Source organism: Pseudorasbora parva, chromosome 14, assembly GCF_024679245.1.
Source record: "Pseudorasbora parva isolate DD20220531a chromosome 14, ASM2467924v1, whole genome shotgun sequence".
NCBI lineage: Eukaryota > Metazoa > Chordata > Actinopteri > Cypriniformes > Gobionidae > Pseudorasbora > Pseudorasbora parva.
In genome coordinates this window covers 47,126,091-47,198,179 of record NC_090185.1, presented here as the reverse complement: position 1 = coordinate 47,198,179, position 72,089 = coordinate 47,126,091, and the positions used below count along the sequence as shown (strand labels likewise).

Sequence of the window (72,089 nt, the reverse complement as noted above, 5' to 3'; positions counted from 1 at the left end):
AATCTAATTAATAAATTAGGATGGCAACATTTCAAGTTTCAATAATGACAAATGCTTATATAATTTACAATAAAACCATAATCTCGAACTGTTCAATTACATATCTAATCTACATTTTTGAGAAAATGCATGCATGAATGTGTGCTCTTACCGATATTTGTGTATTCTTACAAATGCATTTTTGTCAGACAGTGATGGTTAACTTTCTGAAGTCTCTCTTAAGTTTGAGCCAGGTCAAACAATTGCTGATAGTTTCTTGTCTTGTCTTTCTATATGCTGGTATTTTGGTACTCTCATGGGTAAAGTTTAATATGTGTGTGTGTGTGAGAGTGATGTCCAGATAAACCAGGGTAGTCCTCATAATTAAGGGTTGTGTGTGTGTGTGTGTGTGTGTGTGTGTGTGTGTGTGTGTGTGTAAAAGTGTAAAAGTGTAAAAGTGTAAAATAAGGATTTATTATTTAACCTACAACAAAAGCTGAAATATTCTATATAATGTAAAATAACTGTTAAATGATATTATATTATTGTCATTTTCTTATGGCTCTTTATCAATTCATGACTGTATTGTCATTGTCTTACAAATCTATAATAATTCACAACCATACAGTCATAGTCAGTTATAGATCCTTTTTCATACATGCTCATCCACACTGAAATATTCAATTATATATGTATGTATGTATATATATATATATATATATATATATATATATATATATATATATATATATATATATATATATATATATATATATATATATATATATATATATATATATATATAATATATTGTAGGAGCCATTTCTGCATTTGGGTTAATCTAAATTATTTTCTATTTGAGCACGGGTATGTTTGTTAGATTAGGGTCTTTTATTTTGTAGGGACTTTTATTTTGATGGGTGGTGAGAATATTTGAGTAAAGAAAATGGCTGCCTCTCACTTTCAAAAGGAACAAAGGAACATAGGAAGCTGTTGGAACGTGTAGCACACAGTTCTTTACAATCGCTATTTGAATCATTGTTGAACATTTTTTGGACATTTAGTTGATATTAAATTGTGCCTTCAACCACCCTTTAACTACCACCCTTCTTTAACCTTTTAACAACCGTTTGTTGGACTACTGGAGTCCATGTTTTGTTTGTTAATATCCACTTGCTTACCCGTCTGCTGCCTGCCCTGCTCTACTCACCTGCCCTGCTCTGCTCACCTGCCCTGCCCTGCTCTACTCACCTGCCCTGCTCTACTCACCTGCTCTGTACACCATCGGCTGGAACCTGTCTCATCCACAACAAAAGGTACAATTTAGATTTATATGAGTCAAATAGCTTGTCAAAGAAGCTAAACATACGTCCCAACTAAGAGTTGTCAGCCACAACATAAGTAAAGAACTCTGCAACCGTTTACATTGCTTCACAATCAAGTTGGTTTTCTTTTGATACTTTGGAGTTGACGAAGTTTGGATTTTTTGAGAAATTACCTTTTTTCAAGTTCACTATTGGAGTGCATTATCATTTGCTACTGGATTTGCTATTGGAGCGGTCCATGATTTAGTTTTTCATTCATATACAGCTTAAACAAAGACATGAGAGTCAACTGAGTTGAAGATAACTGCTGTTAATTTTTTTTTTTTTTTTTTAAGAAAATAAGTTTTTGTTTTGTTTTGTTCTCAAAAATGGCTGATGACAAACTTAAAGAGCTTTGCGCAACACGCAGAGGAAAACTTGGTGTGTGTACACGCAAAATGAATGAATTAAAGGAATTAATAAAAGGTGGAGATATTGAAGCCGTTGACACAGGCATTGAACAGCTCCATGTGGCACTGGACGAGTTTAAAGATGTGCATCAATCTGTGCAAGTGTTGTATGAGGAAGAGGAACGCAAAAGTGACAATGATGATTGGTATCAACCAAAGATGCAAACTTTTGAAACATTTCTGAATGATGTAGAAATGTGGAAGATTGCTCAAAGCTATAAATCCCAAACGGAGGTGTCTCCTTATGACAGTATATCCATTGTGGCAGCACATTCCAGTAAGTTACAACCTTCACGTTCTGGTGCCAGTGTTGGCTCAAAGTCTTCGTCAGTGTCTTCTGCACGTTTAAAAGCTGAAGCTGAAAAGGCAGCTCTATTGCAACGAGCTGAAGGATTGAAGAAAAGGCACACCTTGGAAATGGAAAAAATTAAAGTGCAAAATGAAATGGAAAGAGTTGAACTTGAAACCGAGTTGGCTGCAGCTAATGCAAAGGTGCAAGTGTTACGGAGCGTTGATGCTGAATCTATGAATTCTGTTTCAGAATTGCCAGGAAATGGCATGAATTCGTATCTGGCAAGGAATTATGAAAGAGCCAAGGAACATGTTCATGCAGAACTCTCACCAGTGGAGTATGCAAAAATTTCTAATGTTCCCAAAACACCATTGCAAAAGATTTTTACACAGGATACAAGACCGAAGAAGTCACAAAGGCTTGTTCAGACCTTTCAAGCCAATCCGACCAGTCAAGCAGCTACAGGTACTTCCTTTCCACATACGACTTTAATCTCGGATACCAGTAACCTGGGTGCTGTTGCTGATCTTATTGCACAGCAGCAGAAAATGACATTACTTCCAACTAGACATCTACCCATGTTTAACGGTGAACCTCTGAACTTCAAACCATTTATGCAGGCATTTGAACACACTATTGAGAAAAATACCAGCAATAGCCAAGACAGACTGTATTACCTTGAGTAATACACCTCTGGCCAACCAAAGGAACTGGTCAGAAGTTGCCTTCATATGGATGCAGATAGAGGATATGCAGAGGCAAAACGACTATTGGAACTTCATTTTGGAGATGAATTTAAAATTACTAATGCTTATATGGATAAGGCTTTAAATTGGAATAACATCCCATCAGACAATGGAGAAGCTCTCTACAGTTATGCTCTTTTCCTCCGTGGATGCTGCAATGTAATGCGTACCTTAAGGTACATGGACGAGCTGAACCTTCCATTAAACCTGAGGATTTTAATCTCCAAGGTGCCTTACAAAGTAAAAGAAAAATGGAGATCACATGCCTTTGACATCATGGAACGAACAAGAGCAAGAGCCACGTTTTCTGATCTTGTCCTCTTCTTGGAAAGGCAGGCCAGGATTCTACAAGACTCAGTGTTTGGTAACCTTCAAGACGGCTCCTCAAACAGAAGGTCACCAAAAGCAGCTGCTGATAGTAACAAGTCAACGATTGCCATGCAGAAGAACAGCGGGAGCAGTTTCGCCACAACAGTATCAGTTGCACCAAGGAACGACAAACAGAGCACAAAGCAAGAAACCAATGTGCCCAAAAACAGTTCATCAAAACTCTGTCCTCTCTGTAATGGTGAGCATGAGATTGTGTCATGTCAAGAGTTGACGAAGAAGTCTCACAACGCACGAGTTGAGCTGTTAAAGACTAAAGGCATTTGCTTTGGTTGTCTTGTTAAAGGGCACATGAGTTTCACTTGCAAAAATAGACAAACATGTTCAATTTGTTCAAAATTACATCCCACTATCTTGCATATTCCTCAAAATGTATCGAAAGAGCAGAGTAATGCAGGTCCTTCAGACAAAAGGGCGGTAAGCAGCGGGTTGGTTTCAATGAAAGCAGAAGCACCTGATTGTAGTGATGAACACTGTGCACTTGCAATAGTACCAGTTCAAGTCAAAATGAGTAATTCAAATCATGTAGTTCAGACATATGCTTTCCTTGACCCAGGGAGCTCCGCAACATTCTGCACAGAACATCTGAGGAGAAACTTGAATGCTAATGGAAAACATCAACAAATACTTCTGCGCACTATGGGGCAAAATAAATTTGTTAACAGCCTGGTAGTCAAGGGACTGGAAGTGTGTAGCTTGGACGGAAAGGAGTTCATAAAGCTACCTGAAGTTTACACTCAGCAAGAAATTCCAGTCAACAGGGAACATATCCCTAGACAAGAAGATATTCGAAAATGGCCTTATCTTCAAGACATTGATATTCCCAACATTAATGCTGGAATTGACCTTCTGATTGGGATTAATGCACCCAAAGTGATGGAACCTTGGAGAATTATCAATAGCCAGGGTAATGGACCCTTTGCTATTAAAACACTGCTAGGTTGGGTGGTGAATGGACTTCTCCACAATGAGGAAGCATGCATCAACAAGCAAGGTCAGAAATATGTTCATGCACATCGGATTTCTGTTGATAACCTGAGTGAACTTTTAATTCAGCAATACAACCATGATTTCCCAGAAAAGACTTTTGAGGAGAAGAAACAAATGTCGGTAGAAGATCACATATTCATGCAGATAATGGACAGCTCCGTTGAAATTTTGGATGGACATTATCAATTGCCATTGCCATTCAAGAAGGATAATCCTATGATGCCAAACAACCGTCACATGGCAGAGCAACGAGCTTTGTCTTTAAAAAGAAAGTTGCAAAGGAGTCTTGAGTTTCATAATGAGTATAGGGCATTCATGGAAACAGTCCTAGCATGCGGATATGCTGAACCTGTACCCCAAGACCAGTTGATGCAGGAAAATGGAAAAGTGTGGTACATTCCACACCATGGTGTGTTTCACCCAAAGAAGGGGAGCTTGCGTGTGGTATTTGACTGCTCTGCAGCTTATCAGGGTGCCTCACTGAACGCCGAACTCATTCAAGGTCCTAATCTTACAAACAGCTTAATTGGGGTCTTAGTCCGTTTCCGTCTTGCCAACATTGCTATCATGGCTGATGTGGAGAAAATGTACTATCAAGTAAAGGTCCCATCTCATCATGTGAACTTCTTGCGCTTCCTTTGGTGGCCAAATGGGGACATTCGTCAGCCACTAAAAGAGTACAGAATGATTGTACATCTGTTTGGCGCAACATCATCGGCTAGCTGTGCAAATTATGCTTTAAAGAGGACAGCTGAGGATAACAAAGGGTGCTTCTCAGCTGATGCAGCTAGCACAGTTAAGAACAGCTTCTATGTGGATGATTTGTTAAAGGCAGTGGACACAGAGGACCATGCCATTAGACTTTGTAAAGAGCTGAAATCACTCTGTGCAACTGGAGGCTTTAAGTTGACCAAATGGATTAGTAACAACAGAGCTGTATTGGCCTCTATTCCAGAGCAAGAAAGGGCCAAAGACATAAAAAATCTTGATCTTGACATAGAGGATTGGCCAGTTGAAAGAGCTCTCGGTGTGCAGTGGTGTGTAAAAGAAGACACTTTCACATTCCAGGTGACAATAAAGGAGCATCCATGCACCAGACGTGGGATTCTGTCCATGGTCAGTTCTATATATGACCCACTTGGATTCATTGCACCACTCACCTTTCCGGCAAAGCGCATCTTGCAGGAATTATGCAAGCAAAGCATTGGATGGGATGAAGAACTGCCAGAGGTCCATGCTCAAGCTTGGAAACGATGGTGGCAAGATCTTCCAAGAGTGAGGGAGTTCAAAGTCAATCGATGTCTTGTACCAAACAACTTTGGAGATGTCAAAACAGCACAGATGCACCACTTCTGTGATGCGAGTGACCTTGGGTATGGAACAGTCACGTATCTCAGGTTGACCAGTAGCGACAAGTTCCACGTCACCTTTTTAATGGGAAAAGCCAGAGTTGCTCCCTTAAAACTGATGACTACACCACGAATGGAACTTACTGCTGCAGTTTTGGCTGTACGAATAGACAAGATGCTATCTGAGGAGTTGCATATGGAATTGGAAAGGTCTCTGTTTTGGACGGATAGCATGACTGTTCTAAGGTACATCCGGAATGAAAGCAGAAGATTCCTAACTTTTGTGGCAAATCGTGTAAATGTCATCAGAAGTGCGTCAGATGTCTCTCAATGGAGGTATATAGGCACCAAACTCAATCCCGCTGATTGTGCCTCTCGGGGACTACATGTCAGCACATTCCTGAAAGGAACAACATGGATCGGTGGCCCAGACTTTCTAAAGGAACCATCTCATCACTGGCCAGAGATTCCATCTGAACCCATTCTCTCTCAAGATGACCCTGAATTAAGAAAAGGAGTTGTCACTGTCAATGCTTCTGTGAAGGAAAACTGTGACGCCACTACTTACCTTATGAATTACTTCTCAACTTGGATGAGGCTTAAGAAAGCTGTGGCGTGGTTCCTGAGGTTCAAGTCTGTCCTGTTGAAATTACTTAAGAATGGCAAGAAAGATCTAAACAGACATGTCATGACCAAAAGAAAAGGAAACCATGAAAAGACAGGTCCACATGTTCTATCAATCAGCGATCTAGAGCGTGCTGAGGTCGCAATCATACAGTTTTGCCAAAGGCAGGGATTCCCACAGGAAATGGCCCGTTTGCAGAAAGGCATGCAAAATGTAACCAGAAAAAGCTCCATCTACAGGTTGGATCCTCTGATGGCCAATGGCATCTTAAGAGTTGGTGGGCGTCTGAGTAAAATGTCAATGCCCATTGAGCAGAAACACCCTGCTATTCTCCCTAAGGACCATCACGTTTCCAAACTCTTACTTCAGTACATCCATCAAGAAGTTGGACACTGGAAGAAATTTCATGCTCTCCAAACTCAGACAAAGATATTGGATTCCTTGCGCCAACACTCTGGCCAGAAAGGTAGTGTATGAATGCACCAAATGCAGAAGAATTAAGTTGAGTACAGGTGAACAAAAGATGGCAGACTTGCCAGTTGACAGATTGACCCCTGACCTTCCGCCCTTCACGCATGTAGGAGTTGATTATTTTGGGCCATTAGAGGTGAAACGAGGCCGCAGCATTGTAAAACGATATGGCGTGATTTTCACATGTCTTGCCAGCCGTGCAATACACTTGGAGGTTGCACATTCCCTTGATACTGACTCTTGCATTCATGCATTTAGACGTTTCATTGCCAGAAGAGGTCCAGTGTCTGAGTTGCGGTCAGACAATGGAACAAATTTTGTTGCCACAGAAAAGGAACTAAAATAGTCTTTGAAATCTTGGAATATGCAACAAATTGAAAAAAGCCTGCTCCAAAAGGGAGTGAAATGGACATTTAACCCTCCCCATGGCGCCCATCATGGAGGGATATGGGAGAGGTTGATTCGCATGATCAAAACAACGTTACGGTCAGTCAACAGCCAGCAGTATCTGGATGATGAAGGCCTTCAGACAGTGATGTGTGAGGTTGAGGCCATTCTCAATAGCCGTCCACTCACAACTGTTTCTGATAACCCAAATGACTTGGAGCCGTTAACGCCTAACCATATACTGCAGCTTAAGGTACAGCCTGTTCTGCCTCCAGGTTTGTTCGTAAAGGAAGATCTTTACACCAGACGTCGTTGGAGACAGATCCAGTACATCGCAGACTTATTTTGGAAACGCTGGGTCAGAGAGTATCTCCCTCTTCTGCAAACAAGGCAAAAATGGTCTCGTGCCAGACGCAACTTCTGTCCAGGAGACATTGTGCTAGTAGCTGATAGCACAGCGCCAAGAGGATCATGGATGCTGGCTAGAGTTACTGAAACCTTCCCTGACTCCAAAGGCTTGGTCCGCAGTGTACGGCTTCAAACCAAAACAAGCCTACTTGAAAGACCTATCAGTAAGATCTGCTTGCTAGTAGAAGCCCAGCAATCTTAAACTGAGTGAAATCTGACTGGACTTGCGCACGTGCATACATTGGCATACAGATGCATACACTGAATCTTTGCACTCATTTATCCTTGTAATAAGGGAATAATATATGGCTCCTTGGAAAGTTTATTTTTTAGTTATAGCTTGCTTCCCGCAATAGCTATAAGGGGCCGGCTATGTAGGAGCCATTTCTGCATTTGGGTTAATCTAAATTATTTTCTATTTGAGCACGGGTATGTTTGTTAGATTAGGGTCTTTTATTTTGTAGGGACTTTTATTTTGATGGGTGGTGAGAATATTTGAGTAAAGAAAATGGCTGCCTCTCACTTTCAAAAGGAACAAAGGAACATAGGAAGCTGTTGGAACGTGTAGCACACAGTTCTTTACAATCGCTATTTGAATCATTGTTGAACATTTTTTGGACATTTAGTTGATATTAAATTGTGCCTTCAACCACCCTTTAACTACCACCCTTCTTCAACCTTTTAACAACCGTTTGTTGGACTACTGGAGTCCATGTTTTGTTTGTTAATATCCACTTGCTTACCCGTCTGCTGCCTGCCCTGCTCTACTCACCTGCCCTGCTCTGCTCACCTGCCCTGCTCTACTCACCTGCTCTGTACTCCATCGGCTGGAACCTGTCTCATCCACAACAAAAGGTACAATTTAGATTTATATGAGTCAAATAGCTTGTCAAAGAAGCTAAACATACGTCCCAACTAAGAGTTGTCAGCCACAACATATATATATATATATATATATATATATATATATATATATATATATATATATATATATATATATATATATATATATATATATATATATATACACACAAAGCAGTTAAAAAATTATGCTAATTAAAAAGATACCATGCTTATGAGATACTATCTGGAGCAACTATGTAACTTAATAAAAAAATTACAATCTGAAAAATACATGTATCATATACTTTCTACAACACATAATCCTATAATGCACAAAGGTCATCAAAGTAACCTGGAGCTATTGGGTGTCACTGACATTACCCCATTACTCCATGAATCAACATAGCATTGAAGCTGATTTGACTAACTATGGCAATACTGCGCAAACCCAACTAAAATAGACGCCTATTACGATTATGGTAACACATTTTTTTTTTATTATTATTTTTTTTTAAAGTAAGATGTTACACATTTCCTAGAATATACAAGAATATTGCATAACACAATATGAATCAGTTTTTTTTTATTAAAATGACACCAAACTATGGAAAACCTGGTAGAGAAGTGCATTATGGGTAAATTCATATTCACCTACCATTGTTGAAACAGACACGGCCAATAATTACTACCAGAGGGAGTTTCATGGGGTCAGAGCAAGGTTAAATGCAACTAATTGTATTTCACCAAAGCTTGACTTGTAGCAATTCATAATCATAGTTATTTTCTAGTGGCTCTTTATTGATTGATGATTACACTGCTTTATTCTTATAGATAATGCTTAATATGGGTAGTTACTAATTTGTGATCATACATTCTTTTTCTGAAAGGTCTTTATTAATTCATGATCATGTTGTCATTTTCTTATAGATCTTTATTCATTTGTGATCATATTGCCATCTTCTTATAGTTTTATTCATTTGTGATCATACTGTCTTTTTCTTATCGATCTTTATTAATTCATAATCCTCCTGTCGATTTCTTATAGATCTTTATTCATTTGTGATCATGCTGTAATTTTCTTACAGCTCTGAATTAATTAATGCTCATACTATAATTTTCATTTACAGTTTCCAACCAGTCTAATTACTTAGTTGTAACTCCTCCAGAAAGATAGAGAGCAAAAGGTCAAATAGGATTCATTTTATGCCTTCATGAAATTGTACTCCCAATTCTAACACCCCCCAGTAATTAAAATACAATTACACGCAACATTTACAAGAATTTAAAAAGAACTGTCACTCATTTCAAGCTTATCTTTAAGGCCTCAGAGTTTAAATGATCTCTAATGTGTCCAATGTGTTTATATTAGTGGAAAAACAAACAGTGGCTGCTAAATATGGAAGCAGAAAAGACTCATTAATAATTCACGCAAAAAACACAATGCACACATGTGTAGACAATTTCACATGCATGAAATCAAATGTACATACACAAAAAACTATTCACGTGCGAAAAATAAAATTATATATTCATAAAAAACATTTCACAAATGCAAAATACAATTCGTAGATTTACAACTGTGCATAAAAACTTTTGAATGTTTAAAATGTACAAGTTTGGCCTTGAATGTGAATGTGCAAATCGTTACTCGCGTGTGAATCGCCTTGGATGTGTGTGTGTGTGTTTTGAGACTCTCCTGGCAGTGCTCTCCTCGCACCCGGAGCAGTCGTATTCTTTAGCCAATCAGATTTAGGCTTATCAATCGGCCAATCATAGTCACGTGAGGGCGGGCCCACCTGGTGTTACGTCATCAGCCTTTGCCCACAGTTCATCATGGGGCTAAGCAGAGGTTTGCACAATTTGATCTTTTCATTTCTGTTTAGTGAAACTATGAAGTTAGAGATCAGTTGTAGTGATAGTGTATTAACTGCTGTTTGGGCCAAGTGTGAAAATAGAAATTTATTTTAACTATTTATGGATACTTCATAAATAATTAGCCTATTCATGCGCTTCGTTTTTAGATATTTTCCACATGGTCTTGTAGGAAAAAGCAGTGTCAGCAGTGTGTTTGTATCTGCATGTCATGTCCAGCACACATTCAGCTTATGATGATAATTTATGTAATGAAGTGCATACATTGAACACCATTTACATTTCATCTATGGTGTGTTTTAAGCTGCACATTCAGTTTTATTGTTTCAGATTTCCAAGACAGATGATGTATAAAGTTGCAGAGACAACCAGTACCTTGACCTTACCATCCCTACTGTAATTCTTTCAAAACAGTCCTTTGTTTCAATAAGAGATTGAAAGTCATGCATTGTTACTGAATTAATGTACACATTCAAGGAATAAAACTCTGCTATACATTATTAAATGCTCTTGTTTTATGTCAGAATTAAAAGTTTCAAACACATTTGCTACAGTTGATGTATATGTTTTATTAATTAGATTTTTATTAATTATCGTAGTCAATGGCTACAAGATCTGCTTGGCTACAAATATCAAATATTCTTCCAAATCTCTTCATTTGTGTTCAGCAGAACAAAGAAATTCATACATAGGCTAAAGGTATGGAACTAACAAATTGAAGATGAGTAAATGATGAACTGACAATCTCAAGTATGAAGGAGCACAACATATAGTACAGAGAAATATATATATATATATATATATATATATATATATATATATATATATATATATATATATATATATATATATATATATATATATATATATATATATATATATGGGTGTTTCTGCAACTACGGGCACTTTTAAGTCCCAGCAGTGAAATTTTAGATTTATGTTAAAATTTGTCATATAATGCTTTATAAATATATTCACAGTGCCATTACACACCTTGACAAAAAATATAATTACTGAGTAATGTGATTTAATATAATATTATGAAGCGTTTATAGCTCAAAACACCATTTTTGTTAGTGTCCCACACCTGTGGTCTCAATGTTGAGATACATAACATAAGCTAATTTAATTAAAATTTGATATTATTTCAAATGGACTTGTTTAATATACAGATTCATTTAAATCATCTTAAAATTCTTTGTATTATTTACTGATCATTTTTATGATTTTTTAAACTAAATGTGCCTGTCCCACACTTTTGAGTCCTTACCGCAACAATGAAAAAAAACTTTTATTATGAAATGTCATCAAACACAAACAAGTCTAGTTTTTATAGAAACAGAAATTATCACTTGAGCACATTGCTGACAGACTAGGCCACCACACTACCTCACTCAGAAGATGCCAAAAAAATAAGGTAAACATGATCTTTTCTGCTCTAGTATTTATTGTGCGTCCTTACCATTCAGCTTAATAACTGTGTATTTTGGACTACATTCAAAAAATAAATGTAAATTACTGTTGAATTATTGTATATTAAGATGCTAAGAGTCAAAACTAATGTAGTAGGCCTTGCTAGCTGCAATTAGCTAAAATATTAGCAAAAATGTCATTACCGCAACATGTCTTTACCGCAGCAAATTTAGGTGTTGCGGTAAAGACCTTGTGTCGCGGTAGAGACAAATTCAAGGTTTACTTTACATTCTTTTTAAATTAAATGACAGTATTAGTACTGAAATATATATATATATATATATATATATATATATATATATATATATATATATATATATATATATATATATATATACATATATATACATATATATACATATATGTATATATATATATATATATATATATATATATATATATTATAGTAGGTACGGAAAGTATTTGTTATATTGCAGCCATTTGCTAAAATCATTTAAGTTCATTTTTTTCTCATTAATGTACACACAGCACCACATATTGACAGAAAAACACAGAATTGTCGACATTTTTGCAGATTTTTATAAAAATCTAAACTGAAATATCACATGGTCCTAAGTATTCAGAGACTTTGCTGTGACACTCATATATTTAACTCAGGTGCTGTCCATTTCTTCTGATCATCCTTGATCCACACCTTCATTTGAGTCCAGCTGTGTTTGATTATACTGATTGGACTTGATTAGGAAAGCCACACACCTGTCTATATAAGACCTTACAGCTCACAGTGCAGGTCAGAGCAAATGAGAATCATGAGGTCAAAGGAACTGCCTGAAGAGCTCAGAGACAGAATTGTGGCACGGCTCAGATCTGGCCAAGGTTACAAAAATATTTCTGCTCCACTTGGCACTGTGGCCTCCAGAATCCTTAAATGCAATACGTTTGGGATGAACAGAATCCTTCCTAGAGCTGGCCGTCTGGCCAAACTGAGCTATCGGGGAGAAAAGCATTGGTGAGAGAGGTAAAGAAGAACCCAAAGATCACTGTGGCTGAGCTCCAGAGATGCAAAGCTGGGAGAAAGTTGTAAAAGTCAACCATCACTGCAGCCCTCCACCAGTCAGGGCTTTATGGCAGAGTGGCCCGACGGAAGACTCTCCTCAGTGCAAGACACATGAAAGTTTGCATGAAGTTTGCTAAAAAAACACCTAAAGGACTCCAAGATGGTGAGAAATAATGATTCTCTGGTCTGATGAGACCAAGATAGAACTTTTGGCCTTAATTCTAAGCGGTATGTGTGGAGAAAAATATCACCAGCATGGTGGTGGCAGCATCATGCTGTGGGGTGTTTTTCAGCTGCAGGGACAGGACGACTGGTCGCAATCGAGGGAAAGATGAATGCGCCCAAGTACAGGGATATCCTGGACGAAAAACTTCTCCAGATTGCTCAAGATCACAGACTGGGCCGAAGGTTCACCTTCCAACAAGACAATGACAACCCTTAAAATGTTCTTGAATGGCCCAGCCAAAGCCCTGACTTAAACCCAATTGAGCATCTCTGAAGAGACCTGAAAATGACTGTCCACCAACATTTACCATCCAACCTGACAGAACTGGAGAGGATCTGCAGGAGGAATGGCAGAGGATCCCCAAATCTAGGTGTGAACAACTTTCCCAAAAGGACTCATGGCTGTATTAGATCAAAAGGGTGCTTCTACTAAATACTGAGGAAAGGGTCTGAATACTGAGGACCATGTGATATTTCAGTTTTTCTTTTTTAATAAATCTGCAAAAATTTCAACAATTCTGTGTTTTTCTGACATTATGGGGTGCTGTGTGTACATTAATGAGAAAAAAATGTTGTGGTGAGATGTTGTTAGTGCTATGGGTTTGTGTTATTTTATTACTAAGGTTTGTGCAGCATCAACTTTAGGAGACAATGTTTTTAGCACTTAACTATCCATTAATTTTTGTTTGTTTGTCCCAAAAAAAAAAATAAAAAAAAATAGTGTACCGTGCTAATTAATTGAGATTTCTTACAGCTCTTACAGGTTGTTGGCCTTGTTTGTTTCGTTGATTCTATGGCTCTCCCCTTTTTTGTAAGTCGCTTTGGATAAAAGCGTCTGCTAAATGATTAAATGTAAATGTTTTTAAAGTAGTTAAAAGAGTTAATTAAAAGAGTTATTTAGTAGCATTTTTGCAGTATCTTGCATGCAATACCTGTTTCTTTTACTGTTGTTCTTTAGCCTGTTTTTGATTTCGTGGCACTTTAACAGTGTCCTTACCGACACAAGATGTCATTACCGCAGCACTGCTCTTTTTCTATTTTTTACACATTTTCATTTGCAAAAAAAATATTTTAACACTTAAGCTGACATGATTTACACATTGAAATTGCAAAATCTGTTACAAAAAAAAATAAATGTTAAATTTTGTGCGTATGGAGACAATTGACATCTAAGGTTACTGTAAATTTTTTACATGGCATAGAAAAAAACATGAAATTCCCTATTTTGTATATTATCATTTTTATATCAGTATTTACAAAACTGTGTAAAATTTGAAAAAGCTATTTAAATATGATATTTTTTTTTAGAAACAAATAAAGGAAAATGTATGAAATGAACGTTATTGTAACGTTGCGGTAAGGACACTTTTTAAGAAGATGACCCCAAAAACATAAAAAATAAACATGTTCCAGATTAAAATCTTAACGACTACATTACATTTTGTGTACATTGTTATGTGTATTACAGACCATGATGGTTAAAATGTAAATTCAAAAAGGTTGATTTTTTTAAAAATTGGGATAGTCAAAAGTGCCCGTAGTTGCAGAAACACCCATATATATATATATATATATATATATATTTCTCTGTACTATATGTTGTGCTCCTTCATACTTTATAAATATATAAAGTATATATTTAAGTACATATATATAAAAGAGAATAAAGAAGCATGAATTTATATGTATGTAACTGCTATCCAGATGAGGAAAGGTTGTGTAATCCAAAAACATACAGGGGAACAATAAATGTGTAATAATATAAAACTGTATACTGTTGCACAAATAGCAAAATATCTTTAAAGTGTATTTAAAAAACAACCCCAATGAGGCCAGTGCTAAGTGGGAGCTATTGGCCATCCAGATGAGCTGAGAGCTGTCTGAGGGGCTCTGTACATTACCTGCAGCTAATATACAACAAAACAAGCATAATTTCCTCTTCATATGTCTCCATGGGACATCTGATTACCACAGCAATGGCTTACATCTGTTAATATTTAATACACTATCACTATAACTGATCTCTAACTTCATAGTTTCACTAAACAGAAATTAACAGATCAAATTGTGCAAACCTCTGCTTAGCCCCATGACGAACTGTGGGCAAAGGTTGATGACGTAACAACAGGTGGGCCCGCCCTCACGTGACTATGATTGGCCGATTGATAAGCCTAAATCTGATTGGCTAAAGAATACGACTGCTCCGGGTGGGAGGAGAGCACTGCCAGGAGAGTCTCAAAACACACACACACACACACACACACACACACACACACACACACACACACACACACACACGCACACACACATCCAAGGCGATTCACACGCGAATAACGATTTGCACATTCACATTCAAGGACAAACTTGTAAATTTTAAACATTCAAAAGTGTTTATGCACAGTTGTAAATCTACAAATTGTATTTTACCTTTGTGAAATGTTTTTTTTATGAATATATAATTTTATTTTTCGCACGTGAATAGTTTTTTGTGCATGTAAATTTGATTTCATGCATGTGAAATTGTCTAAACGTGTGCATTGTGTTTTTTGCGTGAATTATTAATGAGTTTTTTTGGCTTACATGAGTAGTATGAAGCTGCAGACTCGGAGCCTGCATCCACAGTACCGCACTCAGAGTCCCGCATTCTCAGACCCCTCGTTTTTAAGAAACAGCGCCTCCTGCTGTTCTGAAGACCGTACAACATCCTTATCCAAATAAGATGTATTATTACTGTGTCGTTTCATTTAAAGTTTTCCAAATAAATCTAAACAAATTAACGATTTTGCAAATATCTTTGCATTCCCTAAAAATGTCATTGTTTTCTCTGACTAACAAAGTACCCAGTAGTTTTTTGTTTTAGTTTTTTGTTTTGTTTTTTAAATAAAAGAAAATTACTGATGGAAGATATACAATTACAGATTGAACTATCCTTTGAAAAATGTTATGTGATATTATATTGCTACAATGTTTTTTTAATTCCAATTCCAATGTTTCTTTTAGGTCAACCTATGCTAATGGTCTAATTAACATATTATACATTGCTAGCATTAAAAAACCTGTTGATATCTGGAATCCAAGGCAAAACTCAAACAAGAATAGACAAAACACCAATAATAAACATATCTGTACAATTCAAAAATTGTATTACTAACTGTAAACTGTATTATTTACAGTAGGCCTAGTTATTATTTTACCTTATGCAATTGAAGATGCAAAGTACAGTCACTAACACAATTCTTTCTTACTTTTTTCTTTGCTTTGTCCTGTTTACCGCAATATGATGTTTAGGTGATAGTTAAAGTAGCCTACAGACTCGTTTATTATTGGTGTTTTGTCTATTCTTGTGTGAGTTATGCTTTGCATTCCAGATATAAAAAAATATGGTTTTGTCATGTTAGCATTGCGTGTAATATGTTAATTAGACCATTAGCATGTGAACCTGAAAGAAACATTGAACAAAACAAAATACTTGTTGCGATATATCACATAATATTTTTCAGAGGATAGTTCATTCAATCTGTAATTGTATTTTGTCCATCAGTAATTTTCTTTCAATTGCCCACACTCTTTATTAAATAAATAAATAAATCTACTGCGTACTTAGTCAGAGAAAACAATGACATTTTTTGGGAATGCAAAGATGTTTGCAAAAGCGTTATTTTGTGTAAATTTATTTTTAAACGAAAACTTTAAATGAAACGATAACGTAATATTGCATCCTATTTGGATAAGGGTGTTGTACGATCTTCAGAACAGCAGGAGGCGCTGTTTCGGAAAAAAACGAGAGGTCTGAGAATGCGGGACTCTGAGTGCGGGACTGTAGATGCAGGCTCCGAGTCTGCAGCTTCATAATGTTGTTTTAGACTGCACAGCATCACTGGTAATGTAGTTCCCTATCTCGAGGGAACTTCGAGCTGCATCGAAACGCTAGGGGACGCCTCTGCGTACCATGTCATGAAGCACTTGTGTAATCAGTCCAATAGCGGGACGATACGTCACGGGCGGGTGACGTCATCGACCAGGAAGCTATAAAGCACTCCTGGACCAAACAGTCACCAGCTTCTGTGTCTTCACAAGCGCTCTGTGTGAATTGCATGTCCATTTATTGTGTGTGTGTTCAAAAAAAAAAAGAAAGGAACAAATATGGCAAGTCCGTATAGGTGTTGTGTTCCTCCCTGCCCACGTTACATCACGGGTGGGGATACACATGTCCTAATGTGTGATGTGTTTGGGGCTCGAGCATGCCCAGTCAGCTCTCGAGGGGGTTGAATGCGAGCATTGCGAGAGACTCCCAATGCGCATATTAAGATCACGCCGGGCACTCTTCGAGGAGAGTGCTTTGGCTCGCGGTCCTCAGGGCTCGGGTCCCGCTGTTGCCGAGGCGCAGTGGAGGCTCGCGTCCTGGGGATCGCAGTTGGATCTAGTGGCGGGGTTAGAGACGGGTGATCCCCTATCTCTGCCTTTACCCGCTGGATCTCATGCCTCAGTTAGCGAGTTGGAAGCACGCTCTGCGGTTTTCTTCCGCTCGCGCTGAGGCACAAACGCAGCAGCACTCCAGCTCCGAGGAACTGGATGTTGTTGATGATGATGATCTGCCAAAAGAAAACGACACACACACACTCATAAAAAGAGGAGCTATTGGTGTAACTCGCACTGTGTCCAGGTTAAGTTTAGACTGGCCGGCCGAGTGTCAAGAAGTTCGCCAAAAAAAAAAAAATAATAATAAATAAATAAATAAATAAAATAAGAAAGAGAAAGAACAATATAATGGCGAGCAGACAGCATGTTTGAGATTACGAGGGGCTGAATCTAGTGGCTCGGATCTCGGGTTTGCCGAGGCAGCGTGTAGATCACGGGTCTACAATATAGATTCTATAACTCGATCGCGGATCTCGCGCTTGCCGAGGCAGCGTGTAGATTACGGGGTTGGGTCGCTCAGATCGCGTGTTTGCCGAGGCATCGCGTAGATTATGGGTCTGTATCTATCATTCAGAGGCGACGATGTCTCGCGGGGAAGAGATGCTTGCGAGCTATCTCTCCCCCGAGTCCGCATCGTCACACAGCCCCACAGCTGCCCACAACAAGCCGGTAAAAAAAAAAAAAAAAAAAAAAAAAGTCGGCTTTGTGGGTAGGGCATATTATGTTGCAATAATATATATTTATTTTGTAAAATTACATGAAAACACAACATTTATTTAATATATTTCCCAATTACCTCTTCCACACACACTATTGTTTTGTTTAAAAATAAAAAAGTATTATTAAAAGTGCTTTTTCAAAAAGCTGTTTTTCATAATAATATGCTGCATTTACAACCTTGACACCTATTTGACAAGTCATGCATTTCCAAAGCACGATTATCCCAAAGATTTTTTTCATAATAATAGAGGACATTTCACAAATGCCAATCAATAGGCAGTGGGCGGTATAAATGTTGTGTCTTCATGTGATTTTACAAAATAAATAAATATATTTATTTATTTAATTAATATTTAATTAAAATAATTATTTAATTATTATATTAATAAATTATTTATTGAATTATTACATTTCAGAATAAACTGGTACATTTAATTGTTGTTTTATTGAATTCATTATTTATTGAATTATAAATTTTTTAGTAATTTAGTCCTCCATATGCAAGCAGTAGCTTAATTAGTTTTTGTAATTTACTGCCATGGTAATGTAACGCTATGTTGCTATAGCGTTATAAATGTAGGGCACGACATTTAAAAAAAAAAAAAAGATATTTGAAAAACCTTTTGTACAATATTCGCGAAGCCTTTGTTAACACCATAGACGAAATGCGTCTATGAAAAAAATAATAATAATCATAGTTCCATAGGGGTTATTTGATTAGTGTTGTCTAAGCAACGAAAATGAAATGACCAGTGAAATATTTAGAATCGTCTGCGGGGCGGAGTTTCCAGTGCACTTAACTGGTTGCTTCAAAATTTGGCGGTTATATCGTTCTACCAACAGTTTGTGCAAAATGTCGCTTGTCAATATTGGAACGAGAACGACCTACACATTAAAAAGGGGGACTTTGTCAGCTGTCCTAAGAGAGGACGATGTGACAGCTGACAATTTGGCCAGGATTTTTAAGGTATGATCATGTTTATTATGGACATGAAGGAAAAGGGTTAGGTAACGATAGTCACTAAGATTTTGTTTCAACTTGTATTTTTATTAAATAGTTCCCTAGCTCATTTTAATAAGGACATAGTTTGTTTATTTCCATCATTTTAGGTAAATTCTGGTTACAAATGAATACCATATATATATATATATATATATATATATATATATATATATATATTTTTTTTTTTACACGCATAGTAGTCTAATTCAGTTAATTTAGTTAAATCGTGACCATAGTATAAATTAACGCACAAAAGAATTAACATTTAACGCTGCAATATTCTTGGAGCTACTTACTTCATTGTATATTTAAGGTTTTCGTGAAGATTACAACCATACACGGACCCTCCACATTTAATTACATTTCTTTTCTAAGTAAAACAATAGAGACAATTTAACAAAAATTACACCTCAAAGCTCCTTTTAACACTTATCTTGGTCACGATTTAAGAATCGTTCCCTCGTGGCACTATTTAACTGCAATAAAAATGTGACCAAGATTTAAGTAGGTTAAATTAAGTTGTAAAAATGATATAATAGTTATAGAAATAGTGATTTGCTGTTAATATTGATTATTATCTACATGTAAAGTAGCCTAAAACAGCAATGCCAGGCTTGCAGTGCAATCTTTAAAATGTGTTTTAGAAAATCCTTATCCATCACTTAGCCTACTACCAACTGGATAAGTCATGGAAATATTGAAAATGGAAAATTTTGAAAACAGCTAGGGTTTCTTTTCTTTGTTTTTTTTATGATGAATTTCTTCTACCATAGACAGACATAAAAGAAAGATTTCTACACGTGGGCAGGAATATACGCCCATTTCTGCTGATTGGTCATCATTTCCTCCTCAGTCCCGCACAACAGAATAAAAGTCCTGCGGTGCTGCAGCTGAACGGATTCTGTACGGATACAGCTGCGCGCAAGTATCCTTTTGAGATATACATTGTAGCGTCTGTGGTCTCTTACAATGAGGATCAAAGAGGAACCCAGTGTTGATTGTAAAAAGGGGGGGGGTAGCTTTTAGCCGCATGTAAATTAAGAGCCACGCCACAGAGTCTGGGGGAAGTGACAACTTCGGCAGTTTTACGACCCCGTCCAATAACACAGGCCCTGATCGGGTCACACGACTCGAACCCTGTTTCCCCCCCCTTTTCATTCCCCAGACCGAAAGGCGCCAAGGCTCCTGTCAATACACAAGGACTCACACACACACACACACTCCTTATGAAGCTTTAATTAAGACTATTCTAGACTGTATACGAGGTAGCTTGGTGTGTATATGCATGCTCCTTGACTCAGGCCTACTCAGTCATGGCATAGAAACAATGTAAGCTCATTTTAAATGCTTGTATTCCTGTGTAAAATTGTATCTCTGTTTTAATATCTCCCAGCCATAAGGTGTTTGATATCTAAATATTCCTATTTCTTTGACTTACTCAATGATGCACAAAATGGGATTGTGAAATGTATCATTAATATGTTTAGCCGACTTGGGAGTAAAACCATACAAAATCAACACCCCTTTACGACACCTCAGGAACATGCAAAATAGGCCATAAAATGAGACAAAGAGAACTTTTCCCGCTACCGAATTCACCCTCTGGATTGGGTGAATTAGCCAGAAGGGGGCGTGGATTAATTCTCTTAAAAGACCAGTGGAGACCACAATCTCCCTCGTGACTTCCCTCTTCGCTTCTGAAACTTCTTCCCGGCTTGACTTCTGAAACTCTCCTCTGAACTCTTCTCTTCTGGAAACTCCTCTTCAAGAAACTCCGTTTCTACCATCCGGTCTTCAACAATCCTTTGTTCCTCGTTCCATCAACTTACTAGCCACGGGCTACTTCAGGAGGTAGACCCGAAACGCCGCTAAAGGAAAACTACGTCACCTCCCGACCTCGGAGAGAGCTACCTGAGACGCAGACATATATACACACACACAAGCGAGAAGCCAAAACGAAACCAAAAGAAATGCAAGTATTCTTCTTCTTATACAATTTAAACTGCTGTAAAGAAGGTGTGTATTGTCCCGTTGGGACAAGCTCCGTGAAGGTCGTAGTGGTTGAACTGAAGGAAAGTTGTGTTTTTACCTCTAAATGCTTTGTCTCATCTCTCTCTCTCATCTCTCTCTCTCCCCCATCTCTCTCTTTTATCTCTCTCTAATTTCATTCTATTCATTATTCTCTTTTATGTATTCTTTCGTTAATACCTACATGTCTACTTTCTTGATGCATATTTAGTGTGTACTCTCTGTGTGAATCGTAGTGTTATTTTTAGTCTGTGTTTATTAAACCTCCGAAAAAAACATTTAATGAGTTGGGTCTGTTGTTCTCCCACATACACAAAGTCAATGAAACTTGCGATCTAAGTTACCTAACTGCTTATGCTACTATGTTAGTAAAGTAAACTGTATGACCATTTGAAATATTGAACTTGTCCTGATCAGTAAAGTTAATGTTTCTTATGCGCTCGTAAAGCAGTGATCCCTTATGGAGAATTGAGTTGAAAAGTCTATAACTAATTTGGTGGACGAACTTAGTAGGATAATTTCAAGCAATTTCATAAAGGGTTACTTGTATTTAATTAAACAATTTTCCCTATCGGGAAATTTTTAATACGTAATGAATGACGGGCAAATTATATTCATAAATTCATGAATATTGAATATTGAACCCCTTTTGAGTTAATTATTCCCCGAGACCTTAAACTCATAAACTCGTTGTTGTTACAACATTATAATACATTTTAATAAAACACAAAGCAATAAAATAAGAGTATGTATTTTAATATCGCTGTTGTTCTCTGGTTGATTTGGTTGCAACGCATTATTCTTTCCTGTGTTTAAAATATTCTATAATTTATTTGCTTATTTTATTTACTTAACCAAGATAGGATATGACAACCGTCATATATATGATATACCCTACCATCTAATGCAAAGAGGGGAATTTATAGCTACACAGATGAAAGCCCTTTCTAGACTCGGCCCCGGTACCATAACTGTAATCAGTAATAATACTGTCTTTTTTTCTGATATTGTGCTGTTTTCTTTATCTCCATCTGTAGATAACACAGTCATGTGTCTACCTCTAGCCTAGAAATCTAGACGCACCCTAGCGGCAGCTAATTTAATTTGCCCGCAAGTGTCGTCTAGGAACTCTCAATACCCATCTGAGCTGTATTCCTCAGAATCTGGACGGCCCAATCACATCATGTAGGCTATAGAGTCGGCGGGCGGGGCCATAATGACGACGGCCGAGTTGCGTTTGCGTGCTTCTAGTAAACAGAGAAACTGGCGAACAGCGGCGGTCTTTCGAATCAGCTCTGACCGCGACTCCGGAAGACATTCTTAAAAAGGGAAGATGTGTTCGGAGTTTAGCTGACCGGATGCGGCGAATGTTTAATCAGTCAGCGAGCTCCCCTTCACCTTCGTTGCTCCGGTTGGTGTAGCGCTATCCTATCGCGTGCAGAGGGAGTTTGAAAGACAACCGTTTATCCCGCCCCTCGGATTGAGCCCTGTCTATGGTGAGTTTCCAGACCAAACATCTTGATGTGGGTCTGGCTTGTCAGGCTAAAAGTTGACAGTATTCATTCTGACTTTCATTACTTTTTTCTATTCTCCACAGGGTCTGCTTACTGGAAGCAAAGCTCCAGGAGAATCTTTGCTATAAGGGAGGATGTGTTTGCAGAGATGGGCAGAAGAAAGAGAAGAAAAGTCTGGTTAGTCCATGAGTGTTGACCCTAGAAAATTAAAATAATCTATGAACATTATATTGTCCTTTTACAAAGGTTATTCTAACCTCAGTCATGAAACGTTCTATCTATATGTCTGTTTGTCTGTCTGTCTGTTTGTCTATCTGTGTCCATCCGTCTGTCTGTCTATCTGTTTGTCTATTTGTGTCCCTCCGTCTGTCTGTCTGTTTGTCTTTTTGTCTGTTTGTCTGTCTGTCTAAACGGTTTCAAACTTCAAGTTTTACTTTAAACTTTCACGCTTTTCTTTCTCAAGCCAACTTCAAAGTCTAGATTAACTTTTTCTAACTCTATTGAATGTTTGCATCATCTTTTATTCCAAATTTTTCAAACTAATCAAATTCAATAATACACTACAGGGCTGTTATCAAATAATTGCAGTAAGTATTAACAATATCCATATTTGCACTGCAGAGGAAACACTGACACTGCATCTGAAGTGGTATTTAGGTATATTTCTAGAGTCTGTACAATGAAGCTCGGAGGAGACATGAAAAATGCAAATAGATGGTCTTCAGGAATTAATCATTCATTCAACTGATTGTTTAAAATGGTTGGTTTATTGAGGAATGACGCAAGTGACTGAATTTATGAACGTGCCAATGAATCGTTTAACCTGTACATAAAAACATAGAATTAAACATTGCAACATCTGTCTTTTTATTTTTGTATGTTTTACTTCTATAGTAACACATCAAGGAACGACAATTAGGTCTTGGAGATCTCAAGGACATGATTGAGGAAGTCGTTATTGCAGCCGATGGCCTACCTGCAGTTTCTGCGAAGATCAGAGAGGTGTGCAAGCAGAGCGAAGGCCTCACAAGGCAGCAGTGTGACATTTTGAGAACATCCTTCAGATGCAATGTGTACAGAGGCAAGTAGTCACCCAGGCATCACACGGACACGTCACTCTTGACTTTCATAAAATGTTTTATATACTCGTGACAATACAGGATTATAAATGAATATAATAATGAAGTAAAAAAGTTATTGTAACCCTTAAATGCATATCTCGGGTCTTAAGAGACCTGGGATGTCATGCACTAGCCTCCCCTTAATAAACAAATTAAATAAGTATTTATTGTTCTTTTCATTACCAACGAACGCTAGATTTCTAACTTTTTTTTAAAAATAAACATTACATTTTTCGCTAGTGACCCAAGATTTTTTTTTTCTTGAGCAACAATATTGAGTCATGATGCGTCAATCATAGTAATTAATGCAGCCATACAACGAAAGAATGTACAAGTAGCAAATCATGACATCGAGCTTTACTGTAGAGCAGGTACATACATATAAAATATATATTTATACATAAATATATAATACTTGATAGTGGATCTAATGACAAAGCTCAAAATGTAGATTTAGAAAATAATAAAAACAACAGTCATATATTTTGAATGTATCCAATGGTTTAGATCCCAAATGTGAGTCAGATCCTGAATTGCGCTCTGACGAGTACAGTGAGGATGGTGGGGAAGCAGCTGCTCAAAATGAACCCATCCAAATCTCAACAGGCAACAAAATATGCTTTATTTGACTATTTTGTTAATTAATTAATTTATACCATTTGGACAGTTTAGACACCTATCTGTGATAAAAAAAATTCCTTGTCCTTAATATGTAATACTGATTTCTGAAACAGTCATTGTGATGGATCTGCCAAGAGCATTAGCAAATCATAACCCAAAAAAGTCCATAATCACAAACAGGGAGCAAAGTTAGAGCCATGGATACCTTTTAGTTAAAGCAAAAATAATTATATAAGACAAAAGTCATTTAATCATGACATCACATTTACCTACATCCCCTCAAATACAAACATAGAAAGTCGCTACATTCTCACGTTCTACTTCCTGTTTGAACCTCTTTGTCACAAGGCTGATCCATTCCCTTAACATACTAGGAACTAAACATTAAGTCATATTAATTACAAAATAGCCATGTTTTTAAAATGACATTTTAGCCAAAGAGAGATTTTAGCTGGTTTTAATCTTAAGTGAAATAACTTAACCTGTGCAGTGACTCCATACAATGACAAATACAAATATTATAACAAACCAATATAGTAATGTCTTTTTATTTACTGATCAATGCAAAGATGAATGTATAAGAACCATATGTGGAATAAATCCTGGCCATCAGTCATGCATTTGAAGGGTTAAAACTGATAATTCTCACTCTGTGTTATGTTTGTTGCAGGTGTGATGGACAGTCCAGTGCTTGCACGATGTTGCAGAAGCCTGATTGGCTGCCGCACCTGTGTAGATACAGTAATCCAGGGGGGGCAAGGCTGCGTGAAATGCCGATTTCAACTGAAAATGTGGTCCATGTTGCTGGGCTTTCTAAAGTTCTAAATGTTATACGATCTATGGAAGTTTAAAATGTCAGTATAACTGTTTGTTTTTGTTCCGTAAAAAAACAACAACACAGATTTAAATGTTCTGTATATATAATATGCACATAGATGGTGTATTCTAACAGTTAATTAGTCTTATCAGTTCATTAGTGTTATCAGTTCATATAGGCTTATCTGTTTGTGACAGAGAAAATTAGAGATATTGAGTAGTAAAATGTTGTATTGCATTTACTTCATATCTGAGAACAGTTCATTGACATTACATTTATTAGTAGTCATTTTGTTTTACTGACACAAACATCTGAAAAACTAAATAAACAATTTTACCTCTAAAGTGTTACATTACAACCAAAGGACTTAATTTCTCTCCAAAATGACATAACTGGGATATATCATTCTTCTTACATAATCTAATACATGTACAATGTATGCCAGAAGCAAAATATTATGCATGGTCTGACAAGATCCAGCTGTGAAGATGCTGTCAAACAACTATGCACATCTTCTGGTGATGTTAATAAGCTCAGTTAAACAATCTTGGTATGGCCTGCAGTGTTCATTTACAGTATAGTTGAACAAATTTGCAAGGTCAGAATAAAGTACATTAAATTCAGTCTCTGCTCTACTTTTGCCCTCTTCAGACTGGAATGAATAAGTGCCAAATATGGATGGAGCTGTCAAACTGTGTCCCATTGTCTGTCTTGTTACAGTTTGTGTCTTGTGTTTTCTTCTCCTTGTAACGACGTCATGACTCAGTGTGTTTTTCTCTGTGTCTGAGTTCATTATTAGGTCAGCACCTGTGTGTCATTATACACCTGCACCTCGTTGGAGTCATTTTGGATCCACTATAATAAAGACACTGAAGCAGAGCATGGCAGGAGAGAGGGGAACCAGCAAACAAGCTTTCCGGTTTCTTTTGATTTAGTTAAATTACTTTGCTGTTCGTCTTGTTAATATTTGTTATCTTCATATTATTTGAAGTGAAGTATGTTTCTGTGTCTGTGATACATGTTTCGTGAGTTTCTAGATGTTCGTGGGTATAATAAATGTTAATGCAGTGCACTCATGTTTCACGTGTCCTTTATGTTGTGAAACCCTTACGTAGCCACTTTTAACAAAAGGGTTTGTAACAGTCTGTACAGCTCAGAAGCTTCTGACGCCATCGGCAGAAGGTCCTCTGAGATCCTTGATTTGCATCCAATTGTGGCCAGTAGATTAGGAACGCCTTTGCCTATAAATATTTTTTTTAATTAACTAAATTTAATTGTATGATATAATTAATTTACACAAAGTTTATAGATAAAACGGTTCAATGTGCATTATAAACATACACAAACAGGAAAAATACAGTAAAACTGGTTTGATATTTTCAATAAATTAAGTAAATGTCTAAGAGAACTTGTTTGCTACACTGTCAAACTTTATCAAGTACATTAGAATGATGGTTTATATATTAGCACTTGATTCAGCTAAACTGAATGTTGTTGTCCGATAGTAAAGAATAAGTCAGAAAACTGTTCTAAACAAAATGTAAAACAGTGTAGCCAATATCCCACATACCTAGAATATTATGGCTATTCCATGCACAAACAAATCGCTGTACTCCAATCCTGCTGATCTCACATGTAAGATTGGACACACAGTATCTTGACAATCCATCCTTCAGATGCAAAGACTCCTGGTCGACCATCTGGATTAGAGCACTCTTGATTGAGAAATTAACCCGCTTGTTTATTTCCGGCCATATTCTCTCTACTGTATGGTTCTGTAGAAAGAAAGAATTCCCACAATATTACTTAATTTTACAATATAAAGTACCCAGTTGTAAAAAGTATGGTGGTATAAAACATTTACTTTCCTGTCTTTTCCTGCCTTCTGCTACTTATACCAGCAACACAAATAACAATTATTAAAAAAGCATTACTAGAGTTTACAATATTTTTTGGAAATATGTACAGCTCGCTGTTACACCAAATCAACATTACCAGAGTTAACCCAATGCATTTCATCAACACAGTTTGACTTTTTTTTTTTTTTACTGTACTGTCTTAAAAGGTTCCGTGCCCTGCCCTCCATACTGTTTGGGCCAAAGTCATTTTTACTTAGTCCTGTAAGTGATGATGTAACTCACTGCTGATGGCACAAACAAAGTGAATTTGGACATGTACAGAAACATTGTAGCTGTTCAAGCAAATGCCTCAAAAGTCACTAGACAGTGCAAAAAAAAAAAAAACCCTGCTAAAGTAATTGCTAATGCTAAAGTAATAAAATAGAGGTCCCACTTTATATTAGGTGGGCAGTTTTTGTGTATTTCCAGCGTAAGTACACAATAGTTCTTGGGTGTCAACACAGGTTCCACACTTTATATTAAGTAGGCAGTTTTTGTGTATTTCCAGTGTAAGTACACAGTAGTTCCTGGGTATCACCACGGGTTCCACACTTTATATTAAGTGGGCAGTTTTTGTGTATTTCCAGTGTAAGTACATATTAGTTCCAGGGTATCAACACGGGTTCCACACTTTATATTAAGTGGGCAGTTTTTGTGTATTTCCAGTGTAAGTACACAGTAGTTCCTGGGTATCAACACAGGTTCCACACTTTATATTAAGTGGGCAGTTTTTGTGTATTTCCAGTGTAAGTACACATTAGCTCCTGGGTATCAACACAGTTTTTGTGTATTTCCAGTGTAAGTACACATTAGTTCCTGGGTATCAACACGGGTTCCACACTTTATATTAAGTGGGCAGTTTTTGTGTATTTCCAGTGTAAGTACACATTAGTTCCTGGGTATCAACACAGGTTCCACACTTTATATTAAGTGGCCAGTTTTTGTGTATTTCCAGTGTAAGTACTTATTAGCTCCTGGGTATCAACACAGTTTTTGTGTATTCCCAGTGTAAGTACACATTTGTTCCTGGGTATCACCACGGGTTCCACACTTTATTTTACTTGGACAGTTTTTGTGTATTTCCAGCATAAGTACACATTAGTTCCTGGGTATCGACCACGGGTTCCACACTTTATTTTAAGTGGGCAGTTTTTGTGTATTTCCAGTGTAAGTACACATTAGTTCCTGGGTATTGACCACAGGTACCACACTTTATATTAAGTGGGCAGTTTTTGTGTATTTCCAGTGTAAGTACACATTAGCTCCTGGGTATCACCACGGGTTCCACACTTTATATTAAGTGGGCAGTTTTTGTGTATTTCCAACATAAGTGCACATTAGTTCCTGGGTATCAACACAGGTTCCACACTTTATTTTACTTGGACAGTTTTTGTGTATTTCCAGCATAAGTACACATTAGTTCCTGGGTATCGACCACGGGTTCCACACTTTATTTGAAGTGGGCAGTTTTTGTGTATTTCCAGTGTAAGTACACATTAGTTCCTGGGTATTGACCACAGGTACCACACTTTATATTAAGTGGGCAGTTTTTGTGTATTTCCAGTGTAAGTACACATTAGTTCCTGGGTATCACCACGGGTTCCACACTTTCTATTAAGTGGGCAGTTTTTGTGTATTTCCAGCGTAAGTACACATTAGTTCCTGGGTATCAACACGGGTTCCACACTTTATATTAAGTGGGCAGTTTTTGTGTATTTCCAGTGTAAGTACACATTAGTTCCTGGGTATCAACACAGGTACCACACTGTATTTAAAGTGGGCAGTTTTTGTGTATTTCCAGTGTAAGTACACATTAGCTCCTGGGTATCACCACGGGTTCCACACTTTATATTAAGTGGGCAGTTTTTGTGTATTTCCAACATAAGTGCACATTAGTTCCTGGGTATCAACACAGGTTCCACACTTTATATTAAGTGGGCAGTTTTTGTGTATTTCCAGTGTAAGTACACATTAGTTCCTGGGTATCACCACGGGTTCCACACTTTATATTAAGTGGGCAGTTTTTGTGTATTTCCAGCGTAAGTACACATTAGTTCCTGGGTATCAACACGGGTTCCACACTTTATACTAAGTGGGCAGTTTTTGTGTATTTCCAGTGTAAGTACACATTAGTTCCTGGGTATCACCACAGGTTCCACACTTTATATTAAGTGGGCAGTTTTTGTGTATTTCCAGTGTAAGTACACATTAGTTCCTGGGTATCAACACGGGTTCCACACTTTATATTAAGTGGGCAGTTTTTGTGTATTTCCAGTGTAAGTACACATTAGTTCCTGGGTATCACCACGGGTTCCACACTTTATATTAAGTGGGCAGTTTTTGTGTATTTAAAGCGTAAGTACACATTAGTTCCTGGGTATCGACCACAGGTTCCACACTTTATTTTAAGTGGGCAGTTTTCAAGGATTTCCAGCGTAAGTACACATTAGTTCCTGGGTATCGACCACAGGTTCCACACTTTATATTAAGTGGGCAGTTTTCAAGGATTTCCAGTGTAAGTACACATTCATTCCTGGGTATCAACACAGGACCCATACCTTAACACTTTACAATAAGGTTTAATTTGTTAACGTTGGGTAGCTACATTGGTCAACTTAATGAGAAACACTTCAACATTATTAAGCTTAGTTGATGTTTATATTAGCATTTAATAATACATTTTAAGATAAAAAAGTGTCAGGACGCCGGTTTGATCTGTCTTGTGTTGTCACTGTTCGGCGCGCCTGGCCGCCTTGTCTGTGCACGCGCTTTTGTGAGTGGTGTTTGTGTTCGTTCGTCATGTGCTTCGTCATTAGTGTTGTGCTGCGTGCATTGTCAGCTGTCGCCCCGCCCCCTTGTTACCCTGTTAGTTCTTCATTACACTCACGTGCTTCCCTCATTAGACTCCCTTTATATTCCCTTTGTGTTTTTTGTTCCCTGCCAGATCGTGTTTGTTCTTTGTGTCAGTCACGTCTTGCTCCTCCTGTTTAGAAAGTCTAGTTCTCGTCTAGTACGCTGTTTTTCTTCAGCTTAGTGTCTTAGTCTTCTTTGTGTTTTTGGCTGGTCCTTGAGCTTAGCTTTGGACCTTGTTTTTCTTATTTATTTTATTTTCATTTTTTCAGCCATATTATTTATTTTATTTTTTCTCCCCTTTCTATAAGAATATTTCGGTTTTTATTTTTTTCCCTGTGTCTGCTTTCAGGTCAGGCCTTGTTTTTTCTTTTTTTTCTCTCTCCCCTCCAGTTCCCCTGTTACCCAGGCTGCTGGGTGGTGTTCCCCTTCTGCCACCATCAGCTCCTCCGCTGCCTCTTCATTTTCCTTCCAGCCTCACCTGCCACCTCGGCCAGTCACACACCCAGTCTCATCCTTCGTCCCGGATCTTCGGAACAGGCTTCTCTGGGTTGAGCATTACCGCTCTATGGACTTATTTTTGCTATTGATTATTCCTGACACTTCCTCTGTAGTCCCCTCCGGGTTTCTAATAAACACTCTGTCCTGCAAATTGAATCCGTCTCTTTCTGAACCGTGACAGTACGATCTGGCCAGTCATGGATTCAGCAGGACCAGAAGCCGTCCGGACTGCTGTGGCCCAGCAGGGGATTCTGCTTGGACAACATGCCTCCCAGCTTACAGCCACCACCCATAATGTTGAGGTAATGGCCAGCCAGATGGCAGACATCACGGCGGAGCTTAGAGAGTTGCGGAGGGACCAAGATTCCATTAGAGCAGTTGCTGTCGCCGCCCGTTCCTCACCAGCCCAATCCAGTTTGACTCCAGAACCTCGAGTGCCTACACCCACTCCCTACGATGGAGATCCCATGTCCTGCCGTTCATTCCTGACTCAGTGTTCCATCATCTTCGCCTTGCAGCCCACCACTTATGCTTCTGAGACCACCAAGGTGGCGTTTGTCATCACTTTGCTCACTGGCAAGGCTCGTGAATGGGGAACCACTGTCTGGGCAGCCAAGGCTTCATTCTGCGCCTCCTTTGAGCTGTTCGAGAAGGAGATGTTGAAGGTATTTGACCGTTCGTTGGCCGGTAAGGAGGCCGCTAGCCAGCTCGCCAGGTTGAGACAAGGGAACCACTCCGTGACAGACTACTCCATCCGCTTCCGTACCCTTGCTGCCTTAACCGGCTGGAACGAGGAGGCTTGCTGGGACAGATTCCGGGAGGGTCTTAGCGATGACCTCCAGGATGAGATTGCCATTCATGACTTACCTACTTCATTCGATGACCTAGTGGATTTGGCCCTCAGAGTGGAGACTCGTCTAGAGATGCGTCGTCAGAGACAATCTGCACGGGTTCAGTGGAGAAGTACCTCGCCATCATTGATGGCCACCAGCCGTAGTCCTGAGCCTCTTCCTGAGCCGGAGCCCATGCAGGTGGGGCGGATGCGTCTGGCAGCGGAGGAGAGACAACGCCGCATAGTCCAGGGACTCTGTCTTTACTGCGGTAAGCCAGGACATTTTGCTGCACAATGCCCGTTAAAAGCCAGGGCTCGCCAGTAGGGGGGGAAGTACTGGTGAGCGTTACTCCATTGTCGTGTTCCCCCTGCTCCCGCACCCTCCTTCCTGCCAGTGTCGGTTGGGGTCCTTTTCTGAGACATTGCTCTGTGTTAGTGGACTCTGGTGCAGAGGGGGACTTCATTGATGCTGATTTGGTGGCTCGTTGGAAGATTCCTACCTCCCGTCTCCAGAGACCCATCACTGCTAGGGGACTTAACGGTTCTGTCTTGGCCCAAATAACCCATGTCACTGACCCTATAAGCCTAGTCATTTCGGGGAACCACCGGGAGGAGCTGGTGTTCTACCTCCTTCAGTCTCCTAGCACCCCCATTGTTTTGGGTCATCCGTGGCTGGTAAAACACAATCCCCATGTGAGTTGGTCAGGGAATTCTGTGTTGGCATGGAGTTCTTTCTGTCATAAGTTTTGTCTGGGTGCGGCTTCGTCTTCTGTCTCTGTTTCTTCTTTGTTGCAGGAGGAGGCTGTGGATCTAGCCGGTGTTCCGGTGGAGTACCTTGGTCTGCGACGCGTGTTCAGCAAGTCCCGGGCGGCATCTCTTCCTCCACACCGGCCGTATGACTGTGCCATTGACCTCCTCCCTGGCTCTTCTCTGCCTAAAGGCCGCCTATACTCCCTCTCAGGACCCGAAAGGGAGGCTCTGGATAAGTATATCCATGAGTCATTGGCAGCTGGCCTCATCCGACCCTCCTCTTCTCCTGCAGGCGCGGGGTTCTTCTTCGTGGGGAAGAAGGATGGCTCTCTCCGCCCTTGCATCGATTATCGTGGGCTGAATGACATCACCATAAAGAATCGGTACCCCCTGCCGTTGATGTCTACTGCCCATGAGCTGTTGCAGGGAGCGCGGGTCTTCACGAAGTTGGATCTCCGCAATGCCTACCATCTGGTTCGGATCAGGGAGGGTGATGAGTGGAAGACAGCATTTAATACCCCCACTGGGCACTTTGAATATAGGGTTATGCCCTTCGGGCTTGCTAATGCCCCGGCTGTCTTCCAGGCCCTGGTTAATGATGTGTTGAGAGACATGATCAATAGATTTGTCTTTGTGTACTGTTGAAGAAATTTTTATAATTTATGTTTGAGTTCACACAAGAAGTCAACATCTGTTTCTGCCATAATAAAACACCATAAGACAGTGTCTTTTGAAACCCAGGGGGTAGGGACGGGAACCCTAGTTTGAGAGTTTTCCCACATCAGAGGTGTCGGCTAATCTAAATTAGATCTAAGACCACTGTTTGTTGCTTTTCATTTAAATGAGTTCTAAGACAGAAGGGGGGCCATGTATGTGTGTGTGTTTCTTACTTTCCCTCTGTAGGTACAGCGACCATTGTGTCCCATGACAAAAGGGTTGGGGGGGAGACATTTGTTTCATCTTTCCTTTTGTTTTTGTAAAACACTGACACGGGTATAAAAGCTTGAACCTTTCTTTGTTTCCCCAGTTCACACTCGACGCAGGCATTGCCTAGTTGATTGTGGATTCATTCTTGCAAGGATTAAATCTTTATAAAGACACGATTGGCTAAAGTTTGTCTCTTATTCAGAAATGCAACGGAGTTAAAATAATTTTGCCTATACATTTGGTGTCAGAAGTGAGGATTCCTTGGATGTGCCTTCCGGACCCTGAGAGCGGACGGTGACCGATCATCCTGGACGTTAGAGTCACAGCCTTACCCCGACTGATTCAGGGAGAAGGGCCGGCTGCTCTAGGGGTCCTGGAGGGTCCAACCACTGGAATTAGAGAAAACGAACCCGGGGTGGCAACGGGACGCTTCTGGTAAGAGACAAACTTAAAAATTTGGGGAAGAATTTTAAATAGAATTTGGTTAAATTGAAATTTTAATTGATAGGGATTAACCATACTGGAAGTCTGAATCTGTGGCAAATGCAACGTGAATTTATGTGTTTTACGGGGTGAAACTGAAATCACGTGGGCGAAAAAGGACTGAGTTGTGTGCGGTCCGGGGACTGAGTTGTGTGCGGTCCGGGGACTGAGTTGTGTGCGGTCCAGGGACTGAGTTGTGTGCGGTCCGGGAACTGAGTTGTGTGCGGTTCCGAAATCGGGCGCTTGAGTAAGCGTCCGTCCCGTCTGGTCTGGGTGAAGGATAAGATCTGTACGGAGACGTCCGACAGATTACTAGCGTGCACGCGAACAGCCACAGACTCAGACTGCCAATATGGTAAAGTCCCAAAGCAAGCTAGCAGAATATGATACACCGGTGTTTTTGTCAAATGGGAAAATTATATGGCCAAAAATGCATGCAAGGTATAGAGAAATTAATTGAATTAATCATGATTTCCAAAAGAGGGAATGCTGTGTTTCACCAGGCTGAAAGTGGTCTGTTGGAGAGAGGAGATTAATCTAAGGGCTGTTGTGGGGGATGTGTGTGAGAAATGCAAACTAACAGTGTTGAATGAAACTGATAGCAGGGAAAGGAAAATGTTGTCTGATCACACAGAAGCCACAGCTGTTTAAAGATCGCTGGTGAGTATGAGATTAAGCTATGGATAACAATTTATGATAACTAAATTAGAGCTAAAAATTTGAATGGCATGATGAGTAACTTGATTAGTCCGAATAAAGATCTTGAGACTAGAGAGCAAATGCTGTAAGCAGCTTTGCTCTGAAGATCGCAATTGAAATAAATAAGCAGAACGTATTAAGAAAATGGCCAGCAATGTTTAAATTATGTTTAGAAAATTATACGGCAACTTAACTGGCTACAAATAAATTGAGAACAAAAGAAATTCAAATTTCTAGGTGTTAATGCTTATTCATGGGTTGTAAAATGGGTGGAATGCCATTAAACCCTAAAGGAAAGATCCCAGTAACTGAGGGATTGTATAATCTGATAACATTAAACCCTGAAGGAAAGATCCCAGTAACTGAGGGAATCTGATAGCTAAATGTGATTTTTGTTTTGAAAAAGCAGATGAATGATACCATTAATTGCAAGACATTGTATGTTTTATTGGACCAGAGCTCTTCTCTGACTGTCCGAGCGATTGCCGCTTTAGACACCACCTTACAGACTGGGAACCAGACTGAAACATTTCGATTGCTGAATAAGTGTTCATGTGTGGTCAGCGGGGCGTTTTTGCACACAACTGTGTCCACTCACCCATAAGGTGTTGAAAATGTGGCAAAATGAGACCACCAGACTAAATTTTGAAAATGAAACTAAATAAAGAATAAATTAAATAATTATTTTTTTGGAAAGAAGGAGTTGAGATGATTTTTAATTTTAATTATGAGATAAAATTAAAGACGATAAAAAAATTTGATGTAGAGGATTTAAAATAAATATGCTCTTGCTCTTCTCACTTTTGCAAACCTTTGATAATGCTTATTTGACTGAAATTGGATTGTTGAAATAACTATAGGTGAGTTAATATGTTGGAAAACCTAGAAGCTGATGTTTTGGGTTGATTATTTGAAAATGTGATCTCAGTCCAAGAATAGAGTTAAAAGGAACATGTCTGATGTTTATTTGGAACCAATTTTAATTCATAGCCAGATCTTACACTGAGGTAGTGTGGAGAGTGAAAAGTTTGTGAGAATGCAGTGTGCCAGCCCTGAAGGCCTCAGAGTCTCTCTCTCTCTTCCCAAATCAGCTCAAAGCTGATATCTGGACCAGTGTCACAGGATGTCATAGGAGATAAAGACACAAGGCATCAGTTGACAATCATAGAGACAATGATTTATTAAAAATAAACGATTGCCAATGAGAGGGCAATGATAGATATTCATGAAGAATATTTCAAATTTTTCTAATATAGACTACAAAATGAACTGAAATTTGAGACTAATCTGTTATATGACCAGTAACTTCCATGCCTGCTCTTAGCCACCACCATGTACAGAACTGATGGCTTTGGTCACAGAACATTAAATTGTTATGACCAGATGTACTGAGTATAATCTATTAATTTTAATGATTAAGTTGTGTTGTAATTAACCTGTCTCCATGTTTTACCAATAGTAAGCAGACCAAACGGTTCTAGTGACTCTTGAATGCACTTTCCCCAAAGTTCCAAAACACAGCCGATCCTGTTGAGGGTCAAAGATCTCAAGCGGGGAGTGGGCACGAAGTGATTTTCCCAATGACGGGTAAGATTCTGTGTGGCCTGACGCAGAACAACCTAAGCCAGGGGGATCACGCTGACACTCAAGCTCCGCCCCCAAAAGGAGGGTGGAGTCTATGTGAGGTGTGTAAAGTTGAACAGATGTCTGTATGAGGCAATCAGACTCACTGTGTGGGGGGAGCTGTGTCTTGTAGGGGCCGAGAGTCCAGACAGAGATACAGCAGTCTGCCCCAAAGAAAGGTTCTTCAATACCGCTCACCAAAACAAAACAAAAACCCGCATATATTGTGTTTGAATGCCAGGGAATGCCAGGGAGCACCCTGAGGGAAAGTTATGATGGTAAGGGGCATTCAAGAGCCAGCTGAGACCATGAGGTGATTGTCATTAACTTTTCTGGAGATCAGAACAAAATGTATAAATTGGTATCAGTAAAACTGTGTGATATTGAACTAATATGTCTCTATCATAGTTTTAAATCCTGCAGGTCATTAGATATGGCAGAGGATAATTCATAGACATGGTGATGGCTTTGAGATGAGGACGAAATTTGAAGTTTAAAAAGAAGGTCTGGATAACAAAGGTATTTAAACTCAAGATAACTTGAAACAATTTCACAGAATTTAATACTATAAGTTGCTCTGAGTTAAAGTCTCAGAAGCTGTTGAAAAGATTATCTGTGTAAGAGACAGAGAGAGAGAGATAAAGTGAGAGAGAGGCTGCTTTTGGGAGCAGGGATGGCACAGTGTCTGTTAAAACTGAGACGGAAAAATAAATAAATAAATAAATACATTTGGAATCAGCTGACTTCTAAAAGACAACTTAAAAGTGAACAGACATGATTTGAAACTGGTTGAGAAACCAAGTAGAAGCAAATTTTGAGAATGAGCGGTTCATATTTATGTGTCCTGATTAAGGTAGTGTTTTAGCACTACATATAATAGAGTTAAACAACAAACTTTAAAAGAAGCTGATTATTCTGAATCTGATAAAGAAGATGATCTAGAATAAAATTGGGACGAGCTTTAAGTGGATTGATATCCAGCTCTGTCTATTAAGGGTAGTTATGACTACTTTTGTCATTTATGATGTTGAATTACACTCTGGATTAGTAAATGCTATAGATTTAGAGACAGAGACAAAGTGACAGATTGGCTGAAGTCACTATGGAAATTATCCAGAGACTCCATCGCATTTATGAAATGCTGGAGGGCGAACAAAGGAATAAAAAATAAAATAAAATAAAAATAGTAAAAATAAAAATAAAAAAAGTTTAAGTTGTATGGTTCATAAGAAGGAAAGCATGACATTTGACTTATAAACAGAACTACAATTAATGTAAGAGAATAATAAAAATAAAATAAAAAGGACTGTGATGCTCTCTGTGTGACTGGGATTGAGATGAGGTAAAAATAGGGATTGTTTTAAAACAAGTTTAAAATAAATTTTGGAATTATAGTACAAATTTGAATACTTTATTAAAGTAATTTGTATGACAGCAGGGAGCAGGTGGGGAAAAGTCTATAAAGGTGGAGGTTTTGATATGGAGAGAAGAGGAATGAAGGCAGAAAGACAGCATACATGTGAATGAATGAGAAGAAACCAAGTGGAACAGTGAGGTTTACAGGGAAAAGAGAAGTAGGGGAAGAAGTCTGTGCAGGCAGGTTGGAATGGGTGGAGAAAGGTGTCAAGTCTGTTGATTGATAAAAGAGAAAGGAAAGGTGTACGGGACAGTTGTGAGAGACCAGCGATGGTGTGTGGTTTGGAGACAGTTGCACTAAGGAATTGAGCTAGAGGGAGGAAGATGATTCTTTGACAACCCCTGAAGGGAACAGCCGAAAAGAAAAGAAGATTAAATAATATGAAAACCATTTGTAAGTTCTTGGTAAAATTATGATAATTTGGGAGTTTTAATTGACAAAACATTGAATGAAAAAAAATGTACTTTGAAGGAAATCCTAATTATTATATCATATTATACCTTATTATATCCTAATTGATAAAGAATTGGGTATTGAATATGATTAATCATTAATGTCACAAGAGAAAGATGAGTGAACGAGCTAATTGAATGTGATACAACCACATAATTATGTCGTTCTGATAAAGTTTTCAACATTAATACATTTTGATTTATGTTCATAAGAATATGATGTACAGTGAGAAACTGTACAGATCTAGATATAAACATGAAGTTGAGGTTGAGGATAGTGACCTCAGACATTTGAGCTTTAAACATAAGTCATGCCTGGGCAGAGGAGTCATCTGAACTGTGGGCAAAGCACAAACATAAACTGAAGGATGTTTATATATATATAGACTTAAGGGCTTAGATTAATTATTATCTATATATTACTTATTTTTTGTTGTTCAATTTGAATTGGACCTCTATTGGAGTCTGTGATGATTTGGATTAATCAAGAGAAACAATGATTGTTTCTTCCTTCATGTTTTCTAAGAGTGTGTATTTGGTCTCTGAGGAGGGACTGGGGGTCTGTCCAAGGAATGTTTGACGTGTCACTAAACAGTTGATAGCAACGAGGTGTCGTATGCTGGATTTTGAAGGTTTCACACCCCTAAATTGACAGGAGTGCAGTGACAGTGCTTACTCACTTAGCCCGGCTTGCAGATATGAAATATAAATCGTATATTTACTTTCACTGAAACACGAAAGAATCAAGATAAAGATTGCCTGGTTAAGACTGAAGCCCTGACTGAAGCATGTTGATGAAAGGTACAGGTGTAACAATTTACACACAGTTATGTTTTGCGTTCGGATTTGCGCATGATTTTGGGGCATTGTGAAAACACTGGAAACCATCTCGCCATTTTGCGAATTGTGTCTGTTCCTCTAGACGCAATTTTTCTTGCCTGGCCGGGTTGATATCTGTAAATGCGCAGCGCACACTAATAACAAAGATTTGATTTCAACAGGAAACGTGAGAGCAGATGAGGCTGCAAAGGCCGGGGCAGAGCAGCAGTCAAAGGAACCATAATGTCTTTTGATATGTGAAATTAACAAAAAATGCTTTCACTTCTTTACAGAGTATGGAGACCTTCGCCACAACAGCAGAGACAGCTGTGGAAATGATGTGGCTGCACCATTCAAAATGGTGTGGTGATGGCAAGCCTTGTTTACCCCCAAAATTATTCGATCATTATGCTAGATGGCTGCATGGATGACCAGGCAGCCAAAGGGGGAATTATTAAATATAAAACTATCTGGGGTACAGTATTTGATGAAATTTTTTGAAAAAACTAAACTGTCTGCGGTACAGTATTTGAGTATTTGATGAACATTTTTGAAAAACAACAACAACAACAACAACAACAACAGAGGCCTACAGCAAATCTGAGACCATTTAAAAAAGTTTTTCGGAAAACCACCATTCATAGGAATGGAAGGGGGGTAAACAATAGCTTACATCAATAGAATTGCGAATTATTGCAAAAGAAATGTCTTTGCTGTTTGTCTAAGATCTGTGTGCAGGTTAAGGGACCCGATATGGTGATATGGGACCTTAGAGCTGGAAGGCGTAAAAGTGGCTAGAGCTTTTGTCATGCTGATGACGACACAAATGGCCGTCAAGGTTGCTGAGAGAGAGAGACGTGGGTGCATGCGAGCCATTGCAGACAGGGGAGAAGGAGCTGAGAGGAGAGGAGCAGGAGGCACACGTCTGTGCGGGCCAAGATCAAACACAAACATCACTTGGCATTATGATCTGAGGAGCAGAGAAACTGGCAAAACGTGGCGCTGAGGCAACCATTTCTCAAGTTAGAACCTATTGTAAGCCAGCAAAATCGAGACGCGCATAGAAGGTGATTGGACAAGATATACAACCATAGTTGGTCCATCTGAAGAGAGGTGGTGCCTTTTCATTAAGAGAGCAGAAAAGAATACAAGCACATCAAAGACTAATCCTCCTGACTTTCTGGGCGTACAACTGTGGGATTCATCTTGGCAACTAAAAGGACGGAGCAAGCAAAGCCATGACACCCTTTTCGAGCGCCTGGACTGTGAGGCTTGAAGAGAACAACATTAATACACATTTTAAATTTTTCTTTTGAGTTATCAAAGAATGATAAAAGGGGGAATTGTTGAAGAAATTTTTATAATTTATGTTTGAGTTCACACAAGAAGTCAACATCTGTTTCTGCCATAATAAAACACCATAAGACAGTGTCTTTTGAAACCCAGGGGGTAGGGACGGGAACCCTAGTTTGAGAGTTTTCCCACATCAGAGGTGTCGGCTAATCTAAATTAGATCTAAGACCACTGTTTGTTGCTTTTCATTTAAATGAGTTCTAAGACAGAAGGGGGGCCATGTATGTGTGTGTGTTTCTTACTTTCCCTCTGTAGGTACAGCGACCATTGTGTCCCATGACAAAAGGGTTGGGGGGGAGACATTTGTTTCATCTTTCCTTTTGTTTTTGTAAAACACTGACACGGGTATAAAAGCTTGAACCTTTCTTTGTTTCCCCAGTTCACACTCGACGCAGGCATTGCCTAGTTGATTGTGGATTCATTCTTGCAAGGATTAAATCTTTATAAAGACACGATTGGCTAAAGTTTGTCTCTTATTCAGAAATGCAACGGAGTTAAAATAATTTTGCCTATACAGTACCTTGATGATATCTTAATTTTTTCTCCATCATTACAGGTACACATTCAGCACGTACGCCAGGTGCTGCAGCGTCTTCTGGAGAACCAGTTGTACGTCAAGGCAGAGAAATGTATGTTCCACACTGACTCAGTTCCGTTCCTGGGGCAAATAATCTCAGCGGAGGGGATTAAGGTAGATCCGGCTAAGGTAAGGGCTGTCTCCGAATGGCCAGTCCCCGACTCCCGCAAGGCTCTACAGCGGTTCCTGGGTTTTGCTAATTTCTATAGACGGTTTATCCGGAACTTCAGTCAAACCGCTGCCCCCTTGACCGCTCTGACCTCCACTTGTGTTCCTTTCAGGTGGTCGGACCAGGCTCAGGGAGCTTTCCAGAAACTGAAAGGATGTTTCACTTCTGCACCTGTCCTGTCAGTTCCAGACCCTGATCTGCAATTTATTGTGGAGGTAGATGCTTCTGAAGTTGGGGTAGGAGCAGTCCTTTCTCAGCGATCCCCTCGGGATGGGAAGGTGCATCCTTGTGCATTCTTCTCACACCGCCTGAGCCCAGCTGAACAGAACTATGATGTCGGAAACCGGGAGCTGCTCGCGGTTAGGTTGGCCCTGGGTGAGTGGCGCCATTGGCTGGAGGGCGCGGCTGAGCCCTTCTTGGTGTGGACGGATCATAAAAACCTCGAATATGTCCGTACAGCCAAGAGGTTGAACTCACGGCAGGCCAGATGGGCACTCTTTTTCGGCCGATTCCGTTTCACCCTCTCATACCGGCCCGGGTCAAAGAACGTTAAGCCGGATGCCCTGTCACGCCTCTTTGACTGTCCTGAGAGTAAGTCGTCGCCCGACACTATTGTGCCTGGGGAAGTTGTGGTGGCGGCCGTGTCCTGGGCAGTCGAGGGAAGGGTCAGGGAGGCCCTTCAAGGAGTGGCGGTTCCGGTGGGGTGCCCTGATGGTCTGTTGTTTGTTCCTGAGCCGTTGCGTACAGCCGTGTTGGAGTGGAGTCACTCATCGAGGCTGGCCTGCCATCCAGGAGTGCGAAGAACGTTGGCTTCTGCCCGTCAACGCTTTTGGTGGTCCACCATGGATCAGGATGCCAGACAGTTCGTGGCAGCCTGCTCGGTTTGCGCCCAGAATAAGTCTTCTAACAAGCCTCCCGCTGGTCTGCTGCAATCTTTGCCCGTCCCTTCCCGCCCCTGGTCTCACATTTCCCTCGATTTTGTTACTGGCCTCCCTCCCTCCAAGGGCAACACGGTTATATTAACTGTGGTTGACCGGTTTTCCAAGATGGTGCACTTCATTCCCCTTCCCAAACTACCCACTGCGAAGGAAACTGCACTGGTGGTGGTCGATCACGTCTTCAGGATTCATGGTCTTCCTATGGACGTGGTTTCTGACAGGGGGCCCCAGTTCGTTTCCCACTTTTGGAGGGAATTCAGTCGTCTGATTGGGGCCACTACAAGTCTGACTTCAGGATTCCATCCGCAGACCAACGGGCAGTCAGAGCGGGCCAACCAGGATTTGGGGCGTATGCTTCGCTGTCTGGCATCGCATAATCCCGCCTCCTGGAGCCAGCAGCTCACCTGGGCAGAATATGCACACAACACACTTCCTGTGGCTTCTACTGGTATGTCCCCTTTTCAGTGTTCGCATGGTTATCAGCCTCCTTTGTTTTCTTCGCAGGAGTCTGAAGCTGCTGTCCCCTCTGCCCAGGCTTTTGTCCAGCGTTGTAGGAGAACCTGGAGAAGAGCTAGAAGGGTCCTACTCCGGGCAGGGAGGCGTGCCAAGGTGGCAGCAGACCGTCGCCGGACTCCAGCGCCCAAGTATGTCTGTGGGCAGAGGGTATGGCTATCCACTAAGGACCTGCCTCTTAAGGTGCCATCACGCAAGTTAGCACCCAGGTTCATTGGCCCATACCGCATCTCCAAGGTTCTGAGTCCGGCGGCGGTGCGGCTTAGACTCCCGCCTGCTCTTAGTCGTGTGCACCCTGTCTTTCATGTCTCTCGAGTTAAACCTGTTTTTTCTTCCCCTCTGAACCCTACTGTGTCTGTCCCATCCCCGCCACCCCCCCGTCTGGTTGACGGGGTCCCTGTGTATACTGTCAGGAGATTGCTGGACTCCAGGAGGCGTGGTAGGGGATACCAGTATCTTGTGGACTGGGAGGGATACGGCCCGGAGGAGAGATGTTGGGTGCCATCTCGGGATATCCTGGACCGCTCGCTGATTGAGGACTTCCACCAGCGGCAGGCCCTTTCCACCCAGGGAGCGTCTGGGGACGCCCCTGGGGGGGGGGGTACTGTCAGGACGCCGGTTTGATCTGTCTTGTGTTGTCACTGTTCGGCGCGCCTGGCCGCCTTGTCTGTGCACGCGCTTTTGTGAGTGGTGTTTGTGTTCGTTCGTCATGTGCTTCGTCATTAGTGTTGTGCTGCGTGCATTGTCAGCTGTCGCCCCGCCCCCTTGTTACCCTGTTAGTTCTTCATTACACTCACGTGCTTCCCTCATTAGACTCCCTTTATATTCCCTTTGTGTTTTTTGTTCCCTGCCAGATCGTGTTTGTTCTTTGTGTCAGTCACGTCTTGCTCCTCCTGTTTAGAAAGTCTAGTTCTCGTCTAGTACGCTGTTTTTCTTCAGCTTAGTGTCTTAGTCTTCTTTGTGTTTTTGGCTGGTCCTTGAGCTTAGCTTTGGACCTTGTTTTTCTTATTTATTTTATTTTCATTTTTTCAGCCATATTATTTATTTTATTTTTTCTCCCCTTTCTATAAGAATATTTCGGTTTTTATTTTTTTCCCTGTGTCTGCTTTCAGGTCAGGCCTTGTTTTTTCTTTTTTTTCTCTCTCCCCTCCAGTTCCCCTGTTACCCAGGCTGCTGGGTGGTGTTCCCCTTCTGCCACCATCAGCTCCTCCGCTGCCTCTTCATTTTCCTTCCAGCCTCACCTGCCACCTCGGCCAGTCACACACCCAGTCTCATCCTTCGTCCCGGATCTTCGGAACAGGCTTCTCTGGGTTGAGCATTACCGCTCTATGGACTTATTTTTGCTATTGATTATTCCTGACACTTCCTCTGTAGTCCCCTCCGGGTTTCTAATAAACACTCTGTCCTGCAAATTGAATCCGTCTCTTTCTGAACCGTGACAAAAAGTTGTATCTGATAACACTTAATGTACTGTGAAATAACGTGAACAATATTTTTATTTTATTTTTTTGAATGAAGAAATAATCATGAATGCTGTACAAACATATTGTTCACTGTTCATGTTACTTAATGCATTGACTAATATAAAAAAAATTAGACCTTGTAAAGTTTTTCTAAGTAGAAAGTATTTGCTATTGACTATGATAGCATTTGAGGTGCAGAGCAAAATAAATTCAAACTTGATGAATCCTGGGAGGCCTAATTTGCTAATTGAGAAGACTATATGAATGTGTGTGTATATATATATATATATATATATATATATATATATATATATATATATATATATATATATATATATATATATATATATATATATATATTACACACACACACACACACACATATATATATAGTCTTCAGGTGCAAACATTTGTTGAAATAATAGCTTGACTATTTAATGGTTTGAATAATGAGTATCCACCCTTATCCTCATATAAGAGTACATTGCAGTGGCATGGACAATAATGCTATATACATGCAAAAACAAAATGGCTCCCGCACATTTTTTCCCCCACAGAAACTGCAGAGTAGTTACATTGTAGTTACAATATTGTAATTATTTTGTGTACTTACAAAGTGTACTTACAAATGTAACTACAGAATGTTCGTGCAGGTAAGTACATTGTAAGTACATTAAAGTACATTGTAAGTACATGATATCAAGTGCTTAATAAGGTATGTAAGTACATAGTTGTTAAGGCCACCTAATATAAAGTGGGACCGATTCAGCATATTACCATAAATCAAAAATGTGAAAATTATATATAAATGTAAATGTATAGATTCTTTACATCTCAAAATGGGTTCAAATACAATATTTAGAAAATGGGTCAAAAGTTATAACCAAACAAGAAGTCTTTTTGGTTGTGTTTTTTTTACCACTAAACAAGATTTGGTCCAAAGACCAGACTCAGAAAATGAAATACTTAACATACTTTTTTTTTAAATACAACAATACTTTTCATACTTTAGTTGATGTTGTCTGGAGGTAAGGCAGTTTTTGCTGGTTATGGCGATATTCTGCCACAATGTCCTGCATGAATAGGGATAAATAAAATTATGTGCCATGGTCCACTCTGACCTGATCCCACAATCCATGGGAAAGGACAGCATTTCTGTGAAAAGAGGCACAAATTAAAATTACTGACTTTACCATCAAGTGCAACAATAATATGGGAAGAATACAAAATCTTAAGCTTACCTGTACGCTTCTTCATAAATTGATCCATATGCAATTTGTGACCCACATACTCTGCCTCATATGGAACCGGATTGAGATTTCTTGCACCCTGAAATAAAACAAGAATGGTTACATTGGTAACATAAAGGTGAAGAAATCTGATACATTTATCAATGTGTTCTATGGCAGTTTGTCTGAAATCACTGGAAGTATGGCAAATACAGATGACTTTGATGTAGTCATTCTATATTTACCTACTTGAATGCATATTGCCCAATGTGCAAAGTTTTCCTTAAGCCACTGGGTGGCCGGTTTATTGCTGTTTGCAGCTTAACAATACTGACATTGAGACAGACTCCCTTGTCTTTGCCCTCACTACTGAATATGGAGTTGACTGAGAATGACCCAAAGATCTGCTCTATTAATCTTGAACATACTGTTCATACTATATGTGAATAATACAATAAATGATTCTAATGATTATTAATAAAATGTGATTAACACAATACAACAATGAAGGCTAATACACAATTGTAATAACCATGCATGGTTACTGACATGCTAAAACAAGGCCAAACATGTTGATGTATTTTGATGTTCAAAGAAGTGCCAAGCTACTTAAGCCTACCTGGCATCGAGCCCTGTGATTTGGTTTGTGCATTTGAGCCAATGTCTGTCCCACCCGAACCTCTGATGCATGTACACCCTGTGATGCAAGGTAGCCCGTCATCATTTTGCGTCCATAGCATGGTCCTGTCTGCACAAATGAAATAGGTCAAAACAAAATCACAGAACCCTTCTTTCATAGTTTTGACAGTGATGAATCTTGGGATTATCATCCTCTCTTCAATCTCAGTCATTTTGGCCCAGACGGTGTGTTTGGGATAATATTAGCCCCGCCCCTAATCCAAGATGGCAGAAACTATGTTGGTCGTGTATTGTTTGTTTCTTGTTTGGAAAAGGCATCTCTTTTAAATATATTTTTTATCCTGAGAATTACAATTTATGGACTTCTAACCTGTTAAGCTGATTTCTAAATTTTGAAAAAATCCTAAGAAATGTATACTCAGACTAAAACAAATACAGTTTGTGAATCCTTTGCACTAAAAGCATAATTATGGTCTCATTTGAAAGCAGACACCTGGCAGTTTACTGTAAAGTCAAAATGATAATATTTTTTATAATAAAAAAAGCTATAATAAGCTTCAAAGTTTTGTAAAGTTATTAGAAATTTATTTGTATGAAATATCTTTATGAAAATAAAATTGAAGTGGGCCTTGGAGAAATCTAGAAATGCACTACAGCTAAAGCCACAAGTCTGACCATGTTATATTTCAGATCTGAAGAGGATCAGTCTAAAACTCTGAATTTCATAAACGTTTTACAAGATCGTTTCATGTGATTTTATTTTGAGATATCTCTGAAATATCAACTGATGTTTATTGCCACATCTTCTCAGCTTTCATTCTCTATTTTGCCTCTATTGTTTAGAGGTGCAAACTGCCCCATTCAGTTTGTCTCCCCAACACACATTCACACTTCGGCGGACTGGTTATGGCTCTAATTATTATTCTTTTGTCTGCATTATAATTACTAACGATTCTCTATTCAAACTGTTCTATTCAAACCTCATTTCTAAATCAAACCTCTCACTTTACCCTCACTGAGACTCTATTGAATGCATTTCGTCCAAATAAGCATTTCAGTAGTTTTACATTTAGAAAATGTTCATAAAAATAAAGTATTTACTCAGTGGCAGGTGCATCTAGGGCAAGCTAGCATGTTAGCTTAGCACACCAGCAAAACAACAATTTATACGATTAAAATCATGTTTTATTCAAAACTTGCTTCATATCACTTTATAATTTATAAGTCGAGTGTTTTATATAACAATATGTGATCTCATGTAGCTTCGGGTCAAAAAATCTGACAGAAAATATACAATGCTAAAAGCTATGTGGAATAGCATTGCATTATAAATATCATCTATTATGAAACCACCCAACATGGCATAAAGAACACAGACCAACCATATATTGCCGCGATTGTGTGTTTATTGTCTTAAAACGTGTCTATCTGCATAAAATAGCCATCTGACGATCGCTAGAAAGCAGCTTTGGTCATGTCAGATACTTCCTGAATGTCACATGGTGTGTCTGTTCTTCATGTGTTCCATAAGGGGTGAATTTTCAGTAGTACAGCTTTCCAGCGCCCTCCGGCTGCCAGAATGAATTGAAAACACAGCATATCAGTATACTGCGCTCATAATCACACATCCGCGGATTTTGGATAAAGATTGAATAAATAATACTTCTCTGTATAGAAATTTGACTCAAACATGTGAGAATCTATCAATATTTCTCCACATCTGCACACATTTGAAGTAAAAGCCCTGAGGGAAGTTGTTTTGTCGAGTGTCTTCATGACGACCAGAGAAGAGTTTTTTATGAATGGGAGCAAATGACGCGCATATTACAATCAAAAGGTAGCGACGCCCAAGATCATATTCATAACTCCTGGCACATATTAACACATTACGGTCATTATAAGACTTTGAGAATAAAACAGAGGTAACAAAATTAAACTTTAGTCTTAGATCTTTTTAATGATGTATAGTTTGTCAAGGTAATTACTCACATCTGATAGTAATTTTGAGCTAATTTAAGCAAAGAGAGTTTCAGCACGTCCTCGTCCTCGTGACGGTTATCAGGTTAAAGCATACTGAGTGAATAACTGTTCTACCGTGGAGTTTACTCGCCTTTTTCTGGTATTTTGGGCCGTTGGATCTCAGCACGACTCACAGTTTGCATCATTGCATTAGAACAGCAAGAGTTACATCTGTTTTTTGTTGTGGTTTTTTTTTGCCTTGAATGGGTGATACCCTGATAGGTGATAAGAAATCATTGATTGACATTGAGGCACAATACTGTGTTTTATTGGTGACTGATTTTAAACTGGATTTGCTAGCGTCTTTTGCATAGCTTAGCTAGCTGAGGACAAGTAGCCATTTTGTGCTTTGGCTACACTACTTGGATTTTTATTCTAATCTTTTTCACCTGTAGCCTAATCCACACTCCACTACTAAACAGCTAGTTTGCACTTGTTTTAAACTTAGACTCTGTTACTAGCCATGACCAGCAACTAGCCCCATGAATTAACTCTAACACTTGGAGGCACTACTTGCAGCAAAGTGGGTGGCTTTCATTTAGCTGCTACCGGCTAACTACCACTAGCTGCAGTTTCAGCTCTCACTACTTGCCGTTACCAGCTACTACCTAAATCACATTTAGCGGATTTCTGCCTACTTTAGCTGTGGCTTTCATCCCCTCACTACGATCATCTTCGTGCCCCTGCTTACTACGGCCTCAGTATCCTTCATCCCATCAGCTGCTCTCATCTCTGGGCTGTCATCTCATCTGATCCGTCTCAGCCTCTTCTTCCTCCACTGGATTTGTCCTCTGCTTCAGTCTCCATCCCATCAGTTGCTCTCATCAGCTGCTCTCATCTTTGGGCTGTCATCTGATACAGTCTCAGCCTCTTCTTCCTCCACTGGATTTGTCCTCTGCTTCAGTCTCCATCCCATCAGTTGCTCTCATCAGCTGCTCTCATCTCTGGGCTGTCATCTGATACAGTCTCAGCCTCATCTTCCACCACTGGATTTGTCGTCTCTGCTACAGTCTCAGCTCCCTCCATCCCATCAGCTGCTCTCATTCTCTGGGCTGTCATCTGATACAGTCTCAGCCTCATCTTCCACCACTGGATTTGTCGTCTGCTATAGTCTCAGCTTCCTCCATCCCATCAACTGCTCTCATCTCTGGGCCGTCATCTGATACAGTCTCAGCCTCATCTTCCACCACTGGATTTGTCGTCTGCTACAGTCTCCATCCCATCAGTTGCTCTCATCACCTGCTCTCATCTCTGGGCTGTTATCTGTTACAGTCTCGGCCTCATCTTCCACCACTGGATTTGTCGTCTGCTACAGTCTCCATCCCATCAGTTGCTCTCATCAGCTGCTCTCATCTCTGGGCTGTCATCTGATATAGTCTCAGCCTCATCTTCCACCACTGTATTTGGCGTCTTCTACAGTCTCCATCCCATCAGTTGCTCTCATCACCTGCTCTCATCTCTGGGCTGTCATCTGATACAGTCTCAGCCTCATCTTCCACCACTGGATTTGTCGTCTGCTACAGTCTCCATCCCATCAGTTGCTCTCATCAGCTGCTCTCATCTCTGGGCTGTCATCTGATATAGTCTCAGCCTCATCTTCCACCACTGGATTTGTCATCTGCTACAGTCTCCATCCCATCAGTTGCTCTCATCAGCTGCTCTCATCTCTGGGCTGTCATCTGATATAGTCTCAGCCTCATCTTCCACCACTGGATTTGTCATCTGCTACAGTCTCCATCCCATCAGTTGCTCTCATCACTGCTCTCATCTCTGGGCTGTCATCTGATACAGTCTCAGCCTCATCTTCCACCACTGGATTTGTCGTCTGCTACAGTCTCCATCCCATCAGTTGCTCTCATCACCTGCTCTCATCTCTGGGCTGTTATCTGTTACAGTCTCAGCTCCCTACATCACCGGATTTGTAGTCAGCTACAGCTTTGGCTGCCTATAAATTTGGACAGTCGTTTGTTTCAGCCTCAACTGCCTCCACCACCATTGGACAATCATCCTGCTTCAACTTAACAGTCTGTTAAATTATCACTGCATTTCATATTTCACTTTTTGTTACACAAAGCCGTCTGTCTAGTGTTTTAAATTATGACTTTTTATTTGGTCTTGTTTATCTTTCTGATTCCCCTTAATAGTGGGGTTGTCCGGTTGCAGTCAGAAAACGGGTCCATCCATACGCAGTTTCCTTATGTAGTCTCTAGCGCTGAAATCTTTTCCACGGTCCAACTAAAATCGCAAAGGCCAAGTCATTCATTTCTGTTTGTTTTCAAGGCTACAAATCTACTCCACCTTCACTGTCTCTCCATTTTGAAGGATTGGTTTATCGTTTCTACAGACTCACTTCCTGCTTTTATTATATCATTAAATACTAGATCTGGCACCTTCTGTGGTAAATCAGCTAAGTCCAGACTCCTTGTTATTATTTTATTACTAATTTCTGGAAATGTTAAACCTAATCCGGGCCCTGACAGCCTTAAGATATGTGATACACTTAAAGATTTTAAATCTAGGTCTGGCCTGGGTATTATTCATCTCAATGTTCGGAGTTTAATGTCCAAACTGGATATGGTTAATTTATGGACCAAGTCAACTGATGCTGACATTGTTGTTTTATCTGAAACCTGGCTGACTAAATCTGTCCTCGATAGAGATATTTGCATTGATGGTTATAATGTGTATTGTTCAGATCGCCCCAAAAGAGGGGGAGGTGTTGCTATTTATATTAAAAGCAAATTCAGGTCGAGTTTAATGCTCTCAAAATCAGTGTGTAAACAATTTGAGTTTTTGGCCTTAAACCTTGAAGCCTCAAAAGAACATAATATTAGGTTGGTTGGTTGTTGTAGAACTCCTTCTGCATCAAATTATTCTTCATTTACATTATCAAATTTGCTAAGTCAAGTAATTTGTAATGATACTATTGTTGTTGGTGATCTGAACTGGGACTGGCTAAAGCCAATATCAGATGCTTTTAAAGAGCAGTGTAGCAGTTTAAATTTGACTCAATTAATTAACACTCCTACACGGCCAAACCCTAAATGTCTGAAGAAATCATCACTCATTGATTTAATTCTGACAAATGCCCCTTATAAGTTTTCTGAAATAGGTGTTTTTGCTAATGATGTGAGTGATCACTGTGTGATTGCTGCTATTAGAGATACTAAGGTGCCCAGGTCTGCACCTCGTATTGTTGAAAGGCGAAATATGAAAATGTTTGTTGAGCAGGGTTTTTTATATGATTTGTTTTATTTTGACTGGAGGAGAATTGCCTTGATTGATGATGTGGAATTAGCCCTGACTTATTTTCAAAACAGTTTTCTTGATATTCTGAACAGACATGCACCTATTCGTAAATTTAGAATTAAGGGTAGGGATAATCCCTGGTTTACCTCCGAGATTTCTAATTTGCTCCACTAGAGAAATGTAGCCTGGGCAAAAGCAAGGAGATCAGATACTGATGCTGATTGGTTTGTGTTCAGGCGGTTGCGAAACAGATTTACTTCACTTTTCAGAAAAGCTAAGGCTGAATTTTATTTATCTGAAACCACAGAGAATCTAAATGACCCAAAAAAGTTTTGGAAAACTGTTAAGTCATTATCTACATCGACTAAACCAACAGGTTTACCATTATCTATAGTTAAGAATGGTGTGTTTATATCTGACAAAGTAGAAATGTTAAATTGTTTTAATGAGCATTTTGTATCATCTGGGTGCTTGTTTAATTCTGTTGCCCCAATAGTTTCGGAGTCGATAAATGATACTTTTATTACTGCCAAAACTTTCAATTTTAACCTTTTCTCTGTTGCTGATGTTCATAAAGCCCTGAAACAATTAAATCCTCGAAAACCTGCTGGCCCAGATCACTTAGAGACTTTCTTTTTTAAATTAGCTGCAGATATCCTAGCTGATCCTCTGACGCATCTTTTTAATCTTTCACTAGTCACAAACAAAATTCCAAAGGTTTGGAAGTCTGCATATGTTTTACCACTTTTGAAAGGAGGTGACCCTACCTTGCCAGATAATTACAGACCCATTTCCAAACTCTCAGCGTTGGCCAAAGTATTGGAATCTTTGGTTGGTGAACAGGTGAAGGAGTATTTAAATGCTCAGTCAATTTTATCTAAGTATCAATCTGGTTTTAGGAAAAAACACAGCACTACCACTGCTGCTATAAAAGTAATTAATGACATAGTCAAAGCGCTGGATGAAAAGAAACACTGTGTATCTCTGTTTATTGATTTGTCCAAGGCTTTTGACACAGTAGACCATAGCACACTAGTTCAGAGACTGATCAGTATAGGCATGTCTCAGCACTCTGTGGGCTGGTTTATCAACTACCTCGCTGACAGGACTCAAGCTACGCAAGTTGATGGCCTAATGTCAAACTATGTATCAATCTGTAAAGGGGTCCCACAGGGCTCCATTCTTGGGCCACTTTTATTCACCATTTATATAAACTGTATAGGGGAAAATGTCCAACATGCATTTTTCCATTTTTATGCAGATGATACAGTTATTTATTGTTTTGCAACTACCATTAAGAAGGCGTATGAATGCTTGCAAACTGCTTTTAATAGAGTGCGAGCTCAGCTTTATCAATTAAAGCTTGTGCTTAATGCAGAGAAGACCAAAGTAATGGTCTTTTCAAATGCAAGGAAATTGGAAAATGAGTCAGACCTGAATATTGTTACTGATCAGGGTAATAAACTTGAGGTAGTTTCATCTTATAAATATTTAGGATTTTTAATTGATGATGACCTTTCTTTTAAGCTTCATTTACAGAATCTAGTGAAAAAGTTGAAACTGAAGCTAGGTTTTTTCTTTAGAAACAAATCGTGTTTTACTTTTTCTGCCAGAAAAAGGCTAGTCGATGCCACATTTCTATCTATGATTGATTATGGTGATCTGCTGTATATGAATGCTCCATCAAAGTATCTTCAGATATTGGATTCTGTGTTTCATGGCGCTTTAAGATTTATCTCGAATTGTAGACCCCTCACTCATCACTGTACACTTTACTCCACAGTGAATTTGCCCTCTTTGTCAAGTCGCCGGCTTACTCACCTTTATATCTTTATATATAAGGGTATCATAGGCAGGCTACAAGGTTACATATCTGATTTACTTTCTTTTACACAGAGTACTTATGGTTTACGGTCCCAGAAAATTATTTCATTGAATGTACCTAAAGCCAGGACCGAGATGTTCAAAAAAGCTTTCATGTTTGTTGCACCTTCAAATTGGAATGACCTACAGCAAATACTCAAACTACAGAGTCTAATTTCCTTAAATGAGTTTAAAGATTATGTTAAATCTATAGAACATGACTCAATCCACACATGCAAATGTTTTAATTAATGTCATTTTTATTTAATTGAAATGCACTTGACTTTTGTGTTTTTGTGATTGTGTGCTTTAATTTGTACTGCTATCTTGGCCAGGTCTCTCTTGAAAAAGAGATTCTATATCTCAATGAGACTAACCTGGTTAAACAAAGGTTAAATAAAAATAAAATAAAAATCATCCTGGAACATGATGGTCTTCCTATACGGTTGTTTAAGAAATGAAAATCTACACACACTATCAATTAGGGTTAGAAGAACTGTTGCCAAACATATAACATGCTAGAAACATAAATCACAGCAACAATGATCTGACTCTTAAGCATTTGCCTTAAATCAAAGCAGCAACTTTTTTATTTTGATTTTGGGACAGACTGTGTATTTGTAACAATCCATTTTCTGCACTGTTTATCCAATGTAGTGTAACAAGAGGCAAATTCCAGCATCTCATGAATCAATTAATTTTTCAATCAAAACTACAGTACTACTAGTAAACAAATTTTAATTTCATGTCAACCTTCAAATGCTACCCATTGCCTTTGACTGAAATGTTGAATGGGCCTTTGTTGTTGACTTCATGATAAAACATAATGACAGAGGCTGCCAAACTACAGAACACGTCCACAAACGCAATCTTTTATCATATTCTGAATTAGGAAGTCATTATAATGCAGCCAACGATAAATTATGAGCACACTGTAAAAAAATGCTGTAAAAAAACGGCCACATTTTGACAGTAAAATGCTGTTTTCCATTAAAACAGTAATATACTGTAGAAAACAATGCATTCTGGGTAATATTTGTCATTTTCGAGAAAATAGCCAACAGTAATATACTGTGAATTAACACACTTAAAGTCGACACTCAGAGGCTGTGTTCAAAATCACTCCCTATCCCTTTATTCACTATTCCCTACACTAGTTCACTGATATAGACCACTCGACAGAGAGAGAGGAAAGAAGAGAGTGAACTCAGACACTGATGAACACCTGCTGTTATCACTGAAGGAAAGAGAAACATGATTTCATCAACTGAAGATAAAAGAAGACATTAAATCTCTGAAGATCTCAGCAGAGGATTGAACAACTCCACAAACAGCATTACCAGCTTCACACATTACTAACCAGACTGACTTTATTTCTGTCAGACGTCTACAGAAGCTCTCATTGAGAATTATCAGGTGTTGTTTGATTGTTTCTTCTGACGTTACCATTATGGTGATCAGTAGTTGCGCTCTTGAACATTGACACAATAACATTAGATTTTCTCTAGCTGCTGTAACAGTGTGTTTTCAATACATTTGATTTAGCAAGCAAAGCTGAGAAAAAAACATGAGTTGGTTATGTTGACTATTTAATAATGGTTTAATTCACTAATAATTTACTAGTCTTATCTATAAACATATAGCTGATACTTATTTTTTTCTAAAACTTGAACCCTATAATTTTATAACATCAGTATTGCAACAACCAGATAATTTGAAGAGCATGGGAACAGCTTGTGGTCAAAACATCTGACTCAATATGACTCACACAGACATCAAGAATCGGCGTATGAATCTCAGCCGTGGTGGCACTCAAAACTCCCAGCATGCATTGCGGCACGAATAAGTTATGCTGCTGAATAGCCTGGTTATTTTCTTTAATTCTTACTATTTGCCTTTATTTTTGGTGCTGTTGTTGTGTTGACTTTAAGTAGTGTTTTGTGATGTTCAGAGTTGATCTGTTCATTTTTTTTATTGATTGTCACCATTGTTGAGATTCATATGCTGATTCTTCATCTCTATGTGAGTCTAAATGACAGCAGAGAGCAAACAATTTGTTAAAATCATGACTTTATAAATCATTCACAACTAATTCCTAATCAGTGGTTGATAATTTCAGAAGGGTCCCAGTTTAATAAGATAAAATAAGAGTTGATATGTGTTTTCAAAAGAATGGGTTTGTTTAGGGAAAAACACTGGACAAGATTAACAAACTAAACATCCTATTACAATTATAGCAAAACATAGTCAAACATTTCTGACCATTTTTTTTCTTGGCTTTTTTGCTACAATAAATGTGTTTAAGAAACACACAGTTATAGCAGACAAAGAAAAACTATCATTACAGAGTCAAGGGCCAAGAGCCCAACTGAAGCAAACACTGATCACAATAAGGGTGACCAAATATTTTCTATTAAACATCAACACCTAAAGATCTGATAATTCTCAATAAGAGCTTCTGTAGACGTCTGACAGAAATAAAGTCAGTCTGCTTAGTAATGTGTGAAGCTGGTCATGCTGTTTGTGGAGTTGTTTAATCCTCTGCTGAGATCTTCAGAGATTTAATGTCTTCTTTTATCTTCAGTTGATTTCATCTAAAGCTGTGGCTGAAGTCAGTTGTAGTTCTTGTGTTTCTCTGTCCTTCAGTGATTCTTGTTAACAGGTGTTTTCAGTTATCACTTAATTAATCTCTTAATTATCTCATTAACTTCATCAATGCTTCAATTACTCTAACACTCTGTAGTGTGTACACTCTTCAGTGTTCATTTAAAACTGAAGATTTTGCTGTGGGGTTAAAAGGGTTAAAGGGGTTAGATGAAAAAACCCACAGTGGGAACCGTAAATTAACAGTAAGAAACTGTAAATTCATTTACGGAAAAGTACTGTAAAAAAACGGCACTTTACTGGAACCAGAGCTGCCAGTAGATTACCGTTAAATCAAGGAAAAACAGTAATATACTGTAAAACTTAACAGTCAGATTTACCAGATGAATCAAGATATTTTCACTGAAATATTAGTGAAAGTTAATAGAAAAAAGTTGTGCAAAGTCAGTAACTGATAAGGAGAGTAAATATTAAAATGACCTGTTTATGTGTTGTTGCACAAGATGATATAGAAGAGATGTTTTAGTTGAATTCATTAGTTTTGTGGGTTACCGTTGTGCTGAAGAGTAGAGCCTGTGCTTCAGTCCAGGATGAGCAGAGAAACATTGATGATATGCTGCCTGATGCTTTATTCAACGGCAGTGACTGTGTTTGCAGATGCAGTTATGAGCCGTTTGTTGAGTAATTTATCACATACATGTGTGCTATTGCTCACAATGAACCGCAAAGATTGAAGTTAAAGTCATGTTTCTAAATCATTTTACTACTACACCTTACAAGTGTGTAATGACTCAAATGAAGTTTTACGATACAAACACCTATAAATACTAGTTTTAAAATGAGAACTGTTTGAAGCGGTCAGTTTTCCAAATTTAAAGTTACCTTTCATGGTATTATTACGGTAAAATACTGTAAAAAATGAGAGCTGTATATAAACAGTAGAGGGCTGTAAATTAACAGTACATTGCTGGAACCACAGCTGCCAGTAGATTACCGTTTTTTTACGACACAATTTTTTACAGTGAATGAACCATTGATGAACAATCCATAACTATCACAGATACAGTGTTTTACATTTTCAGCATACTACAGAGAATGCGATATCTGAGAAGGCAAAGAATGCACCAAGAATGCACCATATCAACTTGTCTCCTCACAAACACAAACAACAACTGAAGGAAAAGGAGTAACATAAATACAGAGTGATTGTAATGAAATGATGAACAGGTGCTAGTTAAGGTGCTAGGAACAAAGGAGAACGTTACCGATGAATATGAATATGAAGTTCATGAAAATGGTACAATAACAGGCAGACTGTGACCGGTGTTAAATTTACAGTAGGCAATTATAGATGTTGGTTTTATAACAACTTAAAAATAATGACTATGCAAACGTTTCAAAGTGTCTGCTATTAAAGAACAGATGTAGGCAACAAAATAGCATGTAAAATAAATAGTTTAGATTTGCTTGTATTAATTGAGCAAGCATGGCAATATTACAAATAAATAAATCTGATTTGTAGGCCCATCTGTATGGTTATACAGCTGATTTTTTTGTTATCAGATTGTTTTGTTATTGACTGTTCCAAATTCACAGATGTAGAAAAGTGCCAGATATTATGTCATCATCACTGTTCATTTTCACACAGTACAAGATTACTTGTCAAATAATTATAAATTAATTTGAATTTACTTTAGTTCATGTGTAGGGATTGCAGAGTGAGTTTTTTTTTTTCTTAACCTCTGTTCCACATTCAAAAAGAATGGCATATTAATCTGGGACTGCATGAGAAGTACGTAAGATAATTGTCATTTTTGGCTGAAGTATCCCTTTAAGTTAGCTTAGTTGAATCTGCTTTTGTGAGTTTTAGGAAATCTAAAACTAGTCAGAAGGGGGGGGGGGGTCGCATGGTCGCAGGCCAATCAGGGCAACCATTCAGAAAGTCAATACTTGTTGCAAGAAAAATTACTTTACAGTTACGGTTAGATAATATAATAAGCTCAGCTCACCTCTACTATAGCTTGTGTAACCGCCAATTCTAATTCCTCATTAGATATACTTGTTCTTTTCAGACTCCTTTCAGAGCGTAATTTCCGTATACTTTGCTCTGAATTTCCCCTCTGCATTCCAAGCTCGGATAAATGATGTGATATTTCTGCATCGGTATGACCATTTTCGTACATACGTGTAATAGTTTCTTCATATTGATATAAACCGGCCATTGTAGTTAATTAAGACACGATTAAGACACGATTACCAACACTCTCTCTTTCTTTCACTTAAAGGCGGATTTCCGCCATCTACTGGACTGAAGTGTGAACTGTGATTCATTATAGATAGGAGAAAAGCGAAAAATCATATTGATTAGACCTGATACTCAGAAATATTGTAAACATGCATCATAAACCTTATATTGTTTTGGGGTATTATTCAGTATATTTTACACGACACATTTTCTATTTCTAGTAGGTAACGCGCGAGAACTTTAACTTTGAAATTGTTTAACCGGTGCCCCACCTCTTGTTTCTCCCATCCTATATCCAAGTAGCCTGACATGGTCATACTCAATTCTAGTCAGAATATGAGTCTGAAACTGCTCCATTGGGCTGTGATTATGAGGCGTGTTTCAACCGAACCAGGAAAGACATCAATTGGATAGACCTACAACCAATCCGACCAACGAAGCGACACATTGACAAATGTCAACAGAGTTCAACTGCACTATGTTGCCAAGTCCGCGTATTTTTTGCGGGTTGAAGCGACTATTGTGTGATATATAGACCCATGACTGCGAATTTTAGCAGGCAACCTTGCCAAAATAACACACATTTTACCCCCCAAACGCCATTTTTTCCCCGGAGAACCCCCCGAGAAGCTATTGTTTAGGGATAGTAGTTGACGCGTTTTGTTGTAAAAACTTTGCAACCCTGCGCACGCGCGCTGAAACCAGGCTGGAATACACGATCTTTGCCAGTGTTGTAAAATAATTTAATGATACACATAGTACTTACCCAACATGATCATCATTTCTGAGAGAAATTGTGATGGTGAATGCAGATACAAACAAGCTCTCCATTTAGGATTCAAACAAATGTTATCCAAGTCCCTTTGATGACATGCATTATAACGTTACTGTTTATCATCTGTACGTCATCGTCTAAAGCCCACCCTTGATGATTTCATTGGTCTGAACAGTTTCTGTTCGGGATAATTACTCCTCTATGGAGCAAGGCCAGACCGAATTGCCCAACCTAAATATTTTGTGGACGGGGCTAAGTTCGGCTGGCATCCAGGCTAGTATCCAAGTCCTTTCGTCAAAAATCGCGCTGGGGAAAGGGAAACGAATGATTGACTTTGCGAGCTATCCAGCATTTGTTCGTAAACGGCGTGTACAACAGTTTGCTTTGCCTATTGGTACCCGTGATTGGTAAACGGTTTGCAAGAATATACCCTGACCCACAACCTCCCACTCTCTTCATTGCCTGTAGATTTCTGGAACCAGAACGCCACCCAGAGGAAATACATAGTTTAGGAGCCACTGTTTGTTTTTCCACTGATAGAAACACATTGGACACATTAGAGATCATTTAAACTCTGAGGCCTCAAAGATAAGCTTGAAATGAGTGACAGTTCTTTTAAAATTCTTGTAAATGTTGCGTGTAATTGTATTTTAATTACAGGGGGGTGTTAGAATTGGGAGTACAATTTCATGAAGGCATAAAATGAATCCTATTTGACCTTTTGCTCTCTAACTTTCTGAAGGAGTTACAACTAAGTAATTAGACTGGTTGGAAACTGTAAATGAAAATTATAGTATGAGCATTAATTAATTCAGATCTGTAAGAAAATTACAGCATGATCACAAATTAATAAAGATCTATAAGAAATTGACAGGAGGATTATGAATTAATAAAGATCGATAAGAAAATGACAGTATGATCACAAATTAATAAAACAATAAGAAGATGGCAATATGATCACAAATGAATAAAGATCTAGAAGAAAATGACAACATGATCATGAATTAATAGAGACCTTTCAGAAAAAGAAAAGTATGATCACAAATTAGTAACTACACATCATCACATTAAAGGGGGGGTGAAACACTCAGTTTCAGTCAGTGTCATGTCAATCTTGAGTACCTATAGAGTAGCATTGCATCCTGCATATCTCCGAAAAGTCTTTATTTTTTTATAATTATATAAGAAAGATGCGCTGTTCAGAGTCTTTCAGAAAAAAGCAGAGCGGGTGGGGGCGTATCGTGTGAGCGGAGCTAAATAATGTCGTGTACGCGCCGCTGTTATTGTGTTGAGTGTGTCGTAAAGCTGTGTCATCCCTAACAGCGGGAAAAAACTTTATTCAAAATAAAAAAATGGCTTTTAATCAGATACAGCCATACATCTACAATCCGGAATCAGACCCAGAGGCTGCAGTTGAACAGGAGCAGCAGCAAAAAACGACTAGAGCAGGACGTCTCTATGTGGTACAAGTTATACACTAACTATATAATATGCTTAGCGGCTTGTGTTATTTACATATTTATACTTGAATTATATCGTCATATTTTTTTTCTTTGAAGGTGTACATGTGGGAAGTGCAGTTGTGCACGTGTGTGTGTGTGTGTGTGTGTGTGTGTGTGTGTGTGTGTGTGTGTGTGTGTGTGTGTGTGTGTGTGTGTGTGTGTTTACTTGTGGTTTGTGTAGACAATTGTAGTAAGCGGACTGGTTTTGCACAGCAGGCTAGTGTTTACATAGAAAGACATGGAATAGTAGCGCATTTGAATGAAGAGCCGCGCTTATTTAGTATATCATATTTCCCCACTCTTTGTGTATTGTTGTTTGGAGGGCTTTTACAATACACAAACATAAAGTTACACATATAGTGGCCAGCTAAACAAATGTACACGCACTACACATCGCATGCTCCATTGATCAATTAACTATACACAGCAAAATTCCCAGTGTTAAATCAACACTGCTCAGAGTGTATTTGGTCCCACTCCACAGAGAGTTAAAATAACACTGAAGCCGTGTTAAAGTTAATGAGATAATTAAGAGATGAATTAAGGGGTGATTGAACCATTAGTGATGAACACCTGATGATAACGAGCATAATGACTGAAGGAAAGAGAAACACAAGATCTACAACTGACTTCAGCCATAGCCTTAGATGAAATCAACTGAAGATAAAAGAAGACATTCAATCTCTTAAGATCTCAGCAGAGGATTAAATTATTCCTGTCATACTGTTCGTCTACATAAGCTCTTATTGAGAATTAACAGGTTTAGTGTTGATGTTTTATGGAAAATGTTTGGTCACCATTATGCTGATCAGTGTTTCCTTTAGTTGGGCAGTTTGACTTGGCTTTTTCCAGAGCAGTGTTGGTAACAGTGTTTTCTACACTTACTTAATTACAATGGAATCCAGAAGCAAATCATTTCATATAGTTTTCATAACGAAATGGAATGATTTTATCTCATCAGTGACCAAATGTGTGAGTGTATATATATATTTGCCACGGGTCAGAGTTTGAATTTAGATTTTTTTTTTTTAAGTTACAGAAGCAATTATTTTAGCAAAACATCAAGAATCAGCATATGATTCTCAACAATGGTGACATGGTTCATGCTGCAATGCATGCTGGGAGCCATGAGTTTTATAATTGGCCGGCTCCCAGAATGCATTGTGGCATAAAAACATGTCACCATTGTTGAGATTCATATGCTGATTCTTGATGTCTGTGTGTCCAAATACCCCCCCCCCCCAAAAAAAAATTAAGAAATCTAAATTCTGTTTAATTTGTGCCAAGATTTTCACATTGATGATCAATTTACTTAAAAACAAATAACTGCTTTTGTTCTGTATAAGATTGGTGAGCTTGATCTTTAAAACTTGACAACAAACGGTATTATGCATGTCACAAGATCACATTTCTTTACAAAAAAAAGTGTTTTGGCAAAACACTGTTACAAAGATTGAAATTTAGTTTAAAGTCAAACTGCTCAACTAAATGAAACACTAATCACCATAATGGTGACCAAATAATTTCCATAAAACATCAGTATCTAAACCTCAATAAAAACATATGTAGAAGTACAGTATGACAAAAGTAATTGTGGAGTTGTTTAATCCTACTCTGCTGAGATCTTCGGAGATATAATGTCTTCTTTTATCTTCAGTTGATTTCATCTAAGGCTGTGGCTGAAGTCAGTTGTAGATCTTGTGTTTCTCTGTCCTTCAGTGATTCTGCTCGTTATCATCAGGTGTTCATCACTAATGGTTCAATCATTACTTAATTAATCTCTTAATTATCTCATTAACTTTAACACCACTTCAGTGTTATTTTAACTCTGTGGAGTGGGACCAAATACACTCTGAGCAGTGTTGATTTAACACTTGGGATTTTACTGTGTACGTGATCATGTTTGGGCTACTTGATGAGCATAGGCAAAAACACAGACATTTGAAGCAGTCTTACTCACCGCCTGCGGTTCTAACGTTGGGACCTTTATCGTTGGGACTGCTCCATCATTCAGCATTAGGCGATTGGAAAATCCCGCGTCGAACTGGGCCTTGTTTATGAAACAGTTTGGACCGAAATGCAGTGAATAGACATAAACCTTTGCGGAACTCAGTTGCTGATCCGGAAAAGCAAATTACATCCACTGTTGCCTTAGCGCGGGGTTTTTTGGCAATCTGTACAGGATTGTCTTGGTCTGGTAACCAAAAACGCACTTTTTTGGTGACATTGTTAATTTCTTGAAGTTACATCACCTGTGCAGCGCTGCCTACGAGCCCCGCTTTGATGGGCATCGCCTGTTGCTTTCGCTCTCTCCCTCTCTCTCTCACGCTCTTCCGGTAGAATTGCCCGTACGGCCCATACAAGGAAATTCCGACTTATTAACGTCAAGTGAACGTATGATCGCAAAAAACTTGCCGAAACTTATGACTAACCGGAAGTAGTATTTTTGACAAAGAAATACTCCCATCAAACGTCCACCTTAACTTTTGAAACTTTGTCCATGTTTAGTATGGGATTCCAAGTCTTTAACAGTGTAAAAAGATCAGTATGCATGAAACAGCATTTCACCCCCCCTTTAAGCATTATCTATAAAAATAAAGCAGTATAATCATCAATCAATAAAGAGCCACTAGAAAACAACTACGATTATAAATTGCTGCAAGTCAAGCTTTGGTGAAATACAATTAGTTGCATTTAACCTTGCACTGACCCCTGTGAAACTCCCTCTGGTAGTAGTTATTTGCCGTGTCTGTTTCAACAATGGTAGGTGAATATGAATTTACCCATAATGCACTTCTTTTCCAGGTTTTCCATAGTTTGGTGTCATTTTAATAAATAAAAAAAACTGATTCATATTGTGTTATGTAATATTCTTGTATATTCTATGAAATGTGTAACATCTTACTTTAAAAAAAACTAAAATAAAAAAAAATGTGTTACCATAATCGTAATAGGCGTCTATTTTAGTTGGGTTTGCACAGCATTGCCATAGTTAGTCAAATCAGCTTCAATGCTATGTTGATTCATGGAGTAATGGGGTAATGTCAGTGACACCCAATAGCTCCAGGTTACTTTGATAACCTTTGTGCATTTTAGGATTATGTGTTGTAGAAAGTATATGATACATGTGTTTTTTAGACTGTATTTTAAGTCACATAGTTGCTCCAGATAGTATCTCATATGCATGGTATCTTTTTAATTAGCACAATTTGTTTATCTGCTTTGTGTGTGTGTGTGTATATATATATATATATATATATATATATATATATATATATATATATGGTAACACTTTACTTGAAGGGGTGTGCATAAGACTGACATGACACCTTCATAATCATGACATGACACATTTTTATTCGTTTATTCGAGTTTTTATGCATGTTTATAACAACTGTCATTAAGTGTCATTCGCTTAATTATGTCATTTTTAATGCAAAGATGACATTTCGGAGTTGTCTTTGTTATGAAAACTTGACATAAACCAATACATCATAACCTGTCAGTGTCTTTGTCATGACAACTTGACATTACCAAGACAACATAACCTGTCATAAACATGACATAACAGATTATCAAATTTAAGAAACTACTTAGCTTTTTGGGTTTACATTACATTAGTTGCTAGGCAACGTGGGGGAGAGGACGCTGGCGTTGTCTGTTCGCCGCTTCTCCACCCACAAATCATGTTTACTTTACTATTAAATTTAGATTTTATTTTATTTTCTTATGTTTGTGACTAGTCTAACAGAGCTACTATTGGGACTGTTGCTGATTGTTGGCAGCCACTGAGAGGACGTTGTTTGCCGTTTTTTCACCGCTTCTTCTGTTTTTGTTTGAATTTGTGGTTGGTTTTGGTTTGAAGGACATTTGATGTTGCTCGCTGCGGCTGCTCTCTCTTCTGGGTGTCGGCTGCTCACTGGTGGTCTCCCTCGGGCTTGAGCTGCATGGTGGCTGAAGTTTGCACCAGGCTAGCGTCATCAGCGTCCGGCATGATGTTGAGATGTCATTTTTACTTGTTATACATGTATTGTTATTTTTTCCCTTTGTTGCACTTTGAGATTCTTCGGAATGAAAAGTGCATTATAAATCAAATCTATTACTATTATTATTATTATTATTATTATTATTATTATTATTATTATTATTGTTATTATTATTATTATTATTATTATTATTATTATTATTATTATTATTATTATTAAACTGTCATGTGGTTGGTTTTGACGTTGGCTGTCATTAGGCTATTATAATGTCATGATTTTTTTATAAATTTAATTTGTCATCTACATGTCATTAAGTGTCAATACTCTGTCATCATAACATTGTCATGAATATTTTTCTTGACCTAAACTACAGTGGTACAAGTTGAATTTGTCATTAACATGTCATTAAGTGTCAATACTGTGTCAAATTATTTTATAACCGTGTCATGAATATTTAGCTTGACCTGAAATATGGCATCATAGAGGAAATCGTACAGAGTCATTAAAAACTATTAATATAACTCAAAATGATAGCGTGGCATAGACATATACACCTATATGATGATGTCTATGGTGGCACCACTGGTTATGTGTACGCTGTAACAGATGTTGGCAGAGCCTCAGTCAGGTTAGTTTGTTTAGGTGTTTAATGTCAATTTAGTTTGCAGTAAGTAAAAACAATTCACAACAACGTTATTTTGGGTTTAATATACTTTATTTAAACTTTCGCTCACTCTTTAACGAATAGTTTGAGTTTTTTCTTACCATTTCTTTGTTTGTCCGTTTGTTATGGCGGAGTCCCGTGTGCTGGTGCACCGTCAAAAGGGGTTCGGGCGGAAACGTTGGCCCTATATATAATGTTCCGGCCTAGGATCTAGTCGCAACCATTCCTTGTTCAGCCCGGGGTGGGGCTCTAAAGACTATTCCTCTTATTTTTATACATCGGAAGATAATTTATAAAGTGAAGTCATTTGACAAAGTGTTATTTTTCTGTGTTTGTTTATGTGTGTATATGATGTTGATATATATATGTTTATTTTGTGTAATGGCCATTATTTGTGTACGTGTTTTCCCCTTTTTGCGTTAATTGGTGCTGGTCACCTGTGTATAAATTCATGCCTTGTGTTTTTAACAGGTTATGTTGTCTTGGTAATGTCAAGTTGTCATGACAAAGACACTGACAGGTTATGATGTATTGGTTTATGTCAAGTTGTCATAACAAAGACAACTCCGAAATGTCATCATTGCATTAAAAATGACATAATTAAGCGAATGACACTTAATGACAGTTGTCATAAACATGCATAAAAACTCCTTCATATTCATGACACGTGTCATGTCATGATTATGAAGGTGTCATGTCAGTCTTATGCACACCCCTTCAAGTAAAGTGTTACCATATATATATATATATATATATATATATATATATATATATATATATATATATATATATATATATATATAATTGAATATTTCAGTGTGGATGAGCATTAATGAAAAAAGATCTATAAGAAAGTGACTGTATGGTTGTGAATTATTATAGATTTGTGAGACAATGACAATACAGTCATGAATTGATAAAGAGCCATAAGAAAATGACAATAATATAATATCATTTAACAGTTATTTTACATTATATACAATATTTCAGCTTTTGTTGTAGGTTTAATAACAAATCCTTTTTTTACACTTTTACACACACACACACACACACACACACACGTCTGGTGCGCTATCTTTGTGGGGACTTGCCATAGACGTAATGGTTTTTATACCATACAAACCATATATTCTATCCCCCTACACTGCCCCTGCCCCTAAACCTACCCACCACAGGAAACATTCTACATTTTTACATTTTCAATAGAACTCATTATGTATGATTTATAAGCTTTTGTACCCATGGGGACCTCAATTTAGGTCCCCACGGTGACACGAGTCCCCCTGAGTCTGTGTGCATTCAGTTTGAAGTCCTCACCAGGCTAGAAAAACATGTACACACACACACACACACACACACACACACACACACACACACACACACACACACACACACACACACACACACAACTAATAGAACTTTATACACAATAACGGTCTCGCTGAGGATAATTGAGAGATGGAATTACATTCTAAATTGCCAGCACTAATCTTAAAAAGTAAATTCATTATTTACAGTACATTTTTATATTAGTCCTTTTTATATCCATCCATTAACCATGTACAGCTTTCAAAACATGAAAACAAGAATACAGCCCTTTCTTCTCTCTGCCAAGAAGGCCGAAATCGTCCCGTTGAGCCAACGCCGGCTCCACTCAATGCGAAACGGTCTTGCCAGTCTGACCTCTCCAGTTCAAACGGGGCACAATGTCTGTAAAACAAACACATTAATCAATACTTATAAATAACAATGTGAAATAAGTAACATTTGAAATAAAACTTGCGTGCTTCATATACGCCAAAAGGTTTCACTGCATAAAAATCAAATGTAAAAATCACATTGACTGTGCTATACTAGTGAACCCTTGACACTGATGCCAGACCATAAGCCTCACCTTGTGAACAGGTTCACTTTATCTTCTTCTGGCACCCGAGCATGACCTGCAGCCTGAACACGCTGATCCTGCAGCCACCGCTGGCCAGCAGCTCCTCAGAGAGCCCAGTCCGAAAAGCAGCTGATGAATCCTGATCGCTCTCTTGATCGTAGCTCTGGCAAGAGGAGAGTTATTCAGTGAAAACAAATATATAAACAAGCTGAAATCTCACTGACTCTCCTAGTGATGGTGAGTTACAAATAAGCTCACCTTCCCCATCTTTGCATGTCCAAAAAGATGTTGCCTCCCTCCGCTGCGGCCTTTACACACTTCCTCTCATCGCCTGGTCTAATAAACATGTAAACCAATCCATGTCCATGGTTTTATATAATACCTCTGTCATTATCAGTTCTAGAGCAAGACTAGCCTGACGTGGTCATACTCAATTCTCGTCAGAATATGAGTGGGCGTGTTTCAAGCGAACCAGGAAAGACATCAATTGGATAGACCTACAACCAATCAGAGCAACGAAGCAACACATTACGTTAGTTGTCAAATGTCAACAGAACCCAACTGCACTGTGTTGCCAAGTTTGCATTTTTTCCCACGGGTTGGTTTCTGTGTCCGCATGTTGAAGCGACTATTATGTGATTTATAGACCCATGAATGCGAATTTTAGCAGGCAACCTTGCCAAACAACTCACATTTTACCCCCCAAATGCCATTTTTTTCCAGAGGAACCCCCCCAAAGAAGCTATTGTTTTGGACTAGTAGTTGAGACACCCCTCGCTGCAACCTGTAGCACGATGACGTAGCTGGATCAGATCCAACACGTACTGAATGGGGGATCGCTAAGGCGACGTCATACTGATCTCTAGGTTAACTTATAATGCGTATGCGCTGGTCTTAAGTGACATGTATGATCAATATTGTATATAGATGATGTTCTAACCTGTGTAATAGTAGTATTGATAAATAGTCATAAGTAATTATTGATGAATAATTCATCTTTTCATAAATGTGATGCTTAAGTTATCCTAGTTTTTCTCTACATGCATGCTAAAGAGTTAAAATGGTAATATATTCTGGTCATATTTGCTGTTGAGTGGAAGCAAAAATGAGTCAAGTAATTGTCTCTGTAATTTTAATCCTTAAGGTACATTGCAACACGATCTGTAAACAACTTAAAATACCAATAGCCTACACATTCAAGGGAAAATTCAAAACAGTTGTCCTCGCAGAGCAATATGTGTCCAGTGTGCACACACAGCTGAGTTGCATGTTCAGCCCGCTCACACAGCTAATGCGTAGTGCGACAGTTCAGTGAAGTCCACCAAGGTCACTTGGGAAAGCAGTGAGGATGTTAAGTGTCCAGTAAGCACCCGTTGTGCAGTCTTAACACATCACAAAAGATTTTCGTGTAATCAAAGAGGAGCTCCTCGTTAAGCTGGAATGTCCCTGGATGAAATTAAGAGAATTACATCTCTGTCATTGTGGACAAACAGCCTCGGGCAGATGTTGGCACTCTTAGAAGAGTGTCTTTTCAGGTGCCCCGTAGGTTATGGCGAGGGGGTGACACTGGCAACTTTCTTCACGAGCATCAATGCACATGCCCTTGCTCGCTTTGTTCCTGAAGAAGTACATGTAGCCAGGTCTCATGTCAGCGGTCGAGGCATGGATCTTCATGCCCTCTTTTCGACTGATCTGCCTACAGGCGACCTCCCCCTTTTTAAAGGCCCTTTTGGTGAAGACGCCACGCCCTTTCCCTGGGACCTCCTGAACAATCCGTCCTTTCCAGTGCTGTCTGTCAACCATTTTACTCACAAATGGGCAGAGTTGATGCTCCCATAGGGCTCCCACTGACTCAGCATTAGGGAAGCCCGTGGGACATTAGACGTCCACCCTTGCTTCCCCACCCAGGCCTCCATTCGTGACTCCGATGGCTGATGCCGACTGAAATGTTCTATAAAAACAAATCAGGAGAAGTTTTAGTCATTGTGGTCACGTGTTCTGTGCGATTTTTCCAATTTATGACATTGCACACGGAACATGTTTGTAGCAAAACAGGAAAATGGATCCTCACCAAGGACACGCTGCTGACGCAACTTGAGCTGCTCGCTACGCCAGCGGTCGTAGCAATGCCTCTCGTTTTCAGCGCAGAGTTCCTGTCAGCGTGCCCTTTTCGGAGGAGGCCCGTCAAGAGTCACTGGGCAAGAATGAACCAGCAAATCAAATGCTGTGTGTTTATCCATCCTCTGCTCTCGGCTGCAAGCCCCACCTGACACATGTCTATAAGATCAATGAAGAAATAATGAAGAAAGCAGTAATCAGTGACTGCCATCATGTATCATCATGAATAATAACCATCTCGGTCATTAGATTTCAGATTGCATACTGTGTTTTTCCAACAATCTTTTCGATCACGCGCAGGGCCGGGAACGCATCTGTCAGAGTTTTCCTTCTGTAATACTTCTCTGCAGTTTCAGGGGAGACTACATAGCAAATACTCCAGTGTTACATTAACTCTCCTCAAAGTTTATTTGGCTCCACACTCAAGAGTGTTAAAAGTAACTCTGAAGAAGTGTTAAAGGTAATTAGATAATTAAGAGATTACTTAAGTGATGATTGACCATTAGTGATGACACCTGATGATAACAAGCAGAATCACTGAAGGAAAGAGTCACAATTTTTAAGTCACCATTATGGAGATTAGTGTTTGCTTTAGTTGGGCTCTTGAGCCTTGGCTTTTGAACATTAGCTATTTTTTTGGCTGCTTTAACTGTGTGTTTGGACCACACATTTTGGCAAAGAAAGCACAGAGAAAATCTGTTCAGGAGTTGGTGATGTTTTGATTAACATAATCATCATTCAGTAAATGGATCAACTAATATCATTCTGGACAAATTTCTAGCTATATGGGGCATGTGATGATTTTACATTATTAATTACAACAGCTCTGCGAAGTTAATAGGATGAGATTCTTCACAAAAATGATTTCAAACTACTTTGTTGCATTAGACACTTACAGACATCAAGAATCAGTGTATGAATCTCAACAATGGTGACAAACAGCCTATCAGATACACAGATCAACTCTGAACATCACAAAACAAGCTACTAAAAAGTCACATAAAACAGCAAAAAGAAAATGATGAGAATAGAAAGAAATCAATAAATCAGTTCATCTTATAATTTATGCATGCTGGGAGCCATGGGCGAGTTTTGATCGGTGCACCCAGAATGCACTGCAAAAGCTTTTTGATGGCCACCATTATTGAGATTCATACACTAATTATTGATGTCTCTGTGTGGCTGAATGACAAGTGAGGTTCAAGACTTTTTTTTTTTTTAGAACAGAATAATTTTTAAAAATCCTTCTGATTATTGTAAACACCAGATTGTATGCTGTAGAATCACAGAGCTGCTATAATCAATAATGGAAACCTAACTCAAAGATTAGGCTCTAAATGATATCAGTGATTCAGCTCATGAGGATTATGTCAAAACATAACCATCAACACTTGGTCACATTTTCTCTGCACTTGTATAGCTGCTTTGAAGCAGCCAGACGAAGACTAATATTATAAAGTCAAGAGCCCAACTAAAGCAAACACTGATCACCATAATGGTGACTTAAAAATGGTGACTCTTTCCTTCAGTGGTTCTGCTTGTTATGATCAGGTGTCATCACTAACGGTCAATCATCACTTAATTAATCTCTTAATTATCTCATTACCTTTAACACTTCTTCAGAGTTACTTTTAACGGTAACGCTTTAGATTACGGCCCGGAAAGTACTGTATAATTAAAGTGAATTTACAGCATAACTTTCTGTAATTATAGTGTAACTATAAAGTAAGTATATGGGTACAATATGTAATATTGGGGGAATAAAGGGGTAACTATCAGGAAAATTTATAAATTATTTATACTGTAAGTATTGTTTAATTAAGGGGTAATTATACTGTAAGTATTTTTAATTAATGGGTAATTATACTGTAAGTATTTTTAATTAAGGGGTAATTATACTGTAAGTTTTTTTAATTAAGGGGTAATAATACTGTATTCTTTAATTAAGGGGTATTTATACTGTAAGTATTCTTTAATTAAGGGGTAATTATACTGTAAGCATTTTTTTAATTAAGGGGTAATTATACTGTATTCTTTAATTAAGGGGTAATTATACTGTAAGTATTCTTTAATTAAGGGGTAATTATACTGTAAGTATTTTTTAATTAATGGGTAATTATACTGTAAGTATTTTTTAATTAAGGGGTAATTATACTGTAAGTATTTTTTAATTAAGGGGTACTTATCCGTGTAGTTATGGGGTAAGTATGGATGTGCGGGCTGTAAATTAAAGTGGCTCTTGTTCTCCTCTTGTTTCGTGTAGTTATGGGGTGAGTATGGATGTGCGGGCTGTAAATTAAAGTGGCTCTTGTTCTCCTCTTGTTTCATGTAATTACAGGGTAAGTATGAATGTGCGGGCTGTAAATTAAAGTGGCTCTTGTTCTCCTCTTGTTTCCTGTAGTTATGGGGTAAGTATGGATGTGCGGGCTGTAAATTAAAGTGGCTCTTGTTCTCCTCTTGTTTCATGTAATTACAGGGTAAGTACAATAAAAACACATACTAAATCTGAAATCCCTCAGAAACCTTTATTTAAAAAATGAAAAATAAAAACTTAAAAAATAATAAATAAAAAAAAACAGATTTAGAGCACATTCATTTCTCTTGCTTGGCTTCATCCTCCTCTTGTTCCTCTTCTTTTTCTTCCTTGCCTCAGATGAATCTTAAGAAGGATCCAACGTCTAGCTAGTATTCTGTAACTGTTACACTGAAAATACAGTGCGTGCAGAGATATCCTCACCGTTTACTCGTCTTTTACCCTCATGTAATCCGAGATGTATACGACTTTATTTCCTCAGATGAACACAGATAAATAAATAATCTCTGCTAATTAAAACTCATTTGGGTTTCTAAGAGTTAAGGCATCAAACAGCAAATACAGCAATAACTAGAGTAATCCATACGATCCCAATGGATGAATCAATGTCTTCTGAAGTTAAACGATGAGTGTTTGTAAGAAAAATAACAATAAATCGCATCCGACCAGCAGTTATCTGCGTGTGGATGCGAGGGTTGATTTTACGCTTGACGTAACTTGAAGGGTCAAGCATGACGTGCGTGCGCCATAAAACTGGTCATGTGGATGTCTGATGATGTTGGGGGTTTTTTAATGCTCACAAGTTCAACAGTATACAAACAATAACATAATTATTGTTATTGTTATCTAAATGATGATAGCAATTAGAAACAAACAAGAATAAAATACAAGAGATGTCCGTTCTCACGTGTGTTTCAGATGAAACGTGCATGAGAACGTCATGAAAGCTTGCCTGTTACCAGCGTGTGCATGATACGCTTCAAGCTTTCATGACGTTCTCGTGCACGTTTCATCTGAAACACACGCGAGAACGAACATATCTTGTATTTTATTCTTGGTTGTTTCTAATTGCTATTATATTATTATGTTATATATTATGTTATTGTTTGTATACTGTTGTGAGCATAAAAAAACGACAGCATCAGACATCCACATGACCAGAGTTTTTCGGCGCGCGCACGTCACGCTTGACCCTTCAAGTTACGTCAAGCGTGAAATCAACCCTCGCATGCACACGCAGATAACTGCTGTTCGGATGCGATATATTGTTATTTTTCTTACAAACACTTATCCATTGGGATCGTATGGATTACTGTAGTTATTGCTGTATGTGCTGTTTGATGCCTTAACTCTTAGAAACCCAAATGAGTTTTAATTAGCATAGATTATTTATTTATCTATGTTCATCTGAGGAAATAAAGTCGTTGGCTGTTACATCTCGGATTGCATGAGGGTAAAAGACGAGTAAACGGTGAGGATATTTCTGCGAGCACTGTATTTTCAGTGTAACAGTTACAGAATACTAGCTAGACATGTGGGATCCTTCTTAAAGGGTTACTTCAGCGATTAGCATATGGCTTTGTATCAGTAGAAACCCTGGAGAATATTCAAATTATTGTGCTTTCCCCCCTCATATCTCCCTGAGACAAGA

At 38.6% G+C, this 72,089-nt stretch overlaps 1 long non-coding RNA gene across 2 annotated transcripts; it reads left to right on the top strand.

The window, feature by feature from the left end:
* Positions 1-21,740: 21,740 nt before the first annotated feature.
* On the top strand, positions 21,741-25,305 carry LOC137039670 (uncharacterized). Of its 2 annotated transcripts, XR_010897758.1 has the most exons (4): positions 21,741-22,505; positions 22,607-22,700; positions 23,418-23,604; positions 24,936-25,305. It is a non-coding gene; the product is annotated as an uncharacterized lncRNA (long non-coding RNA). The 2 variants fall into 2 exon arrangements; XR_010897757.1 differs by having other exon boundaries at positions 21,741-22,700.
* The last annotated feature ends 46,784 nt before the right edge of the window (positions 25,306-72,089 follow it).